Consider the following 72,089-nt stretch of genomic DNA (forward strand, 5'->3'; position numbering starts at 1 on the left):
AAAGTTATCCACAAAATGAATCTGAAATTGATAAAAGAACCTTGAGAAGAATGGCTGCTGGATATTTTCTTGATGGAGAGACTATGTATAGAAGAAGCAATGATCAAATGCTATTGAGATGTTTAAATACCAGTGAAGCCAGAAGCATCATTGAGGAAGTACACAGTGGAATATGTGGAAGACATGCAAATGGTCTTTCCATGGCTAGAAAAATAATGAGATATGGATATTATTGGGCTACCATGCACACAGATTGCATTGATTATGCAAGGAAATGTCATAAATGCCAGATATATGCAGATAAGATTCATGTACCCCCATCTCCTTTACATGTAATGACAACACCCTGACCATTTTCTATGTGGGGAATAGACGTCATTGGGGCAATCACACCAAAAGCATCGAATGGACATTGTTTCATCCTTGTGGCAATTGATTATTTTACCAAGTTGGTTGAAGCTGCTTCATATGCCAATATTAAGAGGACCACAGTCTGCAAATTCATAAAGAAAGAAATAATTTGCTGGTATGGCCTACCAGAAAGGATCATTACAGATAATGCTCTGAACCTGAACAACAAAATGATGACCGAACTTTGTGCACAGTTTAAGATCAAACATGCAAACTCAGTGGTATATCGTCCAAAGATGAATGGGGCAGTTGAAGCAGCAAATAAGAACATCAAGAGAATCATTACAAAGACCACTGAAACTTACAAAGATTGACACGAGAAGTTACCTTTTGCTTTATATGCATACCGAACTACTGTTCGAACATTTACTTGGGCAACGCCTTTTTCTTTAGTTTATGGAATGGAAGCAGTCTTACCAATTGAAGTCGAGATTCCATCGCTTCGAATTTTGAGAGAAGTAAAATTGGATGAATCTGAATGGATCCAAGCTCGATTTGATCTATTGAACCTTATTGAGGAGAAAAGATTGAAAGCTATTTGCCTTGGACAGATATATCAAAAACGGATGATGAAGTCTCATGACAAGAAAGTACATCCAAGAGAATTCCAAGAGGGTGATCTAGTACTAAAAAAGATCTTGCCTATACATAAAGATTTCCGTGGGAAATGGATGCCTAATTGGGAAGGGCCATACGTTGTAAAAAAGGCCTTTTCCGGAGGAGCGTTGATCTTGGCAGAAATGGATGGAAAAATTCTAAGAAACCCAATAAACTCATATTCTGTCAAGAAATATTATGCTTGAAGAAAAAATGAAATGAAAAAAAAGAAAAAAAAAGAAGAAAAAAGGAGGGTCAAGACGAAAACCCGCAAAGGGCATCTTGCAACCAAATGAAGGATTTGAGTTGAAAACCTGAAAGGGCGGCTCAAATATATGTTGATATTAGGCATCTAGCAATTGAACCCTCTTAAGATTTTGATAGATTGGGAGGAACTTCACATCTACAAGCATTCTGACAATGTTTGAGATCTTCCAAACAAAAGCTTACATCAGTATTCTAAATTATATCAATTTAATTAATTTAGAAATACTTATGCTAATAATTTGTTGAGTCATTTGAATTTTTATCATTCATATGCTTGCCATAACTTTGAATACAATTCTATCTATTTATTAATAAATTCTAAGTTTATTTTCTCTAAATTCAATTTATTTGAGATTCAATTTATTTTTGAAAATTCAATTTATTCTTTTATTTTGTAAATGGATTAACATAATTTTGAAATAAGTTAAAGATTTATGAATATCACTTTATGTTAATACTTTTAAGGGCATGGAATACAAAGTAAGTCTTGTCAATATTTGCAATCATTGTTGAAAAGCAAACAAATCATTACCATCATAGAGTTATTTGGAGGAAGAAATATGTTCTCAATTGGCAGATTATGAATATAGTCCTTTTCCATACAGCAGTACAAAAATGCTTCAAATTTACAAATTCTGGCTCTACATCATATAAGTACTGTGATGTTTTGGTCTAAACACCAACTGAAGCAACCACCACGTTATCATGGTAGAAATAAGGAGGCCCAATAGCATCTTCTGGAAGTGTTCTTTGAGATATCTGATCTGGTTCAGTAAGAATTCCAAAACCAATCATTGGATTAGGAAGATGAACTACATGATTGTCTTCATCAAGAAGCTTCTTTCCAAGCTACCTCTGCTTCTTTTTTTTAAGAAAATCATAGCCCAAGTTTCGCCTTTTCTTGAAATTGGGATCATTGCATAATGGCTTCCTATCTTTTACCGGAAGAAGTGTGTCAGCAGCCTTAGCCATTTGAGCAGTACATATAAAATCTGTCAACTCTGCAATTGATGAATCAGGACCACATCTCTATAATTATTGCAGACTTAGCATTTGAGTATCCCATTTTCGTCAAGTATAACAGTTTACTCTCCTCATCAGAATCAGAATTCAGGATTTACCCGGTATCAGAAGAACTATCAATATCTGTGAAATCATCTTGAAAGATCACTTCATGATCAGATAAGTAGTTATCAGAATAAACATGTTGCATGAGTACGAGCTTTTCAAGAGCCTATACTATTGAGTTTTATTCTCAAGTGGTTTTGTGACATCATGCAAAAATTCAAGCATATCTATATCTACACTCTTCAAAGATGATAGATTCTCCATTCGAAGAGGGAAGATTTATTGGATTTCTACACAATTGAAGAAAGACCGAGTTCACCAATTTGAAATCAAATAAAAATGAACTTAATATTCATGCATCATATTTAGGCATTTGCAAAAATAGGTGCATTTCCATTCATTTTATCCATGTTAAATGTTGACAGGAATTTCAAAGATTTTAGAAAAGATTCAAATCCATCATTTGATGGATCAGCTTTTCCAGAGAAAGTTCATAATGAGAAGAACTCATCTGAAGAAGGAAGAAGAAGTTCATAATGAGAAGAGCTTGTTCAACCTTTTGCTCAAATCCATCACTTGATGGATCAACTTTTCCAGAGGAAGTTCATAATGAGAAGAACTCATCTGAAGAAGGAAGAAGAAGTTCATAATGAGAAGAGCTTGTTCAACCTTTTGCTCAAATCCATCACTTGATGGATCAGCTTTTCCAAAGGAAGTTCATAATAAGAAGAACTCATCTGAAGAAGGAAAAAGAAGTTCATAATGAGAAGAGCTTGTTCAACCTTTTGCTCAAATCCATCACTTGATGGATCAGCTTTTCCAGAGAAAGTTCATAATGAGAAGAACTAATCCGAATAAGGAAGAAGAAGTTCATAATGAGAAGAGCTTTTTCAACCTTTTGCTCAAATCCATCACTTGATGGATCATCATTTCCAGAGAAAGTTCATAATGAGAAGGGCTCATCTGAAGAAGGAAGAAGAAGTTCATAATAAGAAGAATTTGTTCAACCTTTTGTTTGAATTCATCATTTGATGGATCATCATTGCCAGAAGTGTTCATAATGAGAAGAACTCATCTGAAGAAGGAAGAGGAAGTTCATAATGAAAAGAACTTGTTCAACCTTTTGCATAACTCTATCACAAAAGGAGATATATCATCATCAGCATTTCCAGAAGGAGTTCATAATGAGAAGAACTCATATGAAGAAGAAGAATTTCATAAGGAGGAGAATTTATTCAACTTTTTGCTAGATTACATCACAAAAGGAGATAAATTGTCATCCCTAGTGGAAAAGTTCATAATAAGAAGAAGTAATCCCAAAGAAGAATTTGTTCAACATTTCCATCATAATCAAGTGAAGTCAAATGGATAAAAAAAATTATCTTTTCGTCTTTGCCCTATTCTCGTTAACACAAGAATGAGCAAAGAGGGGCAACTGAAGATACTAAATTTTTTACCCATTTGTTTTTAATATTATTATTAATATAATATTATAATTTTATTTATTATTATATATTATTATTAAATAATTACAAATGACATTACAGGCCCAACAGACTAGCCCAAACCTAACAGAAACCCTAAAAGCCATTTAGGGTTTAATCTCAGCTTCAGTCGCCGCCCATCTCTCAGCAGTTGGATCAGATCTTGATCCAACGGTCCAAGGACCTCCAGATGCAAACCCTAGGGTTATGATACCCTAGGGACCACGCGACCACCGTTTGTCAACCTCTGCTACCACGCTGCCACGAAGCCAACCGAAGGATCCAGAAGGCCTAGCCATAGCCGCACACGTCGCCTTCAACGGTGAGTCACCACTGGAAGTTCGGTGACTCACCAAGCTTCAATCTTTTACCCAGTCCGAAGAAGATACCGGCGAGGCTTATAAAAACCGATCACCTGCAAACAAGGGAAAGACAGAGGGCAAGAACAGAGAACAAAAAAAATATAGAAAAAAGGAGACAGAGAGAACACAACAACCAATCCATCAAAAGATCGAAACAAAAATTAAGAGAAGCCTTACCGAAGAAGCTGCGACACCACCGAAGTTCATAGGCCGCCGTAGAAGTAAAATACCGAAGGTATTTTTCTTAGATATAGGCAAATACGGGACGTTTTAAGGAAAACTAAGGTCAAAGTTGAACGTAGATCACTCGGATCTATCATTCGGGACGTTTTTGTTTTTTCCGGCCACCGGAAGCGGTGGCCGGCGGTGAGGTTATTTACGGCACAAGGCTGCCGGCCGGTGATCGGCTTCCCTCCGATGAGGGAAGTTAGAGAGAGGCGAGAGAGTTTAAAAACTCTCTCAGAAAGAGAGAGAAGAAGAAGAGAAGAATGAGGATGCTGGCCCTTCGGGCCAACCGTTTAGGGAAATATATATCCCTTCCTGAACGACGTCGTTTTGGGAAGGGGTATATGCGTAATTTACATATGTAGACAAATCTCGTCCGCAGTCCCTCAGATTTGTAATTTTATAATTTAGTCACTAAATCAATTTATGATCCTTTTAATCTGGTTTAATAATTTTAATTTTATTTATTTTAGTCCTTTGCATAATAATAGATATTTTAAGTAAATAACCGATTTAGTCCTCGTAACTTTATTAATTAATATTTTAAACCCCGAATAACATGTTTTAATTTCTTTTAATTTGATATACGAATTTGATATAATTTTAATCTAGTCACTAAATTAATAAAAGGTAGAATAACATATTTAGCCACTGAAATTTTAAATAATTAATTATGAATTAGGTATTTAATTCTATTAGGTTATAATTTAGTCACTAATTTCAATTTTTATTTATTTTTTTACAAGTTTTATTTATTTTAAATATATAGTTTTAATTTTGTTCATTGTTTAGTTATATGTTAATTTTATATTTTTACTTTTAATTATTATTACTATTATTAATATTATTTAGCCATAAATATATATATTTATATCTTATTTAATTACTTTTAACTTATTTTAATCCTGTTTTAATATTTATTTATTTTTCAATATTAAGAAAGGGCAGTCTTAAAACAACTGGATGTCCATTTTCTGATATTTTTAAAATAAATATCCTATTTTATAAATTATATATTAATTATTTTAATTATTTATTTATTTTTTAATATCGAAGAAAAGAGCTGTCTTAAGGCACCTAGAAGTCCTTTTCTGATATTTCTAAATAAATAAATATTTTATTTATAAATATATATAAATTAATATTTTTTTTATAATTATAATTTTGAAACAATATGATTATAAATTAAATATATTTTGAATTTTTAAATTTATAATAATAGAGACAATTTATAATTAAAAAGTACCAATTTTGGGCGTTGTAGGGGTGCTAATCCTTCCCTAAACGTAACCGACAACGAATCCCTTTTTATTATTAAAAAAACGAATATTTGGTTAAAATGCATATCAGTTTATCTTTAATCGATGTTTTATTAAAAACTCTTTTAAAGGATGAGTTTTAGGTATTCAACCTACCTGACCCAAAAGGCCGATGGCGACTCCCAAATTATTTTAAAAACCATTTATTCACATCACTTTTCCTGTCAAATAAAAAATTCGTGCCCAGACGAAAACCGGTTACGACAGATGTAACCGAACCAACATGAATACTAAGGGACTTGTTCATTCATCCTAATAGTTATGCATTTTCGTTAAGACATGTACTTTGGCGAATGAGCACATATCTATTCGGCCAACCCTCTCTACTCCTATAAATAGAGAGGCTTATTTCATTTGTAGACAACTCTTTTGATAAAATCAAACTTATTTTGTAGAAATTTCTCTTCAAGTTCTTTTGAGAACTATATCAATTAAGCAAGCATAACTCTTTATACTTGTGGCATCACCTCTTTCACTTGATACTTATAATTCCTAGTTTCCATAACTAGTGGGTTTAAGTCCTCAACATCATCCCTTATTCGAGTTTGCAAAGTCCGGGGCTATACTCTTTATATTATAGTTTCTTGTTTAACTTGTTTAAGAAACTATTTCCATTTCCATCCACCATCTTCATTATCTTTCACTTAAACATCTATCCATCATCATCTTCCTTCATTACCCTGCATACCATTGCTTCAAGGCCATCTTCAACAACATCTTTGAAGGCCTCCGTTGCCATACTTCTTCCGCAGTAACTCTAATCATTTCTTCTTCCTTAATTCATTTAATTTTATATTTGTTTACTTCATTATCATCATTACTATTCCACTTTCTTATCTTTATTATTTTGTAACCATACTTACTGAATCTGGAGCAATATTTGCTATCATTTCCTTGATCGGGACAACAGTAAGGCTATCAATCATCTTATTCATTGATGGCGTAGATAGGCTTACATCAATATGTATACTCATGATGAGGCCTTTAATAGTATACTAAGAGAAGCATGAGATCCAAACCATTATGATAACGAATGTACCTTGAGTAGATGGTTTGGTAGCATTGATTACATAATAGTATTGCTTATCTATTTTTACTTGTTAGCATGCTTATTTTATGTATGCATGTAATATAGTAGAGGTATTATGTGGCACGAGGCGTACGAGTTCTACGTTCGAAATGTGTTTCTATTAGCAGGTTTTAGGTTTCATGAAGTGTAATGGGACAACGATATCTTTAGAGGAGTCTCAACGGAGTACCAGAGTATAGTGATAATGACTTAGTGGGCATGTAGAGGTCATGATTTTAAAAGATTCAACTTGTGATTTTTTAATTATTTATTTTATTTATCAAGTTTCTCAATTGAGGTCTTGCTTTTGCAAAGTGTTGTATTTTTATATATTGTGTAAATGTTATAAAAGTGAGTATGGTTTCAGAAGAAAAAATTGTTAGTCACTTCGATAATTCTATGTTAATGTAAGTAACCATTAAGTTAATGACTAACTATTTTTAATAGGAATATCCCTTATGAGAAACCACTAAACTACTTCTATTCCAAATATTCAAAAAAATCTCCTTGAGGAATATATTGTAACATTTAAACAACTAATGAATACATAAATTTTGATATCTTTTTATAAGGAACCAACCTTCAGGAATATTATCTTGTAACGCCCCAAATACCAATATAGTAGTTTCGTGTTCACCCAAGAATTTATTTAATAGATTTATTATAGCATGAATGTCTATTAGATTGAAATTGAATTTAACTAGGTAAGAAATTAGCCTTGTAAAAGATGAAAAAGGGATTTTTAAGCTTAGAAAGAATGTAGGAGGACGTAGAGTCTGAATTACCCATTTGGGATAAACATGGCTGATTTGTGGGGATACTTTTCTATATTTGGACATGGGTTTTGGGAAAGCCAAAAAGTTTTCTTTAATTATTTATTCTTCTCATTCTCTCCATAAGGATGAACAAGAGAAAAGTTTCAGCCTTTCTCTATCTTCTTCCTTAATTTTAAAATTAGAGGTAAGATTTGTAATCTTAAGATCCTTAGCTTCATGGAGAGCTCACCAACTTCTTCAAGAGTATTCTTGAGCTCCCATGGGTTTTTTGAGAGGGATTGAGTTTCAAAGGCTCCCCTCATTATTCATATTCCATTTACCCTAAGGTTTGATTGTTGTTTAACAACTAATATTCATCTTTTTCATGTCAGAATCAAAAGTGGATTTTGAGTGGTTGAAGAGCACTGTAACAACCTCTTTAAGTTAGGTAAAAGAGATGTTGATCCTTGGATAAGCTATAGACGTTTTTAGGTTGGTAAGAGCTAAGATAACACATTATAATTCTTCCCTACTACTTGTAGTGCATAACATATAGCATGGCTTACTTTTACGGGGTGGAAAAACATGTTTGGGATTGGGTGTTTGATTTGTTTTTATGGACGTTTTGGATATTATTCTAGTGTAAAAGTTATGTATAATGACCCTTAATAACTTCTATAAGCTTTAATAATAAACTTAGATCTTAAAACAAGTGTTAGGATGAATTTGAGGGTGTTTTCTATGTTATATAGTGTATTTCTAGGTTGTAGTGTCGATTTTGTACGAACAATATCAACAATGTTCATGTTATAGGTGAAATTATAATATTTATAAGGGGAATAAGATACTCTAGATGGGAGTACAAATACTCCTCCTTTGAAAATACAAAGTGTGATTTTTGAACTCTTTTGGAGCTAATTTTATTACAAATACTCAAGGAAGTATTGATACTATCTGAAAGAGTATTGATACTACATGTATGGTATAAATACTAAGAGTGTTTTAGGGGTCTTTCGGGGTTATTTTTGGTATCGATAGTCAGGGAGAGTATCGATGCCTTTAGGTATGTATCGATATCTGTATAAAGGTACCAATACTATCGATATTTCAAAGCCTTCTCATATTAAAGAATGCATTTTTGGTATTGGTACCAAGAGTGGGTATCAATACTGAAGGGTTAGTATCGATACTAATATACTTAGTATCGATATCATCTTAGTGAGTTAGGATACTAAGATGATTAGTATCGATATCATCTTAGTGAGTTAGGAAATAAACTTAGCTTTCGAGTAGGGGTTCTAAAATCACTAAAACTCCTCTAATGAACCCATAAGTGAGGACAACTAATGAATACCTTAAGAATATCATGTAGTAAGATGCCATAAGACTTACCCTTATATAACATACTAAATGAAAGTAGCGAGAAAAGGGATAACTTTACCTGATTATGTGTAACATTTGGGCACCCTTGTATGCTTGCGTATACATGATGATCATTTTATTTGTATAGAATATCTAGATATACCTCAACAAGTGCATAAGGCACTTTAGTGGTTAACTAGGGCGCGGGGCTCGAGCATTCACAAGGAATGGGTTAGTCGGGTGTTGTTTTTTGATGCATAAATTCCAAATGTCACCCTAGGTAGGCTACAATGGTTTGTGTTCTCAGATATAATAGATGTACCTTGAATAGAAGGTTTTATAGAGTTGATGGTATAATAGTATTACTTCTCTGATTGTACTTGTTAGTATGTTTATTTTATGAAGACATGTAGTATAGTAGAGATATTGTGTGGTGTGGGCCTTGCGAGCTCAACGGTCGAAATGTGTTTCTGTTTGCAAGTTTTAGGTTTTGTGATGTTTGATAGGACAATGATATCATCGGAAGAGTCTCGGTAGAGTACTAGAGTACATTGATGATGACTTAGTGGGCTTGAAGATATAATGATTTGAAATGATTTAGCTTGTAACATTTTAGTTATTTATCTTATTTATCGAGTTTCTAAAATGGGGCCCCTCTTTTGTAAATACTTATGGTTTTTATTCCTTATGTATATATTTTTAAAGTGAATATGTTTTCAGCATAAAAAGGTATGGTTAGTTACTTCAATAATTTTGTGTGATACTCAAATCCTCAAGATTTATGTGTTACTTTTAGTGGTATCAGAGCTAGAGTTTAGTCGATTATAGGTTAACCTGGTCGAGTCTTATATGTAATTGGAAGTTGCAAAGTGTACTTACATATTGAGACTCTGATATCATTCTTTTGTCGTTGATTGATAGGTTAATGTGTTAACCTTGACTAATAATGTTGTACAAGAGACAAACATATATGAAAAGTTTTGAAGGGACTAAATGTTTCGTACAAACTCTAGCGAGTTTATTATATCCGGTGCTAAATTATGTTAGGAAAGATTTGTTTGAGGAACCTAGTCTCTCCTTATGGATAAGCTAAGAAAGTGTTTCCTAAATCTAAAAATAAAAGTTACTAAGATAGAAGTGTAGAAAGCGTTATCGTAAGATTAGAAAGGGAAGTTTTGTGCCTCAGTGATAAGTATGTGTAGAAGGGTGATCTCATCAAGGTGGTGAGTGATTTATAAGAATAAGAGTCAATTAGAATGTTTTATTTTAAATCAATCTTTTAGATGTAAGTGAGATTAAGTTTTCTCCCTCGAACGTGTCTTGAAAATTAGAGTCCTCAATGAAAGTGATTATACCCCACCAATGTTACTATTGGAAGACAAAATTCTCTTAAGATTTCGTTTATGTGAGTAATATTTAACTGATTGAGCCGTTGTGGAAGGAAATAAATTCTATTCCTCTAAGTTGATGATTCGTGAGGAGCTAATTTCATAAAACATGTATGTTCTTAAGAGTGATATTTTGCTCGATTCTTATAGATCATAGGATATTATCCTTGGTTCGGAGGAAAATCGTTGTGATAGATTTCTCCACAAACCTTGTGAATTCAATTCCTTCCTATGATATTTCCATTTTGATGGTTAATCTCATTAATAACACTCTTTTACGTTCGATCCAAATCTAAAGCTAGTGAATAAATTGTTTTATTAATCCATTAAGTGATCAATTTTGAAGATTTTCTACCTGTGATATTCAAACAATATTCATATACAATCCAATCGATATTTTCCTTTATTTGATCATATAATGTCTTTATATCCTTGTTAAATGAATACTTTGACGTTTCAAGCAATATTCTTCAGTTGAATATCCTATGAAGGCTAGTGGTCGTGTAAATCCTAAAGCAATCATATCCAACTCTAAGAAGAGTCGTTATTGTGATAATCTGTCTATTGTTAATAAGAGACTCATTAGTTCAAAATTTGTATTAACCCAAACATTTTGAAAATTTATACTTGTGAAATCAAATTTTCATAAATTATTCTCCATGGATTTCTCCCACTCGTTGAATTCACTCATATTAAAGTTTCCTTGAACTTGATGACTTATTTCTCATGATTTCTAAAGTGAAAATTATTGACCAATTTTCGATAGAGTTTGATGATCGAACTAAACCTCAAAGTATGTATCATGCCCTAAAAAGAGCCCAATATTTGAAATCTCATGTTTTTAATTTGGAAGTTATACTTGGTGTTTTGTGAATTCCTCGAATACTTCATGTGCTTTGCTGAATTCCTTTTTATTAAGTATTGGACATTATATTATGTTTAGATGATTTGGTCAACTATAATTTTGAACAAGTTCTTATGAATTCTTATGGATTTTCTCTTTGAGTTCCCTTGGAGAAAAAATGATAAGCTTTATCTCTATTCCATGCTAAGCTTTGTACAATTCGAGTATGGAAAGACTCCTAATCATATTGGTATCTACCTTATTGTTATAACTTTTTAAGCCTATTTTGATATCACATTCAATTGTGTTATCTTTATTTCCTCTAAGATGTCTTTGCTCGAGCCATAGTATTGTGGAACATGTTGGAAGAATGTTCATAAATCCAAGATATTTTTTGTCTCAATTCGATAAATTTTGACTAGTATCTTGAATCTTTCATGCATTAATAATTTTGAGGTACAAGAGAAAATTCATTAATTTCAGATAACTTTGTCATCATATTTCTTTGGTGATCTACTAAATATTCAGAAATATTTTGCTTAAGTGCTTATTCCTAGAAAGACTAATTTGTTCGGGGACTTCCTAGCGGATAATTTGATCTACTATGAATTTGTAAGTCCATAATGATCGAATATCTTTTAATCATTTAGAGGTGCAATAATCCTTAGTGATGATTTTTGAATACGAAAATATTCTTTTAGTAAAGGGCTTTTGAAAGACTCGAGGAGTCACATAATTTGTGCAGATTAAATGTCTATACTAGCAGTTTCGTTTAGAAAATTTTGAGCACATAATTTTCTTTTAGGAAGGTAGAGTTGTAATGCCCCAAATACCATTCTTGTAGTATTATGTCCACCCAATAATTTATTTAATAGATTTATTATAGCATGAAGGTCCAATAGATAGAAATTGATTTTAACTAAGTAAGAAATTAGCCTTGTAGAAGATAAAAAGGGTATTTTTAAGCGTAGAAATAATGTAGGATGACGTAGAGTTTGATTTACCCATTTGGGAAAAGAATGATTGATTTGTAGCGATTCTTTCCTTTATTTGGACGTGGGGTTTTGGGAGAGCCAAAAGGTTTTTTTTTCTTTTTCTCTTTCTCCCCATAAGGATGAACAAAAGAAAATCTTCAACCTTTCTCTATCTCCTTCCTTAATCCAAGAATTATAGCTAAGATTTGTAATCTTAAGATCCTTAGCTTCACGAAGATCTCACCATCTTCTTCAAGAGTGTTCTTGAGCTCCGACGGGTTTTTGAGAGGGTTTGATCTTCAAAAGGACCCCTCATGATTTCTATTTCATTTTTCCTTAGGTTTAGTTGTTGTTTAACAACTACTATTCATTCTTTTCAAGTTGGAATCATTGATGGCTTCTGAATGGTGGAAGAGTGGGGGCAAGAACCCCTTTGAGCTAGATCAAGGAGAGGTTTATCCTTGGATAAGCTATAGATGTTTTTGGGTTCCTAGAAGCTGAGGCAACACACTATAACTCTTTAGCATATATCATGGCTTGCTTGTGTGGGGTGGAAAAACATATGGGGGATTGGGTGCTTGATTTATTTTTATGGATGTTTTGGATGTTATTCTAGTGTTAAAAATATTGTATAATAACCCCTAATAACTTCTATAAGCTTTAATAATAAACTTAGATATTAAAAAAAATGTTTGGGATAAGTTTAAGGGTTTTTCCCATGTTAAATAATGTATTTTTGGGTTGTAATATCAATATTGTATGAAAAATATTGACACTATTCTTGTTTTGGATGAAATTAGAATATTTATAAGGGGATTATTGATACTCTAGATGGAAGTATTGATACTCCCTCATTTGAAAAACACAAAGGGTATTTTTATCCCTTTTGAAGCCAATTTTGGTACAAATAATCAAGGGATTATTGTTACTATCTAAACGAGTATAAATACTATATGTATGGTATCAATACTAAGAGTATTGTGGGGGACTTTCGGAGTCATTTTTGGTATTGATACTCAGGGAGAGTATCGATACAATTAGATAGGTATCGATATTGATATAAAGGTACGAATACCATTAGTGATGATTATGTAGTGGACTTTAAGATTTTGGAGGTGAGGAGTTCAATATTTATTAAGGTCAAACACCTAACTCGTGTGTGGGAAATTAATAAAATACCCTTAGAGGACTAAAATTACAAATTTGCCCCTAGTTGTGATTAGTGCCCTATAAGGGTCTAAAATTTCCTCTAAAATCGTAAGACTATAAGAAATGGCAGAAGATATTTGTGTTTTTTTTCATTAAACTTATATCAAAACCTAAAATTCCATCAAATAGATAAAATGACCAAAACACCCCTAAGTCATAATAAATGATATGAAAAGCCGAAGAGTGCACAGAAAATAATGTTAAGAACTAATTAAGTACTCTTTCCATAAGCCTTAAATATCTGGTATACTTGTGAATGGGGTAAATTAATAGAATACCCTTGGGGGATGAAATTAATAAATTGCCCTTATGGGCCTCAATGAATGAAATAACCTATATAAGCAATATTTTGAGTTGCATATGGGTTAGATAATGATATGTGACGTTTAGATCTATAACGAGATCTTGTTCATGAAGACTCAGTAAGAATAATACAAATGACTAATATTAGGCTTTTTGATTGGGTAGTATCGATACTCTATTAATAAAGTATCAATACTTTTTGTCAGGTATTGATACCAAAGGGTAAGGTATCAACACCATCATTAACGTACAAATTACAGTAGCCATTTTCAGTATTGGTACCCTAGTAGGGAAGTATCGACTTCAAGTAGGGGTATCGATACTCCAAAGCCTTCTCAAATTAAATAATACAGTTTTGGTATCGTTACCAAAGGTGGGTATCGATACTAAAGGATTGGTATTGATACTAATAGGTTTAGTATCGATATTATCGTACTAAAATGGGTAAGAAAGTCAACTTTATCATAAGGGATCAAGTAAGGATCTAGAATCAACGAAACTCCTCTAATGAACTCACAAGTGAGAACAACTAATGAATACCTTAATAAACTCATGTAGTAAGATGCCATAAGTCTTACCCTTGTATAACATTATAAATGAAATAGCGATCTTGATAATAATGAGTGAGGGGATAACTTTACCTGATTGTGTTGAGTTATGATAATGAGTAGCTGAACTATATTTTTTCCCTTGTGTGACATTGATTGATGTGTGTGGCCTATTAGCATCCTTGTATGCTTGTGTATACATGATAATTGTCTTATTTTTATAAAATATCTAGGTATACCTCAGTAAGTGCATAAGGAACTTTAGTGGTTAACTAGAGTGCAAGGTCGAGCACTCACAAGGAGTTGGTTAGTCGGGTGTTATTTTTCAATGTAGAAATTCCAAATCTCACCCTAGGTAGGCTATAGGGATGTGTATTCCAATTTGCAGGGAACCCCTCCAACCACACCATGATGCCTACTTTAAATTATGTGTTTGTTGATCATGTGTTACATATGATGATGCATAATTGCATGATATTTTGGTTAGAGACCAGTTCATGCATACTAATGGCGAGGCCCTTAGTAGAAGATTAAGGGAAGCATGTGACTTAGACTGTCATGACAGTAGATGTACCTTGAATAAAAGGTTTAGTAGCATTGATGGCATAGTAGTGTTGCTTCTCTGATTGTACTTGTTAGCATGCTTATTTTATTAATATATGTAGTATGGTAGAGGTATTGTGTGGTGCGAGGCTTGCAAGCTCAACGTTCAAAACGTGTTTTCGTTCACAGGTCATAATTTGAAATGAGGCAGCTTGTAAAATTTTAATATTTATCTTATTTATCGAGTTTCTAAAATGAGGCCTCACTTTTGTAAATGCTTATGGTTTCATTACTTATGTAAATGTTTTTAAAGTGATTATGTTTTAATGTAAAAAGAAGTAGAAGTCATTTCAGTAATTTTGTGTGATACTCGAATACTTAGGATTTGGGTGTTACATATCCTTTTTCATGTTGTCATATGCATGAAGATGCTTCCATTGTACTATCATAGTGGGTATACCCCTATTGTAGGACTAAAAATATGTCGAGCAACATCTGCTTTGAGTGTTGAGATGCCTTCTCCTACCAGAACATACAAGATACCTCCAAACACGGAGAAGCTTCTTCATACTAACTAACGATTGTCTCTAAGGGTATTGAGTTGCCTTTACCTTGGCTTATGTTTATGGAATTGTCCTAGGGATTAAGATGCCTCCGCTTCAGCATCGAGATGCCTTTTCCCTATTTTTTACTTTTGCAAAAATGTCTGAGTTCCACCTTCAATATATGGTACGTGTTCTTAGTTAATATAAAAATCATGCATTTAAATTTTGTTATAGTATGAAGCTGTCATTTTCATGAAATTTTTAAGTCAGAACTACATGCAAGCATTTGATGAAGTCATATGATGATGATTTCCATGATAACTTAGTTTCAAAACTCTTTACATATGAAGAGCAATTCAGAACTAACCTGGAAAATAATAGTTGTGCCTAATTACATGAACACAATTGTATGTTTTTAATCTTTAAGAAACTTAGAAATAAGTAGAATTCTCTTTCCCTTACTAAAAAAACAAATTGTAATAAATTGTTGAAGGTAGAACAAATTTCGGGACACTTCACTATCATGCTAAATTGGTAGATTTGAGGAAATTCTTAAAGTAGGAAAGATAGCTAAATACACATGAGTGAATAAAAATCTTCACATGATAACTCTACTAAATAGGCTTGGTGGTTCATTATATGCTCTATCTTATCTTGAGGCCGAGGATAGTAAGTGAGATAAGTTGAAGCCCCCAAGAATTTTTATTAAAAAAACTAAAGCTTGCTGAAATGATTGCTAGGGAAATCAATAAAGAAATAAATCAAAGATATCTAAGGTTCTCGATTATTAATTAAATACAACTACTTACCACACAGAACGCATGTGCAACTACTAGATTTAAGGAAAAATTCTTTATTCTCTGAAAATGTATAGGTGTTCGAACAATAGATGTCAATATTTTGAGGATTAAAAATTTTAATTGCTTGTTTTTATTATTGTCATGACTAGCTAACAATTTCAAGATAGTGTAGATTGCATGACATTGCATGAGGATAATTAATAGCTTAAGTTAGAGGGTGTATTAACTCTATAGTAAAGATACATTTCATGTCTTTTTAGTGGGGTATTTGCTTAAAGTCAAGATCATTTAGTTGCATTGATGTACTTCATTTTTTTGAAGCTTTTATTTGTACCTCATTGAATTATCAAATTATGATATCACTTGTGGGGAAGGAATCGTTTTGGTCGTATTGTACAGGATTTAGTGGTGAATAATTTTGAAGAACAAAGTTCTCATGGCTAGAATGAGGAAACGAAATTGTCATGACAAAAGTAGATGTCATAACCATTTTTATAAATAATTATGATTTTATTTTGTAAACATTAAATTTTGGTTTAATTTGAAATTTGGAGTCACCATATGTAGGTCAAATACCTAAAAAATATCATTTAATTTTTTTTAAATAAAAATCATTTTTAAGACAAAAATTGGTATGCATTTACCAAAGGTTCATTTTAAACGCCTGAAATGTTGAAAGTCAAACTTTTAGACTATGTTTTTCGGTGATTTAATGCACCGAAAGGTGCAATGGAAAATTCAAGATTCAAGCTTGAAAATGTTGAATTTTGGAATGATAAAATCACAAACTTTAGTCCCTAGACTTTAGGGTATTTATAAGATCAGTCCTTAAGCTTCAACTATAAATACCCTAGCTCATTTAGCTTCAAAACCATCCCAAAGCATTCTAGCTTTCTCCCAATACTAGAGAATGTAGAGAGTTTCTTGAGAGTTGTTTTCTCCTTTTTTATCAAGAGAGAATTATCATTGTTTTCTGCTTGTTAGATCGAGAGAAGTTGTAATTTCTATTTTCTCATAGTGAAATTCTTCTACCTTTGCCATGGTTTTTACCCTATATTATTTATGGGTTTTCCACGTAAATTTTGTGTCTTCTTTATCTTCATTTTTTATTTTCTTAAATTATCAGTTGTAATTTTACTTTATCTGATAGCCGTATTCCGCAACAATTGGTATTAGAGCCAGATTAGAGTGTGTAATATCTATTTATTGTCTTTGTAGTTACCACCAAAAGGTGGATCCTCCAACATAAGAAAGTAAGAAGGTATTACCCATTCTTTGAAGGTTCCAGAGAACTATTCACGATAGTGAAATAGTGGGAGCTATCCGTAATAGAAGCTATGGCAACGAAATTTGATATTGAAAAGTTCAATGGGAGAAATTTCTCATTGTGGAAATTGAAGATGAGGGCCATCCTAAGGAAAGACAGTTGTCTCACAACTATCAGTGAAAGGCCGATAGATTTAACAGATGACAACAAATGGATCGAAATAGACGAGAATGCTATGGAAAACTTTCATCTAGCATTAACAGATGAAATATTGTCAAGCATCGAGGAGAAAAAGATAGCTAAGGAGATATGGGATCATCTCACCAAACTATACGAGGCCACATCGTTGCATAATAAAATTTTCTTTAAGAGGAAATTGTACACTCTCCATATGCCAAAATCTACTTCAGTGACAGAGCACTTAAACATACTGAACACGCTATTCTCTCAGCTTACATTCCTTAAGATGTACAATAGGAGAACAAGAACATGCTGAACTTTTACTTCATAGTTTACCTGATTCGTATGATTAACTCATCATCAACTTGACAAATAATAATGTCGCCAGTCTAGTCTTCGATGACGTTGCAACTGCTATTCTACAAGAAGAAAATCGCCGTAAGAACAAGGAAGACATAAAAGTAAATCTGCAACAAGCAGAAGCAACGATGAGAGGGAGATTAACAGAACGAGGCCAAAGCAACAGTCACAAACATGGTAGATCAAAGTCGAGAAGCAAGAAAAATTTAAAGTGCTACAACTATGGAAAGAAGGGTCACTTGAAGAATGATTGTTGGAGTCTAGGTAAAAACTCCAATCTATAAGGCAATACTGCAAACACTTTAGATGATGGAGATGCTCTATGTTGTGAAGCGTCAACCACCGTGGAAGGTAGAAAGAGATTTGTAGATATATGGCTCATTGATTCAGGAGCAACATATCGTATGACCTCAAGAAGAGAATGGTTCCATCATTATGAACCTATCTCAGGAGGATCTATGTATATTTGAAATGATCATGCCTTAGAGATCGTTGTCGTTGGAACCATCAAATTGAAGATGTATGATGGAACAATTAAAGTAGTTTGAGATGTGTGATACGTGAAAGGACTGAAGAAAAATTTATTATCCTACGGATTGTTTGATAATAATGTGAGCAAGATTGAAACACGAAAAGGAATCATGAAGGTGTTCCATGGAGCGCTTGTGGTGATGAAAGGTGAAAAGGTAGTAGTAAACTTGTACATGCTGAAGGGAGAGACTTTGCTAGAAGCAGAAGCCTCTGTTACCTCATGTAGTTCAGATTCTGCAATGCTATGGCATCAAAAACTTGGACACATGTAAGAACAAGGAATGAAAGTCCTTGTGGAGCAAAAGCTACTTCCAAGCTTAACAAAGTTATCACTTACTTTGTGTGAGCATTGCATAACAAGTAAGCAGCACCGGTTGAAATTAAACACTTCAAATTCTAGAGGAAAAAGTTTTCTAGAATTGTTTCACTCTGACGTATGGCAAGCACCAATTACATCCCTAGGCAGAGCAAAATACTTTGTCTCATTTATTGATGACTACTCCAGGAGATGTTGGGTGTACCCTATTAAGAAGAAGTCAGATGTGTTTTCAACTTTCAAAAACTTCAAAGTGTGGGTGGAACTTGATTATGGAAATAAGATCAAGTGTTTCAGAATAGATAATAGAGGAGAATACATAAGTGAATAATTTGATGACTTTTGCAAGAAATAAGGCATCAAAAGATAGTTCATAGTGGCAAACACTCCGTAACAAAATGGAGTGGCAGAGCGGGTGAATAGAACCTTGTTAGAAAGAACAAAAGCAATGCTGAGAGCTGCAAGCCTAGAAAAATCATTTTTGGCAGAAGCAATCAATACCGCCTGTTATTTGGTGAATCAAGCTCCATCGACTGCAATAGAGCTGAAGACACCAATGGAGATGTGGACTGGTAAACCAGCTGATTATTCAAACCTCCATGTATTTAGAAGTATTATGCACGTGATGTAAAACTCCTAAGAAATCTCAAAGCTGGATCCAAAATACAGGAAATGAAAATTCTTGGGGTATGCTGATGGAGTAATGGGGTATCGCGTGTGGGATCCCACTGACTACAAAGTGATCATCAGCAGGGATATTATATTTGTAGAAGATAAACTACAAGGAAAAGGAGAAGATGATAACACTAAAAATTCAGAGACTACGCAGATATATGTGGAAATTGAGTTTGAACAAGGAGATTCTTCTGAAGTAGAACTAACACATGATGAACAAGAACTAGAGAGTTCTGAAGATCCAACAACTCGTCAATCAGATCGTGTGAGAAGACATCCCAATTGGCACTCAGATTATGTTATAGAATGAAATATTGCATACTGCCTTTTAACAGAGGACGGTGAGCCATCAACATACCAGGAGGCAATAAACAACTCAGATGCTTCACTGTGGATGATGGCGATGCAAGAAGAAATTGAAGCCTTTCATAAAAATAATACATGGGACCTTGTGCCACTTCCAAAAGGAATGAAGCCAATTGGTAACAAATGGGTTTACAAAATCAAGCGAAATGGTGACGATCAAGTTGAGAGGTATCGTGCAAGACTGGTGGTCAAAGGATATGCTAAAAAAGAAGGTATTGATTTCAATTAAATCTTTTCTCCTGTGGTTCGACTAACAACAGTTCGAGTAGTCTTGGCAGTGTGTGCTACATTGAACTTACATCTAGAGCAGCTAGATGTTAAAACAACTTTTCTTCATGGAAATCTTGAATAAGAGATTTATATGCTCCAGCCTGAAGGTTTTGAAGAAAAAGAAAAGAAGAACTTGGTTTGCAGGTTGAACAAATCTCTATACTGTCTAAAGCGGGCGTTGAGGTGTTGGTATAAGAGATTTGATTCCTTCATTATGTTCCTTGGATACAACAGACTTAACGCAAACCCTTGTGCTTATTTCAAGAGGTTTGGTGATAACGATTTTGTTATATTGCTGTTGTATGTGGATGACATGTTGGTTATAGGACCTAACAAATATCATATTAAAGAATTGAAGGAAAAACTGGCTAGGGAATTTGAAATGAAGGACTTGGGATCAAAAAACAAGATTATAGGGATGCAAATTCACCGAGACAAAAGTAATAGGAAGATTTGGCTTTCACAAAAGAATTACTTGAAGAAGATCTTGTAAAGATTCAACATGCAAGATTGTAAGCCAATTTGTACCCCTATTCATATTAACTTCAAATTATCCTCCAGTATGAGTCCTAACAGTGAAGATGAGAGGATGAAGATGTCTCGAGTACCGTATGCATCAGCAGTGGGAAGTTTAATGTTCGCTATGATATGTACAAGACCAGACATTGCACAAGTAGTGGGAGTGGTTAGTCGGTACATGGAGAATCTAGGCAAAGAGCATTGGAATACAGTAAAGAGGATCCTGAGATACATCAAAGGGATCTCAAATATTGCATTATGTTACGGAGGATCAAACTTACTAATCAATGGGTATGTAGATTCTGACTATGCATGAGATTTGGATAAAAGTAAATCTACTACAGGATATGTGTTCAAAGTTGCTGGTGGAGCTGTAAGCTAGGTTTCAAAATCGCAGTCAGTTGTGGCTACATCCATAACAGAGGCAGAATATGTAGCAGCTACACAAGCCAGTAAAGAAATAATTTGGTTGAAGATTCTATTGGAGGAGCTTGGGCACAATCAAGAGTATGTCTCTCTGTTTTGTGATAGTCAAAGCGCCTTGCATCTAGCAAGGAATCCAACATTTCATTCAAGGACAAAGCAGATACGATTTCAGTACCATTTCATTTGTGAAATGATGGAAGAAGGGACGGTAGATATGTAGAAGATCCATACCAAAGACTGTATAATAGATTTCATGACGAAGCCGATCAATGTTGATAAATTTACTTGGTTTCGATCCTCTTGTGGCCTGACAGAAACATAAGCAACATGAAGGTAAAAGGTAGAAAGAATGGTGTGAAGATATGATTGTTTCAATCAAATCTTCAAGTGGGAGATTGTTAAAAATCAGACTTTTAGACCATGTTTTTCGGTGATTTAATGCACCGAAAGGTGCAATGGAAAATTCAAGATTCAAGCTTGAAAATGTTAAATTTTGGAATGGTAAAATCACAAACTTTAGTCCCTAGAATTTAAGGTATTTATAAGATTAGTCCTTAAGCTTCAACTATAAATACCCTAACTTATTTAGCTTCAAAACCATCCCAAAGCATTCTAGCTTTCTCCCAATACTAGAGAATTTAGAGAGTTTCTTGAGAGTTATTTTCTCCTTTTTATCAATAGAGAATTATCATTGTTTTCTCCTTGTTAGATCGAAAGAAGTTGTAATTCCTATTTTCTCATAGTAAATTATTCTACCTTTGCTCGTGATTTTTACCCTATATTATTTAGGGGGTTTCCACGTAAATTTTGTGTCTTATTTATCTTCATTTTTTATTTTGTCAAATTATCAGTTGTAATTTTGCTCTATCCGATAGTCGTATTCCACAACACAAAATTGCTACCTTTCGGTTATAAATTGTCTAAGTAGTAGAGTTTTATATATTCGAATCCAAAATTTAAATAACGATCCTTTTATTTAGATGAATTTTAAAATGAGTGAATTTCTTAAAAAATAGTTGATTCAATGAAAAATATTTAATTCACTTGTATTTGTTTAAAAAAAGATGTCCTTTTAATACGTGAATTAAAGAAAATTGAAATCCAGTCATGTTGGACGCAATTCTATTAATTCACGGCACATAACAACATTGCCTTTAATTATTTTTGAAAATGAGAAAATGAAGGCATGAGTTATGAATGTAGCATAAATAAATGGTACGTAAAGGATGGATGGAATTTTAACATGATGTAACAAATGAATAAATAAACCAAAAAAACAACGAGAAACTAAAATAAATAAAATACCACAATAAATATTTATATTTATTAAAATAATTTTATTATATGTAAATAAATATACAAAAATACATTTATCTAAAATGCAACATGTTATATATATATAATGTAGAGTATAATTAAATATTGAATAATCATAAAATATCAACTTTATTCAAATAATCTTTGGAAGGGCACTCCAAAATTTTCAATGTCTTCCATAGGTTAGTCGAACAATATTTTTTTATAATTATAAAAATATTAAACAAACATTTATATTTAAAATGTAATACATGAATAATAAGTTTAAAAATGCTACCTTAAACATTATATTTATCTTAAATTTTAGGCATTAAAGCAAAAAAATGTATTTACTATGCATAAAGAGTTAAACTAAAATTTAATCAATAATAGAATATATAAAAGGCATCAAAAGTGTTTTGCACCTATGGAGAGTATTTAATACTCATAAAAGGCTTGCTCAATAAAAAAATGCAAACAAGAAAATTATATACACATATATGACATATGAACACATTAGTAGTGAACATAAGGGAACATTAAGCTATAATTCACTGATAATACACACATAAAATATGCTTATTATACATTTTTTGTGCAATGAAATAGGATAGACAAACATACATAAATACACCTAAACGAATATATATTTCAACATACCATAAAAAATTCATTATGCTTGGAAACTAAATAATAGGCTAAATTTAAGGAACATAAACATGGAGTTTCTTAATAATACTACTATTAAAATGGAAACGAGATAAAACCACAACATCAAAATTGGAAACCAAGAAAAATCAAGGACGAAATCACGATTAAACAGGTATTTTCAATGACCAAATCAATTCCCGAATAGAGTTCAAAGGAATAAAATAAAAAAAATACCTTTTATTTCGTAAAAAACACACGAGCCATAATGATTTAAGGCATGACCGAAGATCATTATTATAAAAGTTAAAAAAATTTATTTGCTCCCAATTGAATACAATTTTTTTCCAAAACCCTTGCCTAGAACTCTATCATTTTCTTTGGTTTTCATAAGAACTACGAGTGTTCTTCTTGGCTTCTCCAAAATCTGGAATTTTCCAAATTTCAAAGATCGATCACCGTGCCGACCGTCATTGAGTAGCCTCGATTACCATTGCCTACGGTAGAAACTGAAGGTTTTTAACTAATTTTATTTCTTTTAAAGCCCTCAACTCGAATGTGGGAACCGATTGGCCTAAAAGTATCTTATTTTGTTTAGATCAACACAATACGAAAGGAAACTATACCTTTATATTTGTTGAAAATCAAAAGATTTTTACACGAGATGGATTCCTGTTACATAAGCCTTTGATTGAGACGTCCCTTCCCTCCCCTTCATCTCTTTTTATTTTTTGTTATTTTTCTTTTCCAACTCCATTTTTTCTGAATTTCTCCCTTCTTTTTTGAGTTGGTTGCATGTTATTTTAAAACAATGATGTTGTGTATTTGGTGAAGATGAGGCATAAGGGTGATGATGGTGGGGATATGGTTCCTGGATTTTTCGAGATTGGTTGGTGAGATTTTACATCAAAAAATCCAGGGTTGGTTGATTTGATGATTTTATTTTTGATTTAGATTTGTTTTTATGATGATGAAACAAGGATCTCTAGTGGAGGTAGCAGTACTGCTGAGCTCCTGCTGGTAGTGATGGCGGCACGACTACTGTTGAAGACTTACGACAAGATTTGAACTGTTGGATTTGAAGATTTATTTCCATGTTTAATTTGGACTGTTTGGATTAAAGTGGCAAGATTGTAGTTTTTGGAAAGTTGCTTGATAAAATTGGAAAAGGGTAAAATAATTGGTTCATCTTTGACTTTTGAAAGATGATAAGGTTGATGTGGCTTGGTTAGTTGGTAATTATCAAGTTTCATTAATGACAAAATGGACATTTCTTATTAAATGAATATTTTATTCATTCATGCTTAAATAAAGGTTAAATTAACATGAAGTTACATGAAAATTTGATGAAACATATTTTTTAGCTCCATTTCGTGCTCCCTATGACCAAGGTAAGAGAAATTTTATTTTTAATTTTTGAGCAATTTCCATTGGATTATGGATTATGTCGTGAAATAGAAAATTATTCTACGAGAAAAAAACTGTCATTTGGTACCAATATTGCATGTCAATCTTGCTTATGTTCAAATATACCAAATTTTAGGGTTTTTTCCATATTAGGGTTTATGAAATTGATAAAGGATTTTGATGCTTCTGAGGTAGTAGAATCATATACAAGCATGATTGTTGATTAAAATCACTTGTACATAGCTATATAAGTCTATGTTGATTTCGGCCAAACTCTAACTTTAGGGGAAAGATGTATTTTGATGAAATTAAGTTAGGGATTTGATTCTAGAAGTCTTGAAGTGTTGAACAAAGGTTGGTTTAATGCTTGAATCAAGTGAAAGTCATGGAAACCCTAGTCTTCGGTACATAAACCATTAGGCCTCGAGGAAGATGATGTGAAAAAATTGTAGAATAATTACCATGGCTTAGAAATGATATGTGGAAGGTTCTACAAGCCTTATAAATTTTTTTGGGCCAATTTGTAATTTTGTGAAAGTTGGGGGACCGAATAGACAATGAAAAAGTTATGGGTTGTTGTATAATTATTCAATAATGGTTGTAATATGCTGGAAATTACTGTTTGAGGGCTGAAATTGAAGTTAGAATGTGAAATTTAGCTATTTTTGGAAAGATGACAAAGTTTGAGTGTTGAACGCTAAACATTGAAAAAGTTAGTGGATTAAATGGTAATTATGACATTGTTAAGGTATTGGCTTGGAAACTAAATGCTAGAAATTATTGGGCTTAGTTGGGCTTGATTTTGGAAAATTTATGACAATGGCCCATTATGAATAAAAAGAAAAAGTTAAGATGATTTTAAAATAATTTGAAAATAATAGTACTTTTGAGTATTATTATTTTGTATAAATGTTAGTAAGGATACTAACATTGTATTTTATAATTGTATGTGTGATTATGGATGCTTTTGTAGGCAGTGATCAAATTCGTGATACGAGCAAATCGAAAGGCAAGATAAAAGTTCAAGAATAATTGGATTTCGATAGTAAGACATAATAGTGAGGTATACCGGATGAGTGCATTTATTATGTATTTATATGATATGAAGATGACTTGCGATGAGGCAACCTCTAATGTTTTTATAAAATATGTTTTACTGTATTTTAAAATATTTTCATAAAGTTTATGACAATGATTTTTACGAATGATTTTCGGGTATGAACTGCCCTAAAACGAATGAATGTGTTTCGTACAAATTATTATTTATTGATAGTTTGGAATAAAAGTTTAACATGCGATTTGGATTTTAAAGCCTATTGTATGTACATGGAGAGTTATATGTACAATAATAATATCATAAATAAAGCGGTATTGTAATAGTGCATTGTGTACTATAGCACTATGTATGTAATTGGCATACTTTGTGTGAGATGGATATCTATCGATTTTAGAAAATGCATTATTGCATTTTCGTAAGAGTACTTTGTGTACTTGGAGTAGTACTTTGTGTACTATGGCAAGATTACTTTGTGTACTTGTAGTAGTACTTTGTAAACTATGACACTTTGTGTTCAATGATAGTAGTCGTACGAGATTACTATTCCGAAAATGGTTAGTTTCATGTTATTGTGTACCTTGCATTCTCATTTGTCATACATTGGGCTTTGAATGGATATTTTAGAATATACTAATTTATATGTATGCTAGGCATACAAAATACTGTTTCACACGTTATTTGATGAAGATTGGCTTATCAAGCCAGATTTAAGTTTTTATATATTATAAGATTTCAAATCATATTTGATCTTTATTGATATACTTATGTTTCTAAATGCTTTATTAACTTTAATATGCCTCAGTAAGTGTATACTTAGTGTGTGATGATTTTCACGAGTAGGTAATAGTTTACAATCATAGTGAGGGGTGCAACTCTCATCATCTGTTAAGGGTTGCCTCATCAGTAATAGTATGACATCTCTAGATGTTTATTTTAATATTACTAGTTGCCATGCACTTAGATATATTGTGATGCTCTAATAAGATACTTGATATTTGGTTGCAGTATTATATTACGTTTGATTTAAACTACTGTTTATGGATTTTAAACGTTATTTATATATTAGTAGTTGAAGAACATTTTATAGACTATATTATTAAACTGTTTATTTAAAGAAACAAAATTTTACGGTGTTTCAAGTACGAAAATGTTTTAAAAGTCATGTGACATTTGTGACTCGTGTACAAAAATTTTTGTTACAATTATTGGTATCAAAGCTACATGTTTAGCCGATTTTTGGCCAAAAATGAGTGTATTTTATGTAAAAAGTGCGTAAATGCCACTAGGATGTCAAAGTTACTGATATGGTGTCAATGTGATATGATTTATGCCACTAATCACTAACTTAATTTGTTATGTGTGTTGTGTTAGATTTCCAAAACTAAGGATAAAAGTAAGAAAATTGATAATGTTGAAAGGAAGGTCGAGATTGAAATCGACCCAAAAAGATTCGACATGACTTCAGTACCACGCGTTAGAATAGTTGGAGTTGAAGGGATTTTCCTCCATTATGTGGAAGAACTGCCCCAGCATTTAATGAAGTTACTGCATTAGAGATGTCCATTAAAAAGTTTAAATGGATTACAAGAGAAGTTGAATCGGATAAGGATCCATTGGAGATTATTGAATCTATTGATGACTCTGAGGTTTCTACAGGTAAGCTTAAATATTAGAGGAATATTTAAGTTAATCATTAAGTTTCTTAAAGAAATGTTGATTTGAGTTAGAGGAAATAAGTAAGCGATAAGTAAGTTGTCCGCTAAAAGTTTAAAGAAAGTTGAGTTATTAGTGAATCATATGATAATTATGTTATCATTCTAAAGGTTTTAAAATGAGTTTGAATGAGAGTAGATGTTCAGTTTTATGGACTTGATTTTGTGGAATAGATTGTCTACCCCCTTTCATGATATAATGAATTATCACTTATATTGCGGTTGATTTTCAAGAACTTAAAAAGTATCGAGTTCGTAGTGGTAGGAAAAAAGTGTGAATTTGTTTAATAGTGTGATTTTAGCATTAACTGCTATGAGATTATTGTTACAAAGTTGTCAAGTCTTTTTATTAAATGATGTGGACATTTATACTTTCGTTGTTAAGATGGAAAATTTTCATCAACTCGAGAATATTTTCTATGGATCCGGAAAAGTTATACAGATTACCACAAGAATGAAATAAGGAATTTTAAAATAAAGGTATTCTATTCGACTTGATCTCAAGTGATATGATAGCGGTAAACTCTATGAGTCATGGTTCAAGTGTAAGTTAGACATGTAGTATATATCTGATAAAGATTCAAGGGGCTATGTTCCCGGTGAATCTGATAGAATTAATATTTGACGAGTTTAAGATCATATTGGCATGGGTTGGTTGTCTTCGCATTATGGTTTGCGTTGATTTTCGCAATAGGCGATTATTTTAGAAAGATGTGGAGGATTTGGAAATTATAGTGATTGGTGAAAAATCGAAATCACTGAAAAATGTGATATCGGCAATGATTGCAAAGCAAATGATGTCAGAAGGATGTATAGTTTTTCTAGCTAATGTTATAGATACTCAAGTATATGAAGTAAGACTGTATGATATTACCATAGTTCAGGAATTTCCATATGTCTTCTTAGATAAATTACATGGGTTACCTCCAGATCGAGAGGTGGAATTCAAGATTGATGGTTATTAGTGTATTGAGCTTGTTTTTATGGTTTCTTATCGAATGGCTCTGACCGAGTTAAGAGAACTAAATGCTCAGTTATAAGAGTTTCTTAATCAAGGTTTCATCAGATCGAATGTTTCACCTTGGGGAGTATCTGTGTTGTTGGTGAAAAGAAAGATGAATCTATATGGTTATGCATAGATTATCGACTGATGAATAAAGTGACAATAAGAATAAATATCCACTTCTGAGGATTGATGGTATGTATGATAAATTGGAAGGTGTAGCAGTGTTCTCTAAGATTGATTTTCGGTCTAGATACTATCAATTAAAGATTAAAGAGGAAGATATTCCTAAGACAGCTTTTCGGACACGGTATGGACACTACGAGTTATGGTGATGCCATTCGGTTTGATTAATGCTCTTGTAGAATTTATGGATTTGATTAATCGAGTGTTCCAACTTTATTTTAATCAAATTTTGGCAACTCTTTGAGAGAAAAAGTAGTAAGCCAAGTTGTCAAAATGTGAATTCTGGTTGCCAGAAGTTGTTTTTCTTGGCCATGTTGTTTCGACAAATGGCATAAGGGTAGACCCCAAGAAAATTCATGCTATAGTGGATTGAAACCCCCAAAGAATGTCTTAGAAGTTTGAGGTTTCTTGGGACTTACTGGTTATAATCGAAGGTTCGTTAAGAACTTTTCGATGATAGCGTCACTGCTAACCAAGCTTTTAAGGAAAGATGTGCCTTTTGTTTGGAAAGAGATGTGCCAAGAGAGTTTTGAAACGCTAAAGAGGATTTTAATAGAGGCATCAATACTTGTAAAACCTTAGTCAGGTAAAGACTATGTGGTGTTTAATGACACATCTTATAATGACTTGGGACGTGTTTTTATGTAATAAGGGAAAGTTGTGGCCTATACCTCGAGATAGTTAAAGACTCACGAGAGGAATTACTGACGCATGATTTAGAGTTGGAAACGGTCGTGTTTGCTTTAAAGATTTGGCATCATTATATGTATGGTGAGCATTGTTATATTTATATGGATCAAGAAAGTCTAAAGTAGTTGTTGACTCCAAAAGAGTTGAACCTGAGATAGAGAAGATGGATAGAGCTTCTAAAGGATTATGATGTGATCATCAATTATCATCCAAGAAAGGCTAATGTTGGCTGATACACTTAGCCGAAAAACTTTTATAACTTTGTGAGCTTTGGATGCAAGTTTATCTTTGAAGGAATATAATGTCTTGATTGATGAGTTAAAGTTAAAGTCGATGCTTTTGGATCGGATAAAAGAGATGCAAGGAAAAGATGAAAAGTGTTTGGTAAAAATTGCACAAGTTGAAAAAAAAAACGAGAGTAAAGACTTTGAAGTCAGGACTGATTGAGGTTTATATTATCGTGGAAGACTTTGCATTCCGATTAATGAAGAACTGAAGAAAGATATTCCCTCTGAGGCACATTACAATCCATTGACTATGCATCCAGGTAGAAATAAGATGTACCAAGATTTAAAGAGTCGGTTTGGTGGCTTGGTTTGAAAAGAGCTATCACAAAATTTGTGGCAAACTGTCTGACGTACCAATAGGTGAAAACTGAACATCAAATGCCTTCTAGATTGTTGCAACTGATCTCGATTCTTGAATGGAAAGGGAAACAAGTCATCATGAACTTTGTTACAGGTCTACATTTGACACCCAGCAAGAAAGACTCAATATGGGTGATTGTTGATAGATTGACCCAGACAACTCACTTTATTCTGGTACTGACACATTATTCAATGGATAAATATGATGAGTTGTACGTAAAAGTGATATTTCAGCTGCATGGAGTGCCTGTATCGATAGTATCTGATAGAGATCCAAGGTTTACTTCGAGATTTTAGAATTCTTTGTACAAGGCTTTGGGTACTCGATTGAATTTCAGCATGACTTTTCATCTACAGACAAATGGTCAATCATAGCAGACTATTCAGATATTGGAGGATATGCTAAGGGAATGTGTGATTGAATTCAAAGGATCATGAGAAAGATATTTTCTTTTAGTGGAATTTTCCTATAATAACAGCTATCAGTCGAGTATCAAAATGGCTCCGTATGAATCCTTATATGGTAGGAAGTGTCGAACACCGTTAAATTGATTTGAACTGAAAGGTCGAGAACCAGTTGGCCCTAAATTAATGAAGGAAATGGAAGATAAAATGGTAATCATTCAAGATAATCTCAAGATAGCTTCCGTACAACAAAAGTCTTGTGCAGATCTAAACGGAAAATTAATTGAATATCAAGTGAGTGATAAAGTATTTCTCAAGGTATCGCATTGGAAGAAAGTATTGTAGGTTGGACGCAAAGGAAAGCTGAATCTGAGAATTATTGGATCTTACGAGATTTTGAAAAGAGTCAGACCAGTAGCTTATCATTTAGCTTTGCCTCCTGAAATAGACAAGATCCATAATGTTTTTCATGTGCTGATGCTTAGGAAGTATCGATCAGATCCGATGCACATTATCACATCGGAGAATATAGGGATTCGACCAGATTTGACCTGTGAAGAGGAACCGATTGAGATTTTAGATTGAGAAGTTAAATAAATTTAGGACAAGACGATTCATTTGGTTAAAGTTCTTTGGCGGAATCTTAAAGTTAAGTAAGCGACCGTGGAAAGAGAAGAGGACATGAAAAGACATTATCCGCACCTCTTCACATTTGGTACGTACTAAAATTTGAGGATGAATTTTTCTTAAGGGGAGAGAGTTGTAATACCCCAAATTTTGGTTAGTGAACAAAATTTAAGTGTTGAAAGTTTAGTTGCCGAAGTATAAAATTGGGAAAAGTTTAAGGATCTAAGTTGTAATTTTCCCTAAAATAATTTTATTCCATAAATAGATAATTTAATTTTGAGAATAAGGTTTTATTGAAATCAGATTCTTGATCTGAAATTTATGTTGAAAATTAGAAAGGGTTAAAGTCTGGTAAGAAATCGGTAAATCGGATCAAATATAAATTTTGGGGAAAATTAGGCTTAAAAAGTTGCTTGGTAAAATTGGAAAAGGGTAAAATAATTGGTTCATATTTGACTTTTGAAAGATGATAAGGTTGATGTGGCTTGGTTGGATGGTAATTATCAAGTTTCATTAATTACAAATTGGACATTTCTCATTAAATGAATATTTCATTCATTTAAGCTTAAATAAAGGTTAAATTAACATGAAATTACATGAAAATTTCATGAAACTTAGGCAATTTTTTAGATCCATTTCGTGCTCCCCATGACCAAGGTAAGAGAAATTTTATTTTTAATTTTTGAGCAATTTCCTTTGGATTTTGGATTATGTCGTGAAATAGAAAATTATCCTACGCGAAAAACGCTATCATTTGGTACCAATATTGCATGCCAATTTTGCTTGTGTTCAAAGATCCTAAATTTTAGGGTTTGTGCTCACATTAGGGTTTATAAAATTGATGGAAGATTTTGATATTTCTGAGGTTGTAGAATCATATACAAGTATGATTGTTGATTAAAACCACTTGTACATGACTATATAAGCCTATGTTGATTTCAGCCAAACTCTAAATTTAGGGCAAATATGTATTTTGATGAAATTAAGTTAGGGTTTTAATTCTAGAAGTCTTGAAGTGTTGAACAGAGGTTGGTTTCATGCTTGAATCAAGTGAAAATCATGGAAACCCTAGTCTTCGGTACATAAACCATTAGGCCTTGAGGAAGATGATGTGAAAAAATTGTAGAATAATTACCATGGCTTAGAAATGATATGTGGAAGGTTCTATAAGCCTTAGAAATTTTTTGGGCCAGTTTGTAATTTTGTGAAAGTTAGGGGACCAAATAGATAATTATGAAAAAAGTTGTGGGTTGTTGTATAATTGTTCAATAATGGTTGTAATATGCTGGAAATCACTGTTTGAGGGCTGAAATTGAAGTCAGAATGTGAAATTTAGCTATTTTTGGAAAGATGACAAAGTTTGAGTGTTGAACGCTAAACATTGAAAAAGTTAGTGGATTAAATAGTAAATATGACATTGTTGAGGTATTGGGCTGGAAACTAAATGCTATAAATTATTGGACTTAGTTGGGCTTGATTTTGGAGAATTTATGATAATGGCCCATTATGAATAAAAAGATAAAGTTAAGATGATTTTAAAATAATTCGAAAATAATAGTACTTTTGAGTATTATTATTTTGTTATAAATGTTAGTAAGGATACTAACATAGTATTTTATAATTGTATGTGTGATTATGGATGCTTGTGTAGATCGTGATCAAATTAGTGTTACGAGCAAATCGAAAGGCAAGAATAAAGTTCAATAATAATTGAATTTCGATAGTAAGGCATAATAGTGAGGCATACCAAGTGAGTGCATTTATTATGTACTTATATGATATGAGGACGACTTGCGATGAGTTAACCTTGAATGTTTTTATAAAAACATGTTTTACCATATTTTAAAATATTTTCACAAAGTTTTTGAAAATGATTTTTACGAATGATTTTAGGGTATGAATTGCCCTAAAATGAACTGTTGTGATTCATACAAATTATTATTTATTGATGGTTTGGAATAAATGTTTAACATGCGATTTGGATTTGAAAGTCTATTGCATGTACATGGAGAGTTATAGGTACAATAATAATATCATAAATAAGGTAGCATTGTAATGGTACTTTTTGTATTATAGCACTATGTATGTAATTGGCATACTTGGTGTAAGACAAATATATATCGATTTTAGAAAATGCATTATTGTAATTTTGTAAAAGTACTTTGTGTACTTGTAGTAGTACTTTGTGTACTATGGCACTTTTTGTGCAAGGATGGTAGTCGTACGTGATTACTATTCTGAAAATGGTTAGTTTCATGTTATTGTGTACCTTGCATTCTCATTTGTCATACATTGGGTTGTGAATGGATATTTTGGAATATACTCCTTTATATGTATGCTAGGCAAAGAAATATTGTTTCGCAGGTTATTTGATGGAATTTGGCTTATCAAGCCAGTTTTAAGTTTTTATATATTATACAGTTTCAAATCGTATTTGATATTTATTGATATACCTATGTTTCTAAATGCTTTACTAACTTTATTATGCCTTGCTAAGTGTATACTTAGCGTGTGATGATTTTCACGTTTAGGTAATAGCTTACGATTGGAGTGAGGGGTGCAACTGCCATCATCTGTCTAGGGTTGCCTCATCAGTAATAGTATGACATATGTAGATGTTTATTTTGATATTACTAGTTGGCATGTACTTAGATATGTTGTGATTCTCTGATAAGATACTTGGTATTTGGTTTTAGTATTATATTACGTTTGACTTAAACTACTGTTTGATGGATTTTTAAACGTTATTTTATATATTAGTAGTTGAAGAAGGTTTTTATAAACTATATTATTAAACTGTATATTTAAATTTTTTAAGGGTTTTCAAGTATGAAAATGTTTTAAAAGTCATGTGACATCTGTGATTCGTGTATGGGGACATATACAGGAAATTGGTGTTACAACATTGTTCCTTTGTTATGAGGAAGACTAGTCGTATTTGATAGACTGCATTTGAAGAAAACATTGTTCTTTCGCGTTGAGGAAGTTTGATTGCCTGGAGATACTTTGATTTTGGAAACGACACTACTCCTACGTGATTAGAAGATCTGGTAGCTATGGGTAATTTGCTCGATGTCAAATCTAATTATGATATTGCTCTTTTGTGTTGAGGATGTCTAGTTAGTGGACGACATTGTTTCTACATGATGAGGACGTATAGTCATGTTTTGATAATTGAGCATATGAAGAAAACACAATCCTTCACGTTGAGGAAGTCTGATTGTTTAGAAATAACTTGATTTTGTAAGCGACACTACTCATATGTGTTGAGGATATCTGATCGCTTTTGAGTTATTTGCTTGATGTTAAATCTGATGGAGACATTGCTCTTTTGTGTTGAAGAGGTATAGCCTATGAACGACATTATTCCTTCATGTTGAGGATATCTAATCATTCTCGGATAATTGTATATATGGAAACAACACTGTTCCTTCATGTTGAGAAAGTCTAATTATATTTGATTATGGAAACAACACTACTCCTTTGCGATGAGGAAGTCTAATAATTAGATGAGAAATAATGAGAATACTTTGGTTAGGTAAAATTATGAAAATACCCTTATGTTATAAAATGATAATAATTTGTCCCTAGAAGTTGAATAATAACTCTGAAAATATATATTATTCCGATGAAACTACTGATGTGCATAAAAAATGCTAGTTTTGCTTAGAAAAGCTAGATAACCGATATTTAACCCCAAGAGGGTTTGTACACGATACTAGAAGTTTGATAAGGAATCATTTCAAGTTTAAAGAATATCCGGGAAAGCAATTAACCCTAGGATCTCTAAATTACAATTATTTTCATTAAGAGTTAATACCAAAATTACCTAGTTAAGAAATTATGAAAATGCCCTTGAGAGGTAAAAATAGTCCGAGTTGACCCTGAATGAAAAAGTACCCTGAGAATTCGTACCTAACCTGATATATGACTGAATTAATTGTTAAGATGCTAATTTTGTTCAGAAAATTCCTGATAATCCGTAAATCTATGAGTAATACCTGAAGAATAAATTATGGAGGATGCTCTTTTGTTAGAATTGTTCGAAAAGAATAAAATATATGATAAGTTTGAATTAAATAATAAGTCCAGATGAAAGGAACTGATTGAAATATGTAAAATGACCAAAATACTCTTGGAATGCAAATGACTCAAGAATATCACCAATCCCATGAATGATTGGATATCCTCAAGCTCTAAAATAACTAAAATAACGTTAAACACAGAAATAACCAAAATACCCTTATATATTAGATACAACTTGAATACTCGTTCGTCTCCTCAAGTTTCGATCGATGATAGTTCTAGAAGTACTCGGCTCAGCTCAACGCTAGAGCGCATTCGATATTAAAAAATTGATATTTGTGAGATAAATCAACGACGAATACCAAAATGACATTATTATATGAACAAAGTGAACTAAAGGGAAGTACAACATGTATCCGAAACTCAGAAGCGTCTGAATTACTCAGGAAGACTCTGAAGTAACTGGGATAGATTTGACTACTAAATGAACTAAGTAACCTTAATGGCTGAGAATTTAGTATGTGATTGGATGAGTCTGGGAACATCAATGAACTTGCATGATGTACGGTCTCTGTGGGTTATGAACCAAGAAATAAATACGTCGACAATTCTTGATATTGTTGCAATATGGAAAGGAAATAAAGTTTATTGGGATATCTGTTCGCTTCCTTAAGATATATTTAGTGATCATTCTGAAGATGATCTATGGATAAAAATTATTGGTATTAAAGAGTGAATACCCTGGAAGAGCAATGAATTGACCAGTCGACATGCATCAGTTCTGGGAGTTGTCCAGCTAGAGTTGTTTGATAATTTGATCGATTGACATGGATTGTAAGTGCCCTGAATCTTCGTTTCTCTTTTATCAGCTCAAATCACTCCAGTAATACCTGAACACTTTCCTGATGCACATGAAACATAGTGGGATTCTAAAGTATCAACCTTAAATGTCTGATTAGATTGGTTAGTAATAGATTCTCTTCAATCGGATCTCGTTCCTAGAATCTGATCAAATTGCACAAGTTTCATGTTATCCATACTGATAACTACAAAATACCTCTGAAAAATACTTGGATCCTCTAGTGTGTTCCATATGTTCTATATGACGATTTTATATGTTTTAAAATGAGTTTTAACGAAACTATTGATTTACTGTTTCATGAACCATGACAACATGGTATGTGATCTTCGATTATGGTTTTCATCGAAAAATATGAATTTTTCATGATTTATGGAATCATGGAAACTACTGGTTTATGAACCATGGTTTTATGTTTCACTGGTTATACTCGAACTGTTTTATTGGGATATTATACGGGTAGACTGGAGGTACAACTCTGATCAAGCTGGTAATTTCTTATGGACCTAAGGTGATCCTTGGGTAGGCTCTCAGGCCCCAACACACTCCCTTGGGTTAATCATGGAACTACTTATGGTGTACAGGTGGAGATCAGTTATATAGTTTATTTCATTATCACGGTTATGACATATTATTGGATCACGATCCAGGTATTACGATTTACGACTAAAACTGATTTCTATTAGATTTTTATATGGGAAGGATTCTGGAGTATTGAGGCACAACCCTGATCCAGTTGGTAAGTACTTATGGACCTAAGGACACCCTTAAGTAGGCATATAGGCCCCAAGTCATATCCTTAGGTTGGCTCCCTTTGTTGTGTGCTTAGGGTATACCTTATGGACGTAGTTATGGGGAATTGCATAATGGAGTTTGGTTGGAGGGTTTCACTATGGTTTTAAATGATTTATATCTTTTCACTGGTTTTGATTGGAACACACTAGACATCTTATTCGATCTCCTGAAAACGTGATACTCTGAATGCTTCCTATGAACTGAGATCTTCATGGCTTTTACTCGATGAACTATCAGTGGAACTCTATATTATCCTGAAAACTGCTACACATCTGATTCAATAAGGAAATTATATGGCTTTTCATTTATCTGCATGTCTTGTAGCATCAACTAGTAGTATTTTATTACTGAGTTTCCTAAATCTCACTCTGTTACTCACCTTTTCAGGTTAAAAGAATCGTACCAGTGCATCTATCAACATCAGTAAGGGAGTTCTTCCGGCGTTGCTTGCAGAGAATGGTACATGTGATTAGGGGCATGTAGGTTGTATTTTGATATATATATATATATATATATATATATATATATATATATATATATATATATATATATATATATATATATATATATATATATATACGAGTCTGAAAATCTATTTTATTATTGAATACTGAAAAATTTTACTTTCGTATTCATAAATCATTTAATGAGTTTACATGTTTTAATAAAAGTTTTAATTTTTCTGAGTTTTTATAGTGGGTCGCTTCGGAGGCCCTAACGTGACACCCTGGATCGGAATGGGTCACCCGTATCGGTCTGGGGGTATTACATTTAGTGCTATCAGAGCTTAGGTTGAGTTAAAATTTTCAAGATAGACCAGCTGGTCGAGTGTCAAAAGATATCTGATCAATACATGCCCCTAGTCAACAATCATACATCTCTAAGCCGGAACTCCAAGGTCGAGTCCCTCTCTGAAATGAGCTAACCTAAGTTTTCTATCTGATAGGGCCCGACCTATGTATAAAGGAATATCAGTAGCATTTTTCTAAACTCTGTAAAGTACCTCATGAGTAATGTGAGAGTTATTCATTTGAGAAATTCTGACCTGACTCCGGAAATGAAATTGGGATATGTTACTGCTCTATGAACATAACCTCGTAGCAAAGGTTGAATTGATTCCACAAGCATATATATGTTCTGATACTTTTGTTGGAATGAGGAAGAGTTCTAACGAAAATATATACTCAGCTAGTTAAAGATTAATAGAGGACATTTACTTCTGTAAAAGCTACTAGAAGACATGTAAGAACTGATGGAAGTTTCATTTCTGTAATTCTGTGACGTGAATGAATTTTGAGGACGAAATTCTTTTAAGGAGGGGAGAATTGTCACACCCCAAATTAGGGGCTAAGTTTTAGAAATTATAAAGTTTTGAATTAAAATGGTATTTTGGAAGAAATTGATGGTTAAAATGTAAAGTCATAAAGTTGGCAGAGCATTTTAGGAAGTGCATAAATATTTAGGACTTGAACCCAAATTTTCCCATTGTGTCGGCAGAGAAAAAAAATAAAAAGTTTGGTTTCTGAAAGCAAACCCCCCGTGGAACAACCCTAAAAGTTTTCCCCAAATTATCTTCCCCGTGGACCCTTTTTATAGCCCCGATTCTCCACCATCCGACCACCATTCGTCGCTCTGACACCACCAAAAGACTCACTATCTAACGATGAATAAAACTCGACTCCTATCTAGTCGTGAATTGATGCCGTTCACCGTAAAAATCAATTGGAACCTTTTTCGATTTTAACTCGATCGCCGTTTGTTTTTCGTCAATTCTGGTTGATCCATCCACCCGTTCATCACACCGCCTGTACCATCGGACTCACTGTCACTATGCGATCAAAACCTGACCAAAATCGTCGTACTGTTGTTGTTCTGACATCGTCACTCACCGGCCACCGTTAGAGAAGTTGGTATATTTTAAATTTCTGTAATCTGTTATGTTTCGTTGAAAAATAACACTTGTACAAGAATTCCGAGGTCTCTATCTAGCAATTTGGAAAATTTCACGCCGAACTAATGACAAGAGTTGTCGCACGCGCCTCCCACTACGCATCGGCGTGGTCTATCATCCAGGGGAGCCGTTTGAGCCGACCGAGCCGTATGATCGAGCCGACCGAGCTGTGTGACTGAGCCGATTGAGTCATCTGACCGAGTCGATCAAGCCACTCGATCGAGCCAATCGAGAATACCGATCTGTCTAACCGAGCCGACCGAGCTGATCGAACTGAGTTGACCGAGCTTACTAGTGTTTACCGTTGATCGGCTTTGACTCTTGTTGATCGTCGTTGACCTGCTATTGACAGCTATTGACTTTTTCTGGGAACACCTATCCTGATGTTTTTCGACGTCCTAAGTCTGTTTTGTCAAATTCAAACCCGGTAAGGTATTTTTCATTCGATCCGATTTTCACAATTAAGCTCTGTTTCTGATGAAATTTCTGTTGTTGTGTATTTGATAAATTATTGGACGTTGAATTTAAGATCAAGGGCATTCGAATAGAGTTTAAATTATCGATCGATGTGGCATAGAAACTGAGGTAATACTTTACTACCTCTTTGCATGCTTTATGTAACTTGTTGATAATGTATAAATGCATGGATGTATATGATTGGTCTATTATGCCTGTTTGATTATGGATGGACTCAAACCAAATACAGTTTAAGTGATAAATTGGTTAAGAATTTATTAAATTACAAGTTATGTGATTAAGTGATATGGAAATCAGCCCTGGATCTGTAAATTATAAATTATCTCAGTAAAAGTTAAATGGCAAAGGTACTTAGATGAGAAATAATGAGAATACTTCGACTGAGTAAAATTATAAAAATACCCTTATGTTGTAAAATTACAAGAATTTGTCATTGGAAGTTGACTAATAACTTTGAAAAGACATATTGATCTGATAAAACTACTGATGTGCATAGAAAATGCTAGTTTTGCTTAGAAAATCTGGATAACCGATTTTTAACCCCAAGAGGGTTTGTACAAGATACTAGATGTTTGATAAGGAATTATTTCCAGTTCAGAGAATATATGGGAATGTAATTAACCCTAGGATCTCTAAATTATAATTATTTCGTTAAGAGTTAATACCAAAATTACCTGGTTAAGAAATTATAAAAAAGTCCTTGAGAGGTAAAAATAGTCCGAGTTGACCCTGAATGATAAAATACCCTAAGAATTCATACCTAACCTGATAGATGACTGAATTAATTATAAAGATCCTACTTTTGTTCAGAAAATTCCTGATAATCCGTAAATCTTTGAGTTATGAGTAATTTATAAAGAATAAATTATCGAGGATGCTCTTTTGTCAGAATTATTCGAAAGGACTAAGATATATGATAAGTTTGAATTAAATAATAAGATCAGATGAAAAGAAAAATTGAAATACACTGGATCTGTAAAATGACCAAAATACCCCTAGAATGCAAATGACCCAAGAATATCACCAATCCCATGAATGATTGGATATCCTCAAGCTCTGAATTAACTGAAATAACGATAAGCACTGAAATGACCAAAATACCCTTATGGAATATATACCACGTGAATGCTCATTCATCTCCTCAAGTTTCGATTGATGATAATTCTAGAAGTACTCGGCTCAGCTCTACACTAGAGCACATTCAATATTAAAAAATTGATATTCATGAGATAAATCAACCATAAATACTAAAATGACTTTATTATATTACTAAAGTGAACTGAACGGAAGTATAACATGTATCCAAAACTCAGAAGAGTCTGAATTACTCGGGAAGACTCTGAAGTAACTGGGATAGACTTGACTACTTAATGAACTAAGTAAACTTAATGACTGAGAATTTAGTATGCGATTCGATGAGTCTGGGAACACCATGGACTTGCACGATGTACGGTCCCTGTGGGTTATGAACCAAGAATTAAATACGTCGATAATTCTTTATATTGTTGCAATGTGGAAAGGAAATAAAGATTATTGGGATATCTGTTCGCTTCTTTAAGATATATTCAGCGATGATTCTGAAGATGATCTATGGACAAGAATTGTTGGTATTAAAGATTGAATACCTTGGAAGGGCAATGAATTGACCAGTCGACAGACATCAGTTTTGGGAGTTGTTCAGCTCGAGTAGTTTGATAATCCGATCGATTGACATGGATGGTAATTGCCCCGAATCTTCGTTTCTCCTTTATCAGCTCAAATTACTCCGGTCATACCTGAACACTTTCCTGGTGCACATGAAATATAGTGGGATTTTAAAGTATCAACGTTAAATGTCTGATTAGATCGGTTATTAATCGATTCTCTTCAATAAGACCTCGTTCCTGGAATCCGATCAAAGTACACAAGTTTCATGTTATCCATACTGATAACTACAAAGTGCCTCTGAAAAATACTTGGATCCTCTAGTGTGTTCCATATGTACTACATGACGGTTATATATGTTTTAAAATGAGTTTTAACGAAAATATTGATTTACTGGTTTATGAACCATGACAACATGGTATGTGAGCTCCGATTATGGTTTTCATCGAAAAATATGAATTTTTCCTAATTCCTGGAATCATGAAAACTACTGGTTTATGAACAATGGTTTTATGTTTCACTGGTTATACTCAAATTATTTTATTGGGATATTATATGGGTAGACTGGAGGTACAGCTCTGATCAAAATGGTAATTTCTTACGGACCTAAGGTGATCCTTGGGTAGGCTCTCAGGCCCCAAGGCACTCCCTTGGGTTAATCATGAAACTACTTATGGTGTACAGGTGGAGATCAGTTATACAGTTTATTTCATTATCACGATTATGACATATTAGTGGATCACAATCCATGTATTATGATTTATCGGTAAAACTGATTTCTACTGTATAATTATATGGGTAGGATTTTGGAGTATGGAGGCACAACCCTGATCCAGCTGGTAAGTCCTTACAGACCTAAGGATACCCTTGGGTAGGCCCATAGGCCCCAAGGCATATCCTTAGATTGGCTCCCTTTTCTGTGTGCATAGGGTAATCCTTATGGACGTAGTTATGGGGAATTGCATAATGGAGTTTGGTTGGAGGTTCCTCTATAGTTTTAAAATATTTATATCTTTTCACTGGTTTTGGTCGGATTGGGTCACTCGTATCGGTCTGGGGGTGTTACATTGACATGATACAAATATCTCTTGTGCCAACCTTTATACATTAATGTAACCCCCACAGACCGATAAGGGTAGCTCGATCCGATCCGGGAAGTCACATTAGGGCCACCGGAGCGACCCACTGTAAAAATAACATAAAATTTAAAACTTTTATTGAAACATGTAAACTTATAAAATCAGTTTTCACTATTTAAAAATAAAACAGATTTCCAAACACGTATATAAATCAAAATACAATTACATGCCCCCTAATCACATGTACCATACTCTGCAACAACGCCGGACGAACTCCCTTACTGAAGTCGATAGATGCACTGATACAATTCTTTTAACCTGAAAAGGTAAGTAATAGAGTGAGCTTCGAAAAGCTCAGTAATACAGAACTTCCAGATGATGCTGAAAAATGTGCAGATACATATAAACATATTTTCCTTATTGGTTCAGATATTTACAGATCTTTATGTTGATCAGAGATTCCACGGATATTTCAGGTAGTAACAAATAGTATTCATTTCAGATGGAAATATTTCGGATGTCTAGGTTGAGGAGATCAGAATAGGTTTTCTAGTGTGTTCCCAAAAACCATGTAACTTTTCAGATCTTTTTAAAACATATATATATATATATACCCCCATCCGTTCACATCATAAATGTGTAGGTTCCCCATAACCATACACCCAAGCGCACATGCCATTTAGACCCTGAGCACAAAGCCGAGGAGTCTTCAGATAATCTTCCTCCAACAATAAACCCCCCAGATAAAACATTTCTCCGTCGGTAAACGGAGATATCAGAAATCAAAACTGAATTCATATCAGATATCAGAACAGAATCCAGATCAGAAATCAGAACAGAATTCAGGTAATGTATCATAACAGAATTCAAGTCAGAAATCAGATAAAATATTTATATGATTAGGGAACACACCAGAGTTTACAGGTATTACTTAGAGGTATTGTATCAGGCAGAGAAACACAGTTCTTCAGTATGTCGATAGAATGTTGGAATTTAGAATCACTATTGGAAGAGTTCATTAACTGACAGAATCATCAGTTATTCAGAATGTGAATTATCAGGATCATATCTTATTCGGACAGTTTTCAGAAGTTGTACGTAATCAGAAGGGTATTCAAATTAATCGGATAATCGAACAACTTGATAACAAAGATTCAAAACCTTAACAATTTATATCCACTGGTCAATTCATTTCCCTTCCAGGGTATTTACTTTTTAATACCACAAATTCTTGTTCATAGATCACCTTCAGAATCATCGCTGAATAGATCTTCCAATGATCTTTATTTCATTTCCAAGCTTCCACGATATCATGAAATACTGACAGGCTTGATTTGTAGTTCATGTTCCATAAGGACAATACATCTTATAAACTCATCAGAATTTCCAGACTTATCCAATTCACTTACTTAATCCTCAATCATTGAGGTTACTTAGCTTATTTAGCAGTCAAATCCATTCCAGTTACTTCGGGGTTTTTCAGAGTAATTTTGATGTTATTGAATTTTAGATACATGTTGTACTTCCATTCCATTCGATTTGGTCTTCATGGTTGATTTGTCGAACAAACGTCCAATTCTTAGTACTGAATGTGATCTAGAGTTGAGTTGAGTTGAATACTTCCAAAATTATCATCGAGCTAAACTTAAGAAGACGAACACGCATTCCAGTAATATCTATGCCATTCAGGTATTGACATAGCTTTAGGGTTGATCTATTCACTTAAATTATGTTCCATTACTTTTAAAGGTAAGCTAATACCTATGCTTATTTAGATTCCTTAATTAATCCAAGGCATTTGCTTGGTATAGGTCATGAGGGTATTTTGGTAATCTTGATGTCCAGTTTTATTCTATTCATTTCAAAGCTCGAGGATATTCAATCATTCCTGAGCTTGGTGATATTCTTGGGTCATTTCCATTACAGGGGTATTTTGGTCATTTTATATATCCACGGTATTTCAATCTTTTTCCTTCATCCGATCTTATTATTTAATTCCAATTTATCATCTATTCAGTCCGTTCGAACAATTCTGATAAAAGAGCACCCTCCGATAAATTGTTCTTCAGGATTTTCGGGTCAAGTGCCTTCTCAGATTTTACAAACGCAATATTATGAGTTTTTCTTTACAAAAATAGAATATTAATAATTAAATTTGTACTTAATTGAGTTAAGTACAAATCCTCAAAGTACTTTCTCCTTCAGGGTCAACTCTAACTATTTTACCTCTCAAGGGCATTTTCGTAATTTCTTAACCAGATAATTTCGATATTAGCTCTTAACGAAAATAATATAATTTAGAGATCCTATGATTAATTGCTTTCTTGAACACTCTCTGATCTTGAAATAATTCCCTTAACACACTTCTAGTATCTTGCATAAACCCTCTTAGGGTTAAAAAACGGTTATCCATAATTTCTAAGTATAACTATCATTTCTTATGCACATCAATATATTTATTGTATCAATATGTCTTTTCAGATTTATTAATCCATTTCCAGGGACAATTCTTATCATTTTCCAATATAAGGGTAATTTCATATTTTTACCATACCGAAGTATTCTCATAATTTCCCATCCAAGTACCTTTAACATTTAACCTTTGATGATATAAAATATAATTTACAAATCCATGTCTGATTTCTTTATCACTATTCACAAACTTGTAATTTAATCCTAACAATCTTTCAATATCTTATATTAGTCATCCGATCCGTATTCAGTTACATAATTTCTACCACATTCATATCGAGTGAATAAATTATTCAACTCCACAAAAGTGACCAACATTATCTTATTCATGCATTTACCAATATCAACATGTTCCATAAAGCATAAAGAGGTAGTAAAGTATTACCTCAATTTTCGTGCAATACTGATCGACCATAAAAATTCCATTCGAACGCCTTTGATCTTCAATTCAACTTCCAATAATTCCTCAGATACATATCAACATAAATTATCAGAAACGAGCTTATTACGATAAACGGATCGAATCGGGTGATAAATCAGTGAAAGACAGCTTACCGAGTTCGAATTTGGCAAAACGGACTTCGGATTCGGATTCAGGACGTCGAAAGCATAAAATATGACTTTTTGGAAATTTGAAATTTTCGGTCAAAATCAAAGTCAACGGCTTTGACCAACAATTTCGAGGCCTTTGGGTCTGAATTTCGAGAAACGGACTGTGGAATCGGATTTGGAACGTCGAAAAATGTCAGGATAGGTATACTCGGTCGAAATCAAAGGTTGTTTAATGCCTGATCAAAGCCGTTCAAAGTTTTGGTCAATAGTGGTCAACAGTGGTCAACGGTCAACGGGTCAACGGTCAACGGGTCAGGTCAACGAGTCGGGCCGGGTCAACTGGTCGGATAAACGGGTCGGGTCGGGTCGGGTCGGACTTTGACCGGTCAAACCGGTCAACTATGCACCAAAACCGGTCAAAGCAGTCATTTTTTTCTTCCCCACGCGCCGCCACGGCGCGTGGGGGCGCGTGAACAGTGCTAAAATCCCGGAAAAATTTATAAAAATTATTTTGAGCGATTTCGAGATACTTACAAAGCTCGGTTCACAATTTTGAACGGCGGAGAGCTCGATTTCAACAAATCGGAAACTTTGACCACTTCACCTCCTCACGCGCCGCCGTCGACGGAGACCAAGGATGACACCGGCAAACTTGGAATGATGCAACGAACACGATGGTGCGGGAGGTGTCGTAAACGGATGACCCGATCGTCGTGGATCGATGAAAACCCAACTAAAACCGAGTTATTACCAACGATACTTCCGACTGAAATTAACGGCAAACGGCGATGATTCACGACGAAAGGTTTGAGGGGTTTTGTTCCTCGGTTAACAACGAACACGATGGTGGTCTCGGCTTGTCGATCGGAGGTCGGACGGTGAGTAGATTGGAGTTCAAAGAGGGGTTGATGAAGAGGAAAATCTGGAAATTTTTTCCAGAAAACATACGGGGAAGAGTTATATAATTCAACATATATAAGAAATGGTTAAATCATGGGTTTAGCCACTGAATTTCCTGCACTTCTTAAAATGGTCTGCCAACTTTGAATTCTTATAATTTAACCCACTGTTTCTTTCAAAATACCAATTAAATCCGTCACTTTATAATTTCTTAATATTTAGCCCCTAAATTGGGGTGTTACAATTAACTTGAAAATTAGGTTGTTATAAAAAGGAACTTAATACTTTATTATTTGTCGACATGTATACTTACACACTTATATAACACTTTACACACACAATACTTCTTTACATATAGATTTACGTGCATCCATGTATAAATTATCCATTTCATCCCCGAGGCCTTGATTTTTGTTATCTTTTGTGAAACAAAATATTATCCATCGAGTACTTTAAACATATTTAGTATGCTTCTTTTGGCATTGTTTATAAATTATTGATATCAATTAGAACCATTGTCTCTTCTCCAGTAAACGGTATCTTCTTAGCTGAAGATCATAGTTTAGATAGCAAGCTATCCTATTAGAAGCTAGAATTGGAATTCTATTGTTCTATCTAGTTTATTATCATAAATATTTTTGTTTATTCTATATTTCCCGATTTCAAGAATGTAGCAATTTTTTGTGCAAACTTATTTTTCAGTTAAAGTGGAAAAATGAGCTAAAGGCCAAAGAGCCAGTGTAACACTCAAAAAAATTAATTAAAAAAAAGTTTAGGACCAAATTAATTTTTTTAAAGTTTGCATCTCGATTTTGGAACCTATGGGAAGTTCAGGGATTTAACTGTAAATTATCCCATTTTTTGTAAATTAAAAAATTAAAAATGGGGATTTGGTGGCTGAGGGGCCGTGAACACGTAACCCTAAGGTCATAGTGCAAATTTATCTAATAAAATATATTTTTATATCAATGTAGTTTGGGTTATAACCAAAAATCATATCACTCTTGAACCCCTGTCACCTCAGTTAAACGCGTTTTTCGATCACCTTGATCACCCTCTTACCTCATCATCATCACCACTATGTTCACCGACCATTTCCTTTTAAAACCAGCCCTTTGGCCACTCTGTCGCTGTTGTTTTCCCATCGTATACGTGGGTAAGCTCCTTAGACTTTTTTTTTCAATTTCGAGGCATATAGATGAATTTTTGGGATGTTGTGGATTAATTTTGGTTCGTTGAAGCTATTGGAGTACTCGACCGCTATCCCTAACCTTGTTGTCGTTGCCATACGCCGCCGCATGCGCGTGGGTCTCTTCCCCATCCTTAGAACATCCTAGAACCGGTTTGAATTGACTTAAACCGAACATAGTCAACCCGAACCAGCCTGAGTCAACCCAAACCAGTCTCAGCTGTTGACCTTGACCTGAACCGTTGACTTTGACTTGCCTGTTGACATGCCCGTTGACTTTAACTTTGACATGTTTGACCGTTGACATTGACAAAAAATTCAAAATTTTTAAAAAGCAATATTTTATATTTTTCTACATCTTGAGTTCGAATCCGAAGTCTTTTTTGCCAAATTCAAACTCAGTAAGTTGTTTTTCAGAATTTTATCTACCAATTCAATACAACTTTTCACGTTTAAGTTTCGTTTCTAATGTAATTGGTTTGACCATGTATCTAAGACAATTTGGATATGGAATTAAAGTTCAAAGGTGATCAAATGAAGTTTAATTAGTTAACCAATGTAGCTCAAAAATCGAGGTAATACTTTACTACCCTATTTATGTTTTATGGTATATGTTGGTGATTTGTTAATACATGATTGGAGTTATTGATCAATTACATAGAGTTAATTATTAATAGAATCGAATTATATACAATATAAAGATATAAACCCAATAAGACTCTATTGACTCGTGTAATGAACTAGAAGATCGATAAGAGATAAATCTAAGTTCAACAATTTAATCAATAAATCATTTAATCTCAAGACTCGTAAATTCTAATTAATCTCGTTAAAAGATAAACTACTAAAAGGACTTTACACATATGAATTACTCGAAACGACTATATTATATGACAAAGTTAAACTAAATGGAAGTATTGTACGTATTCGAATTGTTGAAACAATCGAATTACTTTGGAAATTCTTAAACGATCATGATAAACTTGAACACTAAATGACCTAAATACCCTCAATGACCTAGAATTAAGTGAATGACTGGGACAAGTTTGGAAACACTGATGAACTTATATGTTGTAATGTCTATAAGGATTATGAACCATGAATCAAACACGTCAATATTTCTTGATACCGTTACAATATAGAAATGACATAAATAGCATTGGAATACTTGTTCATCTCCCTAAGATCCATTAAACGATGATTTTGAAGGTGATCAATTCAACTAGAGTAATCAATATTAAGAAGCGAATAATGGTGAAGTACCTCGGTCTGAATGGTTGCCATGTATCGTAGTGTTTGGATTGGTTAGTTTATTTTGACTCGAAATCCTGATAATTCAATATAAATCCTAAATCCTATAAATGGTTGTTTAACTCTCATTGGGTTAAATTACTAGGAATTCATTGAGAAACCAAAAAGTCTAAAATGCCTCTAATTGACTTAATAATGGAATTACTCCTATCATATCTGAAATCTCAAGTAACTCTGATGTAATTTTTTTTAAATAACTTTATGATTACTTAGTGCCTCCAAAAAATGTATGAATACTATGATCTTGATAAATCACTTCCTGAATGACTGATGCATCTGCTAGTTATCCATTTTCCTTTTTATAAGGATCTCGTTTCGGGAATTCAATTAGTTTGTAGAAGTTTCGTGTTTCCCCACTTGATAATTGCTAAGTACCTCTGGAAAATAATTTGATCCTCTAGTGTGTTCCTTATGTTCCATAAATTGTTTCACATTTTTTAGAATGTGATTTTATGAAATTACGGATTTATTGAAGTACTTATTTATTATTTATGAACTATGGCTACATGATATGTGTTATCTGGTTACTGTTTTTACTGATAAATAAATATGTCTGAACTCTGATTTCCTGCTACCACCGGTTACTGTATAAAAAATGTTTTTCTTTGGGGTACTTTGGGATCTGGTATGAAGTCTCTGCAGATTTAATTTTGATCAAGCTGGTAATTCCTTATATAGGTTCAACACTGATCAACTGGTAATTCCTTATTGTATGTTCAGTTCTGATCAAGTTTGTAATTCCTTATATAGGTTCAGCACCAATCAACTGGTAATTCCTCATGAACCTAAGGTGACCCTTGGGTGGGCTCTTGGGCCCAATGGGCATAGTGGTAAGACCTTATGGACCCTAAGTTACTCCCTTATGGTGGCTCCTCTACTGTGTAAATTGGGTAAGTTCTTATGGGCATGAAGGCACACCCCTCAGGTGGGCACCTACGCTTCGGCTAGGGTAATACCTTATGGTCTCAAGGTGCCCCTTAGGTTGACACCTACGCTCAATGGGCATAGGGTAAGTCCTTATGGATGTAGTTATGGGGAACTGAATATATGGTGTTCAATGGATATTACTATGGTTTTAGAATATGTTTTAAACTACAAATGTTTTTAAAGTATCTGTACACATTTCTTTGTTTTGCTGGAACACACTAGACTACTCAATTTAATCTTTTGAATCTGTCTCTCTGAATACATTCTTCATACCGTAAATTCCTATTTGTAACTGAATACATAGCTAATGGAATCTGAATTCACCGCTAGAATATGATGATTATTGTCCCACTAAGGAATTTATGCTTTACCTTATACCCGATGACCTATTGCATTCATCTAGTTGTTCTGTATTACTGATCTTTAGAAAGCTCACTATGTTACTTACCATTTTAGGTTAAAGAGTTTGATTATGTGCTTTTCCCAACATCAGTAAAGGATTTCCATAGGCGTTGCTTGCAGAGAGTACAGTGCATGTAATTAGGGGGGGCATATAGGTTGTATTATGTTTTAATATTCAAGTTTGAAACTTGCTTTACTACTGGATATTGGGGATCTTATTTTAACATATATAAATGATTTTTTGAACTTATATTTTATCTATAAACTATTTTATGGTTTTAAATGGATTAACCAAAAATTTTAAAATTTTCTTGGATTTTTACTGTGGGTTGCTCCGGTGGCCCTAATATGACACATTGGATCGTATCGGGTCACCCGCATCGGCTGAGGGTGTTACATTTAGTTCTATCAAAGCTTAGGTTGAGTCGAATCTTCTAGGTAGATCGACCGATCGATTGTCATAAGATGTCTGGTCTGTACATACCCCTAGATTCTAACCATACTCTTTTAGCCAAAAAATCTGATGTCAAGAAATCATTTTGTAATAAGTATACCAAAGTATCTTATATATTATGACCCAATCTGTGAAAAACGAAATAATTTTAGTGATAAATCCTTAAAAAGACTCTATTTCTAGTCTTTTTACTTAAGTTATTGATCGTCTAAACAAAGTATGCACAACATATTAGTTGTATTTAGGTTATATTTGTTTGTGGTGGATAAGTTTTGCTATGGCAAAATTTATTTGGTTTGACTGATGTTTCCGAGGAGAAAGGGTTTGTGTTGGATTGTGTATGTGCAGGAAATTTACTAAGGAAGAACATTTTAGTCACGACAAAGTAATTCACAAGGGACAGTGGAATAGAGATGATAAAGAAAGTGAGGAGCAGACTTATCTCGCCAAGGCAAGGTTTATCTTGAAAGTCTGGAGCGGATACGACGAATCACCTATGTCGCATGCTAGCTGTAAGACTTTCCTCAAGTGCAAGCAAGTCCTCAAGATTCTGACAACAGCCAACCACCTTTCCTTTTTTAGCCTAGACAAGATAATAACGGGTATTTAAGGAATCTTCACTTACGTAAAAACCCTAGGAGATCTTCCTTATAAATACTCAGCCACAACCACCAAAAGAGAAGAAAGGAAGTGAGAAGAGCTTTAACTAAAGATTGAGCGAGCAACTGTAGTGTTTCCCCACTGTTTACTAACCAACCGTCCTTAGTGTCCTCTATAGCCATACTGTAGCAAACCGGTGATCAGGCCTCGAGAGAGGCTGGCAGCCAGGTCAGGTAAGGTGTTGATCAGAATTATCATAATAGATCCCCTGGTTTTGGGAGTCGTTCTTCCTTTGTTCTTACTTTCTTTACATGCTTGGGGTGGTATTAAAACGATACTACTTTGGTAAACTTTTTGATAACACCATGAACTGTCTTACTTGGTATTAATCTTTATTTTGCCTAAACAATTATTTTCTGCTTTATGAATGACAAATTATGATTTTGCTCATGACTGTTTTGTTCATTGTTTAAATATTTTGCCTTGACACTGTAAGAGCTTTGAGAGATTTCCTGGGGTCTTGGTGAAACATGTCTTGACATTACCGTTTGTCTACATATTCATTCTTAGATTCGAGAGAATTAAGATATATCTACGTGAACAATGGAATAGATCTGGGATGGTGATGTTCTAATTTGTCTACCTTAGAGATAAGGAGAGGGTTTCAATCGACTAAAAGGGATAGCCGCTAGAGTAGGATAGATAACGATTATAGTTTACGCTGAGAGGTATTACTACAACAACAGTCTGACAAACCAAGGGTTGTAGTTAACGCTGAGTAGTATTTCCATAACAACCATCTAAGAATATTCAGTAATCCCGTCGAGCAGTTTAGGCATATCATAATAATTCATTCTAGACTTAGAATAATTTCTTGTCATAACAAAAGATTAGCATGAGTGCTCTGTGATAAGTCTGAATATGTGAGGTTGCTTTGAATATATTTGAATCAACGTTTACCTTTGCTTTATTTTAATTCGATAGTTTTGCATATTTATTTTGTCTTGACCAAACTTTTCTACACCCATACTTTATAATATTTTCTTGTTTTTCTTTATTACTAATAGTTTTCTAGTTTGACAAGATTCCAGGAATTAGCTTGTGACATCTAGTTCTGGTTCTGGTGAAGCTTAAAAATAATCGACCAATGCCTGAGGAAATGATAACTCACTTACCCTATATTACTTGATTCGATTGTGTATAATCGCACAGAATTGCTTGCCTTAGCATATATACATTTACAAGCAATCAAGTTTTTGGCATCGTTGTCGGGGATTGGTAACTGACGACATTTTTATTTTTCACCATAATAAGTTTATATTGTCACTTTACATTTACTTAGTTTAAACTATTTTATTATTTTCCCTTGTAGGTTTTTATCATTGCATGACCCTCAGATCTACTGGTAAACCATTAGAACCATTTGATCCTGAAATTGAACAGTCATTCAGACAAAGGCTACAATTTCAAGGCAACAATATGGGAGACCATGCAGATCTTGATGTGGCAGTTAATATTCAGCTAGAAGTTGAAAGACCACGAGCAATACGAGAGAACTTGAACATAATTATTGACGATCTAAATCTAGGCATTAGGGCACCTGAAATACAAGCAACCCATTTTTAGCTTAAATCGATGATGTTTAACATGCTAAATTCTATCGGTCAATTTGGTGGTTCACCTAATGAGGGTGCTAGACAGCATATTTGTGCCTTCCTTGAAGTGTGTGATTCATTCCGACAACAAGGAGTGCATGAAGATGTGCTTAAACTTAAACTTTTCCTTTATTCCTTACGCGATAGAGTAAGAGCTTGGCTCAGTGGAGTTCCTTCAGGCTCAATGGAGTCTTGGGCGGATTTATGCAAAAGTTTCCTACTTCGATACAATCCACCCAATATGAATACATAGCTACGCAATGATATTGCAAATTTTCACCAAGGAGATGATGAATCAATGTACGGATGTTGGGATAGGTATAAAAGTCTACTTCACAAATGTGTGAATCTTGGATTTCATGATTATACACAAGTCGTGATGTTTTACAACAGAGTTAATGCTCTCACTCGAATAATGTTAGATGCCTCAGCTAATGATACTGTACTTGAGAAATCAGCCCGAGGAAGCCTTTGATATCCTAGATAGGATAATAAATAATGACTATCAATTCCCAACTACAAGGCTGGGAACCGGTAGAAAAACATCTGGAGCATATGAAATTGAGGGTAAGGATTCAGTAGCTACTCAACTTTATGCCATAACTAATATGTTAAAAATTTTGCAGCGTCTGAATGAGGTGAGAGAAGTCAAAACAACTAGTAATGCATGTATATTTTGTCATGCCAACCATTATGAGAGTTAATGTCCAGAAAACCATGAGTCTACCAATTTTGTAGGCAACTACAAATGAAGCAACAATAACCCCTACTCAAATACATAGAATCCTGGCTGGAGACAACATCCAAATTTTTCATGGGGTAATCAAGGGAACAATAACAACCAAGCAGCAAATTATAATAGGCCACAACAGAGTAACTTGGATCATCAAAATTTTCAGAATCAACATCATCAGCTGCCCTGGCAAAACACTAAAGGTACAACTTATTCCTCTAATACCAACTCCAATTCTAACTCCTTAGAAGTTTCATTACAGGAATTTATGGCATCGACAAAAGATTTCAAGGCTTCAACAAAAACTATGATGTACGAGCATTCATCAGCAATCAAAAATCAAGGAAATTTGTTGCAAAGTCAAGCTGCTCTTTTACAAAGCCATAGCTTAGCCCTGAGAGCATTGGAGAACCAAGTGGGACAAATTATCACAACATTACATTCTCACCTACAAGGAAATCTCCCTAGTGATACTAAAAACACTAAACATCATGGAAAAGAGCAATCCATTGTATTTACACTAAGGCCAAGGCCAGAAATTCCTCAGCGCCAATTACAAATGGCATGAGACCGCACCACCATTTCCTCAACGATTGAAGAAACATAATGATGATATCCAGTTCAAAAAATTTTTTGATGTTCTGGATCAGTTGTATATCAATGTGCCTTTACTTGAAGCCATAGAGCAAATTTCTTCCTATGCTTAGTTTCTAAAAGACATTGTTACAAAGAAGTGGAAGGTAGAAAATATTGTCACAACAACAGAAATCTGATTTGTAGTAAGCAAACACCCACCAAAACAAAAAGACCCTGACAGTTTTGTAATACCATGTTCAATTGGTAACAACTTTGTAGGACGAGCTCTCGTTGACTTAGGGTCAAGTGTAAATTTAATACCAAGGTCCATATTTTTAAAACTAGAAAATTATAACGCTTACCCAACCACAGTTATCCTACAGCTAGCTGATCGGTCTTATGTGTGTCCTGAGGGAAGAATAGAAGATGTCATTGTGTGGAAAAATTCGTATTTTCGGTTGATTTTCTCATATTGGACTGTGAAGTCGATGAAAACACACCTATCATCCTTGGACGACCCTTTTAGCCACTGGATTTATCCTAAATGATTGTGAGAAGGGAGAGTTCACGATGCAGGTAGGAGAGCAAAGCATCACAATCAATATATTCAACTCCATAAAATATGTGGACGATTCAGAAGAGTTCCAATGCATTAGAGACATAAACCCAATGGAAGAAGAGGAAAAGGTAATTATAAACCACGGTGAATTTTTAAAGCTAGATGAATACAATACTTTATGCCATGACTCGATATCCATGACACAAAAACATGACAATCATGGCCCAGGTGAAAAAATTTTATAAGACGATTCTGATAACTATGGCCTTGGCAACGGTTGTTTGACTAAAGAACTAAACGAGTTCATTTCCAATGACACTAAAGTGGATTATGAAGGAGAATTAGAGGAACAATCTAGTTACCTTAATACGAGATCAGGTATGAAATTTGAACCCTTAGATTTTAATGAAGAGAGGGCCCCAGAATCTTCTCTATAACATGCACCCAAATTGGAACTTAAAACTTTGCCATCACATTTGAAATATGCCTACTTAGGTAGTAATGAGACTTTACCAATGATAATTTCTTCCAATCTAACCTCTGAGTCAGAGAATAATTTGCCAAATATTTTTTCACAACACAAAAAGATTCTCAGATGGACCATGGTAGACTTGAAGGGAATCAGGCCTACCATATGCATGCACAAGATCTACTTAGAAGACAACCATAACACTTCGGTAGAGCCACAAAAAAGACTCAATCCGATCATGAAAAAGGTAGTCATGAAGGAAATCATAAAATACTGGATACATGAGTAATTTATCCAATATCCGATAGCTCATGGGTCAGTCCAGTACAGCGTGTACCAAAGAAGTGGGTGTGACCGTGCTCAAAAATGAAAATGATGAGCTTTTAACTACTAGAACAGTCACAAGCTGGTGGATATGTATGGATTATAGGAAGCTCAATAAAGCCACAAAGAAAGACCATTTTCCCCTTCCTTTTATTGACCAAATGCTTGATAGGCTAGTAGAAAAAGCATTTTAATGGTTCCTTGATGGATATTCAGGATATAATCAAATAGCCATAGCACCGGAGGATCAAGAGAAGACTACTTGCACATGTACATATGGTACCTATGCATTTAGACAAATGTCGTTTGGGCTGTATAATGCCCTAACTACCTTTCAGAGATGTATGATGACCATTTTTCTGATATGTGGAAGATTGCATAGAAATATTTATGGATGAATTCTCCGTCTCAGGCGACGATTTCAACCGATGTCTCCAAAATTTATCTAAAGTACTGAAACGATGTGAAGAAGCCAACCTATAACTAAATTAGGAGAAAGACCATTTTATGGTAACCGAGGGAATAGTGTTGGGTCACAAAATTTCTTATCAAGGCATTAAAGTCGATAGAGCCAAGGTGGAAGTAATCGTAAACCTACCTCCACCTACCAACGTGAGAGGCATACGCAGTTTCCTTGGACATGCAGGCTTCTACAGGAGGTTCATAATTTTTTCTCAAATCTCAAAACCCTTGTGTCTTTTACTTCAACAAAATTAACCATTTGTATTTAATGATGATTGTTTAAATGCTTTTACAGATTTGAAGAAAAAACTTTCAGCAACACCAATCATTGTTCCACCTGACTGGAACGAACCTTTCGAGATCATGTGAGATGCTAATGATTACGCAGTTAGGGCAATGCTAGGGCAACGAAAAAGTAAACTCTTTCATGTTATCTACTATGCTACCCATTCTCTTAATGATGCATAAGTAAACTACACCACCACTGAAAAAGAACTTCTGGCAGTAGTATTTGCCTTCGATATGTTTAAGCCATATCTCATAGGAACTAAAGTAATTGTGTATAAAGATCACTCAACCATTAAATACTTGATCAATAAAAAAGATGCAAAGCCTAGGCTAATTAGATAGATATTATTACTACAAGAGTTTAATTTAGAGATCAATGATAGAAAGGGTACGAAAAACCAAGTAGCAGATCATTTGTCTAGACTAGATAATAAAATTAGTTGTCATGACATAACAGAGATTCAAGAGGATTTCCCTGATGAGAAAATTTTATTTGTCACGGCCGTGCCGTGGTATGCTGGCATAGTCAACTTTCTTGTTAGTGGTATTATGCCTATAGATTTATCTAGACAAGGCCGAAAAAAGTTTCGACACGATGTATGACATTACTACTGGGATGGAACGTTCCTATTCAAGCGATGTGGAGACCAAATAATCATAAGATGTGTCCCAGAAGAAGAGCACAAAGAAGTACTACTTCAATGTCACTCGTCACCATATAGAGGACATTTTGGTGGGATGAGAACAGCGGCGAAAGTTCTTCAATTCGGTTTCTATTAGCCAACCTTGTTCAAAGATGCACACAAATTCTAAAAATCATGTGATAGATGCCAACAAACAGGGAACATATAAAATAGACATGAGATGCCATGTCAAAACATTCTGGAGGTTGAACTTTTCAACGTATGGGGATATATTTCATAGGACCCTTTCCCACATCTTTTAGTGATCTATACATGTTTTTTGCAGTGGACTATATGTCCAAATGGGTAGAAGCAATAGAAACACCTAAAAATGATTCCATGACTGTCCTAAAATTCTTGCACAAGAACATATTCACACGTTTTGGAACACCACGAGCTATCATCAGTGATGAAGGCACACACTTTGACAACAAATTAATTGCCAAGGCGCTAAAACGATATGGAGTACGACATCAGATAGCTATGGCATATCACCCCCAAACTAATGGACAAGCCGAAGTCTCTACTCGGGAAATCAAAAAGATCCTTGAAAAACTGGTCAATCTAAGCGAAAAGAACTAGTCGCCAAAGCTAGATGAAGCATTATGAGCTTATCGCACATCGTTTAAGACACCGCTAGGAATGTCCCCATTTAAACTCGTCTACTATAAAGAATTCCATTTGCCTATGGAACTCAAACATAAAGCTTACTGGGCCATCAAGAAATTAAACATGGATGCTCAACTTGCTGGAGAAAGAAGACTATTGGAACTGAACGGAATGGAAGAATTCAGAGCCCACGCTTACGAAAATGCCTGCCTATACAAAGAAAAAATGAAACGTTGGCATGACAGAAAAATATTGCCTAGGCAATTTTATTCTAAACAACAAGTACTGATCTATAATTCACGACTCAAATTATTCCCAGGCAAGTTAAAATCATGATGGTCAGACCGTTCATCGTTCATCAAGTCCATGACAATGGAGCAATATAAATCAAGCACCGAGACGATGAATCCATTTTCAAAGTAAATGGGCAGAGACTAAAGGAATACAAAGGAGCACCAGTCATGTACGACAAACCGACATCAATGGCATATGATGCCCATGAGTTTGCCTTACTTACCTGAATAAAATTCGTTGCCTAGGTAACGAAAACCTGAATTTTGTACATAAATAAATTAAGTTATTTTATGCACTAAGTTTCTATTTTACTTTATTCTTTTTATTTATTATAGGCATGCAAGGTACACATGGCAGTATGGGGTGAGAACTTATGCATGAAAAGAAAATAAACGCTAGAGCAAAAGAGGTTTTGGCGGTAATTTTAAAGAGGGAAACTATATTTTCCCCTCTCGTTTTGACCAAATTTCCCCGAAGAAACCACCCATTAACTTTCCAGAAAAACCAACTTTAACTCTATCTTCATCATCGTGCATCACTTTCTCTTCTTCAAAATTTTTTTCCTTAAAAAATTTCCCCCATTGCCGCCGCGAAACACACTGTACCAACTAATATCATGGCCAGATCAAAGAAAAACCCAGACCCAACACCAAGCTTTGAGTGTTTCTAGACAGTCCAAGGTCGAGGCACTATTTATGAACCTCCAAAAATGGCAAGTGTATTTGGAGGATGGTTTTGTTTTTCCATCAGAAAACGAAGAACCGTTCGGACCTTAAGTGATGGATGTGGTTCAAAAACACAACTGGGAGAAGTCTGCTTGCCAACCTAAAGCCGTAGCACCAGCGATGGTCAGAGAATTTTATGCCCATCTCGAAGACCCATCCCAACACACCATTTATGTCAGAGGGAAACTCCTTTGATTTTCCCCTTCAGTACTCAACATATATTTCAAGTTGGGGAAAGTAGAGAATCAGCATAAGAGGATCACCGAGCCCTTAAATCGATGGTGAAATTGTGGAATCACTTTCTCAAGGGCAAGAAAATGCCAACCTACCACAACAAGACCGTGCTAGTGAAAAGTCTGATGTTATTACATTCGATAATCTATGGGCAAGCTATCAACGTTGGAGAACTTATCTTCGAGCCAATCCATGAATGCGCCAAAAGAAATCGAGGTAATATCTTATTTCCTAACTTAATAACTACTCTGTGCAGGAAAAAGAAGGTCCCCGAGGAACCATTTGAGGATTTCATCAAATCCAAGGAGGGAATCGCCAAGAAAAAAGTGTCAGAGTTAATGAGATTTGATGACAATGCCCTGCATGAAGGACTGGAGAGAGGAGTAAAATCTGTTTTCGCGGCCAGAATGGCAGTAGTGGACACATACACACGAGAAACTCGTGAGAATATCGAGCGTTTGGAGAATCACATGGAGATCTTCTTTGGGTACGTCAAGGCATGGGATGCACAAATCAACGCCTTTTTCAAGGAACTGCTCTCAATCACAAACGAAGACCTGACGCCGCCCTTCCTTGATGTCATCCTGAAACACACTGCTGGCGGTAGAACATTCAATGCCTAGATACAAAATGTTCCCTTAGAGGTACCCAATGACGTTCTCCACTGGCCACTCATGTCTCACCCACACCAGAGGAAGGTCACGGTGACACAGATGAATTCCTCATTTCCTCATCCTTCTCAACTTCTGAAAGCACTCAAGAGATTCCACCCGATTTCTTTACCGATGAAGACTTCACTCCATCCCTGACTCAACCCAAGCAAGCACCAGTACAGTCCCCAGTTCGTCAAGTAACACCAGTTCCTGAAATAGCTCAAAGCTAAACTCTAGTTCCTACACAACCTACTCCAACTGAAGACCAACAAAGACCAATACGATCCCTGAGAACCAAGCGACGCATCAAGCAAATGGAGGGTCGTGTCCTTTAGTCATCCCCTCGATGATCGTAGTAGTAGTTTCGGGATCAGAGAGTCCCTCTCCTCTAAAATAATGTAGAACACGAGGGTCCAGTCAAGCCACACCACCACAGTAAGATCGCATTTTAATTTTTTTAGCATTTACATATATATACATGTAGTTTATTTTTTATGCATTGAGGATAATGCATCCCTCAAGTTTGGGGGAGGTATTGTAACACACTTTGTTAAAAAGCAATTAATGATAGCTGGTTAAAAAATTTTGGTTGTCATGATATAAGAATGTTAAGCCTATTCTTTGGAATGGATTAGGGGTGCCCGATGATGAATGCATAATTTGATTTCCTATGCCATAATTATTTTTAAGACTGTCGAAAGAAGAGAACCAACCCTAGGCCCGATTCTTTGAAAAATTATAAATACGATTTTACGTTATCTCTGCTTAAGGTAATCAATAAAATTTTTAGAAAAGAACTCTCTTCTTGCCAAGACATCGAAAAATTTTAAGGTTAAGGTTGAACTCCCTAGTATTTAAAACTTGAAGAATAAAAGAGACACTCCTCTATGTAATGGCATAACCAGAAAACTCCGTAAGAAAATAAGAGTTTATATGAGTGAATGAAAGTAGTCATAGGATGACCCTACCTGACTAGCTTGGGGGTGGAAGGTATGCTCCTTTTCACCTAGAGTGTGGGAGGGTAGGTGTGATTAGCTGACTCCCCAAAAAAATTGATAAATAACTAGGAGTAGAAACTAAGCCTGACAAATAATTTGACGCCTTGACAAATCAGAAGCACTTACTTGAAGTTTTCTAATTACTTTAATGTATATATTGATTACAATCACACACATACAATAGCAAATGATCCTGACTATGGAAGGTACATGACTAATATGACAATTAAACATGTTGAGGCTAAACGTTTACTGAGGGCTAAAATTTCAAACCACATGATTTTCTTATTACTGCTTTGCCATGACAATCTTAATAATTTTTTCTAGCCACTATCCATTGCTTGAGGATAAGAAATAGCTTAAGTTTGGGGGTGTGATAAATCCGTAAAAAGACTCTATTTCTAGTCTTTTTACTTAAGTTATTAATCTTCTAAACAAAGTATTCACAACATATTAGTTGCATTTAGTTACATTTAGGTTATATTTATTTGTGGTAGATAAGTTTTGCTTTGGAAAAATTTATTTGTTTTGACTGATGCAGCCAAGGAGAAAGGGTTTGTGTGGATTGTGTATATGCAGGAAATTTACTAAGGAATAACATTTCAGTCGCGACAAAGTAATTCGCAAGGTCCAGTGGAATAGAGAGGATAAAGAAAGTGATGAGTAGATTTATCTCGCCAAGGCAAGTTTTGTCTTGAAAGTTTGGAGCAGATACGACGAATCGCCTATGTCGTATACCAGCTGTATGACTTTCCTTATGTGCAAGCAAGCCCTCAAGATTCTGACAATAGCTAGTCGTCTTTCCTTTTTTAGCCTAGAAAATATAATAATGAGTATTTAGGCAATCTCCACTTACACGAAACCCTAGGAGATCTTCCTTATAAATACTCAGCAATAACCGCTAAAAGAGAAAGAAGGAAATGAAAAGAGTTTTAACTGAAGCATGAGAGAGCAACTGCAGTGCTTCCCCACAATTTACCAACCGATTATCCTTGGTATCCTCCAGAGCCAGACTATAGTAGAGCTGCGGTCAGGTCTCGAGAGAGGTTGGCTGCCAGGGCATGCGCAGGGTTGATCAGAATTTTCACGACAGAGCCCCCGGTTTTGGGAGTCATTATTCCTTTGTTCTTACTTTCTTTACGTCTTTGGGGTGGTTTTAAAACGATAATACTTTGGTAAACTTTTTGATAACACCATGAACTGTCTTACTTGATGTTAATCTTTGTTTTTCCTAAACAATTATTTTCTGCTTTATGAATGATGAATTATGATTTTTCTCATGACTGTTTTTTCATTATTTACAAATTTTTCCTTGACACTGGAAGAGCTTCGAGAGATTTCCTGGGGCCTTGGTAAAACACGTCTTGACATTGTAAGAGCGTCGAGAGATTGTCGTTTGTCTTTATATTGATTCTTAGATTCGAGAGAATTAAGATAGATTTACGTGAATAGTGGAATAGATCTGGGATGGTGATGTTCTAACTTGTCTACCTTAGAGATAAGGAGAGGGTTTCAATCGACTAAAAGGGATAGACGCTAGAGTAAGATAGACAAAGATTATAGTTTACGCTGAGAGGTATTGCTACAACAACAGTCTGACAAACCAAGGTTGTAGTTAACGCTGAGTAGTATAACCATAACAACCGTCTAAGAATACTTAGTAATCCTGTCGGGCAACTTAGGCATATCATAATAATTCATTCTAGACTTAGAATAATTGCTTGTCATAACAAAAGATTAGCATGAGTGCTCTGTGATAAGTCTGAATATGTGAGGTTGTTTTGAATATATTTAAATCAACGTTTACCTTTGCTTTATTTTAATTTGATACTTTTTCATATTTATTTTGTCTCTACCAAACATTTCTACAACCATAGTTTATAATATTTCCTTGTTTTGCTTTATTAATAATAATTTTCTAGTATGACAAGATTCCAGTAATTTGCTTGTGACAACTAGTTCTAGTTGTGGTGAAGCTTAAAAATAATCTACTAATCCCTAAGGAGACGATAACTCACTTACCCTATAATACTTGATTCGATTGTGTATACTTGCACATAATTGATTGCCTTAGCATATACATTTACAAGTGATCAATTAGCATTCGCCCTAATCTTGGAAGTTACCCCACGAGTAACGTGGGAGATTATTCATTCAAGAATTTTGACCTGACTTCTGACGTGAATTTGAGTTTTATTACTCCCCAAATGTTCTATGATGATAAGCTCATAGCCTAACCTTATAAGTGAAGTTTCAATATTAAGAATTTCTACTCAAGTGGGTTGAAGATTAATGTAGTTGGTCTAAGCTTTAACAATGTGTTTTCCTCTAAAGTTTTGCATTCATGAACAAAATTGCAGAATTTCTAGAATAATTCTTGTTCTAATTTATGAGTTTGAAACCCAATAAGTGATAAGTTTTGCACCTCAATGATTTGACCTATATGAGACTAAAGGAAAATGTTCGAATACTTGGTAAAGGTATAAATCTTGAGGTGATGTTCCTCGTATAAAAGAAAATAGTTATGTCTGCATGTTGCACTGAAGTTAAGCAAGTATTATTCTGATTAAGGATTTGTAATTAAGGTATGTTTGGTTCAACAAGGAGATTATGTTCAGATTCTGGAATTTTGACAAAGAAGAGATTTGTGCATAATCAGTTAGTTAAGGTTTAGCAGAGGAATCATAACCCTTTAAAAGATACCTGAGAGATTGAAGAATTGATTAAAGCTCATTTCCCACATTTTTATAACTTGGGTAAATTTCGAGGATAGAATTTCTTTTAAGGAAGAGAGAATTGTGACACCCCAAAAATTTAATTAAAAGAAAGTTGAGGACCAAATTACAAATTTTCAAAAGTTTGTAGCTTGGTTTTGGAACCTGTGGGAAGTTTAGGGATTTAACCCTAAATTATCCTATTTTTCTGGTCAGTTGAAAAATAAAAAATGGGGATTTGATGGTTGAGGGGGCTTGAACCCGTAACACTATGGTCATGAGTGCCCATGCCCTAGCCAACAGGTTAGGCTCGTATTGATGATTTATTTAATAAAATATATTTTTATATCAATTTGGTTTATGTTATAACCCAAAATCAAAATAGAGAAACCCCCTGATCATGAACTATTCCTAAACCCTAAAGCCATTTCTTCTAACACAAACCACCCCCGTTACTCTCCATTCAGCCTCTTCAGTCGGCAGTGAAGTGTATGGCTGCGTCTAGCGAGCTTGGCAGTATCCCACGATCCCACCCTAACCCCTTATTTTCCCAGATATACCACTGTCCGTCGTAAAGAATGAGAAACCCGCCAAACCCTTGTCGCCTCGGTTAAATGCATTTTTCAGCCCCTCGATCATCCTCTTACCTCACTGTCATTTCTACTGTGTTAACCAGCCATTTTCGATTAAAACCCAACCCTTGGGTACTATGTCACCTCCATTTTCCCTGTCGTCGACATAGGTAAGCTCTTTAGACATTTCCGTTCATTCTCGAGGCTTGTAGATGAATTTTTGGGCTGTTGTGGATTAATTTTTGTTCATTGAATATGTTAGAGTACTTGGTCGCCGTCCCTGGCCCCATCGTCGTCGCGTGCAGGTGGGGCTTCTCCCCAGCTATAGAACATCCTAGAATCAGTTCGAGTTAACCCCAATCGATCCAAGTCAACTCGGACCGAATCGAGTCAACCCAAACCAATTTGACCAGTTGACCTTGACCCGAACCATTGACATGTCCGTTGATCATTGACTTGACTGTTAACTTTGACTTTGACCAATTTGACCATTGCATTTTACCAAAAAGTCAAAATTTTCGAAAAGTCATATTTTATGTTTTTCGACATTCTGAGTCTGAATATGAAGTCTGTTTTGCCAAATTCAAGCTCGATAAGCTATTTTGGTATTTTATCTCCCCTATTCAATACAAAATTTAATGTTTAAGTTTCGTTTCTAATGTAATTGGGTTGGCCATGAATCCGAGACATTATGGGACGGGGAATTAAAGTTTGAGGGCGATCAAATGGAGCTTAATTGGTTAAACAATGTGGCTCAAAAATTAAGGTAATACTTTACTACCCTATTCATGCTTTATGGTACATGTTTGTGATTTGTTAATGCATGAATGGAGTTATTTGTCAATTACACAGAGTTAATTATTAATGGACTCGAATTAAATACGGTATAAAGATAGTAAACCCAATAAAACTCTATTGACTCGTGTAAGGAACTAGAAGATCGATAAGAGATAAATCTAAGTTCATTTATATAATCAGTAAGTCAATTAATCTCAAGACTCATAAATTCTTATTAATCTCGTTAAAGGATAAATTATTGAAAGTACTTTACAATTCTTAATTACTCGAAATGACTATATTATATGACAAAGTTGAACTAAATGGAAGTATTATACGTATCTGAATTATTGAAATAATTGAATTACTCTAGACACTCCAAAATGACGGGATAAACTTGAATACTAAATAACCTAAGTACCCTCAATGGCCTAGAATTAAGTGGATGACTGGGATTAGTATGGAAACACTAATGAACTTATATGTTGTACCGTCAATAAGGATTATGAACCATGAATCAAGCACGTCGATATTTATTGATACCATTGCAATACATAAATGACATAAACACCATTAGAATGCATGTTCGTCTCCCTGAGATCTATTAAACGATGATTCTGAAGGTGATTAGTTCAACTAGAGTAATCATCATTAAGAAGTGAATAATGGTAAAAATACATCAGTCTGAATGGTTGGCAAGTATCGTAGTGTTGATATTGGTTAGTTTGACTAGAAATCCTAATAATTCGATATAAATCCTAAATTCTATAAATGGTTGTTTTACTCTCATTGGGTTAAATTACTAAGAATTCTTTCAGAAACTAAAATATCTAAAATACCTTTGATTGCCTGAATAATATAATCACTCTTGTCATATCTTAAATCTCAAGTAGCTCTGATGTAAAAGATTCTTAATACATTTCTGATTACTTAGTATCTCCAAAAAATATTTGAATACTATTATCTTGATAAATCACTTCATGAATGACTGATGAATCTGATACCTATCAAACTTCCTTATTATAAGGATCTCGTTTCTGAAATTCAATCAGTTTGCAGAAGTTTCATGTTTCCCCCGCTTGATAATTGCTAAGTACCTCCAGAAAATAAATGGATCCCTTAGTGTGTTCCTTATGTGCCATATAATTGTTTTACCTGTTTTATAATGAGATTTTCTAAAATTACAGATTTAATGAAGTATTGATTTACTGTTTATGAACTAAGGCTACATGATATGTTTTACCTGGTTATTTTTTTACTCATAAATAAATATGTTTGAACTCTGATTTCCTACTACCACTAGTTATTGTCTGAAAAAATGTTTTTCTTCAGGGTGTTTTGGGATCTGGTATGAAGTCTCTGCAGGTTCAGTTCTGATCAAGCTAGTAATTCCTTATATAGGTTCAACACCAATCAACTGGTAATTCCTTATGGACCTAAGACGACCCTTAGGTGGGGTCCTGAACCCAATAGGCCTAGTGGTAAGACCTTATGGACCCTAAGGTACTCCCTTAGGGTGGCTCATCTTCTGTGTGCATTGGGTAAGTCCTTATGGGCCTGAGGGCACACCCCTCAGGTGGGAACCTATGCTTCATCTAGGGATGGAGCCAAGGTGCTACCTTAGGTTGGCACCTATGCCCAATGGGCCTAGGGTAAGTTCTTATGAATGCAGTTCTTGGGAACTGCATATATGGTGTTCAATTGGAGGGTATTACTGTGGTTTTAAAATATTTTTTGAACTACTAATGTTTTAAAGGATTTGTACACATTTCTCTATTTTGTTAGAATACACTAGACTCCACAATTTAATCTTCTTAATATGTCTCTCTTTGAATACTTCCTTCAGACCGTAAATATTTGTTTGTAACTGAAGACTTAGCTAATGGAATATGAATTCACCACTAGAATCTAATGATGAATGTCCCGATAAAGAATTTATGGTTTACCTTATACTCGATGGCCTATTGCATTCATCTGGTAGTTCTGTATTACTAAGCTTTCCAAATCTCACTATGTTATTTACCATTTCAGGTTAAAGAGTTTGATCATGTGCTTTTACCAACATCAGTAAAGGAGTTCTATCGGCGTTACTTATGGAGTACGGTGCATGTAATTTGGGAGGGGCATGTAGGTTGTATTATGTTTTTTATTCGAGTTTGAATATTCTTTTACTACTGGATATTGGAGGATTTTATTTTAACATATATAAATGATTTTATGAAGTCGTATTTTATTTATAAATTATTTTTTGATTTTAAATGGATTAACCAAAAATTTTAAAATTTTCTTGGATTTTTACTATGGGTCGCTCCAATGGACCTAATGTGACACCTAGGATTGGATTGGGTTACTCGCATCGGTCTGAGGGTGTTACAACTAGTCTTGACTCAGGTGGAGCAAGAAAAATTCTCCAAGGAAGTAAATAAGGAAAGCAACAAAAGAAAGCTTCAGGCTCTACATTTGAAGATAGAGATAGACTTTCAACGCCATAAGGATGTGTTGGAAAAATTGACTGATGCAAAGCAAGGTATTAGCACTGGCAGGAAAAATATAAAACAAAATATATAAGCAATCAAAATGATAGATGTTTTGTGGTATTATCCACTATCTTAGAAGCAAATTTTCCCCAATGTGTGTAATAGCTACAATGGATGGATGACCCCCGAAGTTAGAACAACTCTCCAAATTCTAGACACTCGAAAGATGGAGTGGACTTTGGTGATAATACTCTTCTTTTAAAAACTCAAAACGACCCTTTGAATATGTTTATCAATAAAAAAGAGAGTTTCAAAGCAAATGACATTTGCTTTTGAGATTAGAGAAATTTCTCTTGAAGTTCCATATGAAATAGAAAAATAAACATCAATTTATAGACTCAACATTGGGGTCAAATGGTAAAAGATCTAACGGAAGTTACAAAATAATTAACTGTCATAAACATTATTGTAATTACCATAAACTATATTAAATATTTTGTAATAGTTATAAATTCTAAAATAAATTCTAATAAATAATATTCTATCGGGAGGATCTTGTCTAAAAAGGAACATATACAATCCGAATTGGCCAACGCAAAAAGGTTTATACCCAATGTGAAATTCTTTGTATTACCAACATTTCTCCACGAATATAAAAGAATTATTTTGTAAAAACTAGAAATTTGAAGTTAAAACATAAGAAGAGCTATAGAAAAATTATTGTTTAAGTATTAGTGAATGTATCTTGAACTAGTACATAGTGATGATGAGTAATTATTCTCTTAGATAAGTGAATGAATCTTGAACTTTCTAAGATTATGGTGAACTCATAACACACAGCTAATTCCTTCATCAACTGAATTCCTCGATGTGTCTACAATATATATATATATAGCCCCCTTTACTCAAGATTTTAGTAAATGTACTAGAAACCCAACATTTTTCATCCAGTTTACCTCAATAAACCACCCAAATTCGGGCTATGAAATAATTAAGAGCTTTTACAAAAACTCATCCACTAAATAAGGTCTTTAATCAGTGAATTCAATAAGTTCTTCTCAAATAGGATCACCCAAACTCTTGGGATTAAATTCATTAAAATTTTAAGAAAACTCATCATTTCTAGTGGTAAATTAATCTAGCCCTCTACAATAGGACTACCCACTCAACATTGAGTTATGAACTTATTAAGAGTAGATATTCAACCTAAATCGGAAAATTCATCAAGCCTTTCTCACTAAAACCACTAAAAGCTTGAGCTATGAATTTACTAAAAGCAATAAAGCTCTTCCTATGCATGTACATTATTCGTCATAGGGATAAGAAAATAGAAATATACACTATGAGTCTTTTCATTGCTTCGTTTGACCGAATTGAACTTAGTTAATTAAGTTGGGAATCCACCATGAATTCCTCAACCGATGGGCTTTAAATTCACCCCCTTGAGGAATAAAGAATCGATTTCTAACTTAGCCCTTTGGTTAGCAGATCATCTAGGATCCTCTCTAAATTTATTAATCATTTTAATACACACTCACATTTTTAACATTTTAGGATAGAAATAAATTCATAAGTGCCCTTGACCACTTGTAAACAAATTCTCTTACACATACTCACTCATACTAGGGTAAAGCTTGTTATGAATTTAAGCATAAAACCATGTTTAACAAACTCAAATCTTGTTTACACATATATTCTCAAAGTTTTGAGAAATTACTAATCACTAATATTAGTATGCATAGTCTCAAACGATTAAGAATTTTTTTATATCTCATTAGTAGTCATTCATAACTTTTTCTCATTCAAAAGGAATTTTAGTTTTCCTAATTCTTTTAGGAAATTATTAATATTATGAAAAGTTTATTAGGAGTTTTTGATTTTTCCTAAAAAAAAGAAAAATATCTCAAGTTTATTATAATAGATTTCAACACAACTCGTTACATAGGCCGCCTCTTTTCTTTCCTCTACTTAAGAATAGAACTCAAAGATATTAAATACCTACAATCAACTTTTAGTAGCAGTAGTGTCTATCACTTTGTCATTCATATTATTCAACATATTAGCCCTGAAGAGACCATCAGATATTTATCCACTTGAATCAAATTCAGTATTTGACTCAAACAATTTAATCTCTACTCTTTTAACTTAAACACTAAGTTTAAAGAGAGTTTAACTTGTCATAATATTTTATAAATTAGAATAGTGAACATATTAATGAACAATGCATCAGGTAGATTTCTATGAAAGAGAGGTGGCACACTAGGCATGCTTAAGTACCAAGTCTTCATAGAATCAATCCTAGACATGTGCTTTCATACTCATCACATTATTTTCTAATAAATATTTTCTAAATTTTCTCTTTATTAAGGCCTTTTAAGAAATTATGCTTAATACTTTTACTCAGAATAGTATCTTATTAAGCATAGACATTTTGGGCTCACTATAACCTTAGTCTTAGTCTTGGTAGTTTTTCACTAACTTAGTCTTATCTAGTTGTTTTATCTCACTTCATAATATTTCCACTAAGAATGAAAGACTAACATAAAGGCTCATTTATTATAGTTCATGTACTTAAAAAGTATGAATTAACATACATTAAGTCTAAAAGATCTAATCTTGCATGTAGAATCAGAATTCCCAAATGGATTTGTCCATCCTCACCATGCATGCAACTTCAATCTTTGCATCATCATCTCTAACCAAAAAGGCCCAAAATCTAACATGGCAATTACTTCATTTGAGTTAATATCTCTCTTGATATGTTATTTTTGCACTCAATTGAAGATTTTACACTATTAGTCTAAAAATGATTTACGAACATTAATAAATAATTATAATAATGAAATCTTATCTTCTAAATTATGTATCTTCATTCTAACTTTATCAATTTGACCATCAACTCAAAATATTTTTTGGTGAAAAAATTTCTAACTTTCAAGAAGTTTGTGTAAATGAAGTCATTTGTAATCACCATGTCAGATACCAATATTGCTCTCAAGATTAGAATGAACAATTATCAGACACTTTGTTAATTTTTTTTCATGAACAACATTTTACAAATTCGTTTTTTAAATTGTTAGAAAATTTGATTGCCACAAAACGAGGCATTAACACTAACTTGTAAAATATAAAATGAAATATAAGCAATCAGAACGATAATTGTATTGTGTTATTAACCACATCCTTATAAACGAATTCGCTTCAATGTGTTTAATTGCTACAATGGACGAATGGCCCGACGGTTTGCACAGCTCTCCAAATTCCTTACATCCAAAAGATGGAGTAGACTTTGATGATACTATTTTTCTATAAAAACTCAAAATTCAAAAGTCAAAACAACCCTTCAAATAGTTTTATGAAAACCAAAGAGAGTTTCAAAGCAAATGACATTGCTTATGAGATTAAAGAATTTTCTCTTGAAGTTCCATATGAAATGAAAAAAATAAACATCCATTTATAGTCTCAATATAAGCGTAAAATGATAAAAGATCTAATAGTAGTTATAAAATAATTAGTTGTTATAAATATTATTCTAATGATCATAAACTATATTAAATATTTTCTAACAACTACAAACAGTAAAATATACTCTGATAAATAATATTATTCTAAGAGGAACTTGTCAAACCCTAATTTAATTAAAGAACTAAAATAAAAATTTCTAAAAACTATGTGGTTAATTTTGAAAGATTGGAAAGTTTAGGGACTAGCCTCATAACTTTCCCATACTTTCTTGACACCAAAAGTAAAAAAAATAGAATGGTGTTGTTGAGGGTATTAAACCCCCTGACCCCCTGCGTGACTACATATACCCCTAACCGTAGTCATCGCACCCCTCGATCGTTTCACCCCTCGATCGTTTCACCCCGCATCGATAGTCGTTACGGTGTTTCGATTTAATTCAAACTTGTCATTTATTTCAGTTATTTTAAACTATTATGACAATAAGAGTACTTTCGATTAATTAATCTTTGGGTGCATGATCATAAATCACAAATTTTGGGTTTAGTGCCTTCTCAAAGGTTACGAACTGTTTATCAAAAAGCTTTCGAACAAAATAGGCACTTAACAGTTAAATCAGTAAATTATCGAATTAGATATGAATTTGTAGGGTACTTTCTCAATCAGGGTCAATCCGGACTATTTTTTCCTCTCAAGGTAACTTCGTAATTTCTCATCTAAGTATTTTCGATGTTTCAATTTTTAATGAGAGTAATTAAATTTTAGGGTTATGAGTTTGACGCTTCATTGCTTAATAACGAAACTTGGAATTGTTCCTTATAAATCTTCTAATTTCTTATATGAGTCATCAGAGTTTTATTCACTTACTTACTTTTTATTGCATTCAAATCGAGTTTAGAAATAATTAACTATACAGATGAGACGAAACATATTCATCCATGCACTTAGCAATATCAACATGTAACGTCAAGTATGCATATGGTAGTAAAGTATTAGCTAGATTTTCGAGCTATATCAGTCGAACATTTAAACTTTATTCAATTGCTCTCAAACTTGAAACCAACTTCTAATAATATCTCGGACACATAGCAACAGAAATTACATCAGAAACAAAGTTTAATTGCGAAAAATGGATTGAATAGGGAGGTTAATAGTGAAAAACAACTTACCGGGTTTGAATTTGGCAAAACGGACTTCATATTCAGACTTAGGATGTTGAAATACATAAAATATGACTTTTTGGAAAATTTGACTTTTTGGTCAAAGTTAAAGTCAACTCTAGTCAAAGTAAACGGTCAACTCAATGGTCAAGTCAGCAGTCAGTCAAAGTCAACATGTTGACTCTATCCAAGTTGACTCAATCGGGTTGACTCAGCTCGACTGGTTCGGTAAGACTGGATCAGTTCCAGAAGAGTCCTAGATAGGTTGAGGAGTCCCACGCGCATTGTCAGTGTGTGCAACGATCGAAAGGCCAGGGACGATGGTCGATTACTCTTATAATCCTCATATACCAAAACGAACCAATTATTAGTTAAAAATCCATTTAAAATAACTAAAACAATCTGGTAGGGTTTTGTTTGGAATAATAAGGGGAGAACAACGGTGATGGCAGTGAGTTCACCGAATGCCTATAGTGGCCAAAATCATAGGGAAAATCTATGATGGGTTAGGTTCTTCGACGATATTTCGTTGGGGAGGTGAGTATTTTAGTTTGGGCAGTGATGGCCACGACGATTGATTGGTGGTGAAGGGGTAACGGGTGGTTAACTTGAAATATTTTGGTGTTTGGTTTTGGGGTTTTATCCAATATGATATGGGGGAAAATAGTTTTGGGTTTAAAATCGAGCTAGATTTCATCAAAATAAATTTAATTATTTTATACACCAATAGTGTGGACTAACCTAGTTGGTAAGCGCATGGCCTTCTATATTTTTGAGCATGGGTTCAAACCCTAATAGCCAACATTTTGTTTCGCCATATTTTTATCACATGTGGTCAGAATAAGTGGGTTTATCTAGGCTGAAGGCCCTAAACTATAAAAGTATGCAAACTTACCCCCAAAACTTTAAAATCATACATTTTGGCCCCTTAATTAAATAAGATAAATTAAATATATTTTAAATTAAGACTTGGGAATTGTCTGTCCAGCTCAGTTGGTAGAGCGCAAGGCTCTTAACCTTGTAGTCGTGGGATCGGGTCCAACGGTGAGCAATTCATAATTCTGACTGCCAGAGGTCTTCCACGAAAGCTTCTCTCAACCTAGCGTTGGGGGCAGCCTACTACCTTACCTCCCCCTCACCCCATTACATATGAGAATATGGTCAGCTAATTTATTTTTTTTTAAATTAAGATTTGGGGTGTGAAAACTCTCCTTCCCTTAAAAGAATTTCTTACTCAAAATTTACCCAAGTTATAAAAATGTGGGAAATGTTTTAATCAAATTTTCAATATCTCATGTATCTTTTAAAGGGTTAAGATTCCTTTACTAAACCTTAGCCAACTAATTTTGCACAAATCTCTTCTTTG

Source organism: Hibiscus syriacus, unplaced genomic scaffold (assembly GCF_006381635.1).
Source record: "Hibiscus syriacus cultivar Baekdansim isolate YM2019G1 unplaced genomic scaffold, ASM638163v2 tig00111330_pilon, whole genome shotgun sequence".
NCBI classification, from domain to species: domain Eukaryota; kingdom Viridiplantae; phylum Streptophyta; class Magnoliopsida; order Malvales; family Malvaceae; genus Hibiscus; species Hibiscus syriacus.